At 35.0% G+C, this 72089-nt stretch overlaps 1 protein-coding gene across 3 annotated transcripts; it reads left to right on the forward strand.

Annotated features, from left to right (window-relative positions):
* Positions 1 to 1093: 1093 nt before the first annotated feature.
* LOC147396606 (uncharacterized) lies at positions 1094 to 21875 on the forward strand. 3 transcript variants are annotated; one of them, XM_086451548.1, is made up of 5 exons: positions 1094 to 1175; positions 1294 to 1365; positions 19796 to 20356; positions 20671 to 20848; positions 20954 to 21875. In XM_086451548.1, the coding sequence occupies exons 1-5, from the start codon at positions 1137 to 1139 to the stop codon at positions 21691 to 21693; spliced, it is 1590 nt and encodes a 529-aa protein (XP_086307674.1). In that variant the 5' UTR covers positions 1094 to 1136; the 3' UTR covers positions 21694 to 21875. The 3 variants fall into 3 exon arrangements, with proteins under 3 accessions (XP_086307674.1, XP_086307672.1, XP_086307673.1); XM_086451546.1 differs by having other exon boundaries at positions 20671 to 21875; XM_086451547.1 differs by lacking the exon at positions 1294 to 1365 and having other exon boundaries at positions 1124 to 1175; positions 20671 to 21875.
* The last annotated feature ends 50214 nt before the right edge of the window (positions 21876 to 72089 follow it).

The following is a 72089-nucleotide window of genomic DNA, read 5'->3' on the forward strand; positions in this document are numbered from 1 at the left end:
CACAAATATCTAGGGATTTAGCTTGGTTAGAATACGAATCACTAAAGAAAATCAAGCTTTTTTCATTGTTCACTTGGAGACCTGAAATTTCAAAAAAAAAAAAAAAAAAATTGAGAATGTGGCTAATAGAAGAAATTGAAGACTCCACATTTTTAGAAAACAAAAGAACATCATCCGCAAAATACAAGGTGACAAATACCATGAGTTTCATTAATTTTAAGTACTAAAATCTCACCCAACTCTACTTTTTCTTGTAGAATACAAGAAAAAGCTTCCATAACGATGTTACAAATATGAGGCGACAACAGATCCCCTTGTTGTAATCTTTGTTCACTCTGGAAAAAGTTGTGAGAGGAACCAATCAAGATAATAAAGAATCTTGGGGTAGACACACATTCCATTACAAGTTTCACCCACTCACTAGGAAAACAAGTTGAATTAGAATGGATTCAAGGAACTTTCAACTGACACAATCATAAGCTTTCCTAATATTGATTTTAACACCCAGACTGATTAGACTTGTTTAGATGAAAGTTATGGACAATTTCATGAGCAAGGAGAATATGGTCTTGAATACGCCTTCCTCTTATAATCACGGACTGTTGAGGACTAATTAACGAAGTCGAATTAATTTTGAAGGTCTGACTATTTGGAATGGAATGAAGGGTACATAGCAAGAGGTTGAAGGTAGTAGAGCTATTTCCATCATTTTCTTTTACTCACTCGAAGCATGGTTTCAAAACTCGTCCGAGACCTAGATGTATCACTCGAGTCATCTCGATATCAGGCAAGAATGAGACAAATGGACAAGTCAATTTTTCGAACAAGATTTAAGATCCCACGTTCATTTTTCAAATTTTGGAACGAGCCGTCTCAAGCGTATTGGAAAACTTGTCCAAGACAACTTGGTATCTGACATGACGAGACGAGATGAGATGCGAAACCGAGTTTTAAAACCATGACTCGAAGTTGAAGAAGACAACATTTAAGGAGTATATGGTCATATGTTTGAAAACACAGGGGGCATCTCAAATATTCATTAAAATCTAGAGGGATATCTCTAAATTACCAAACCTTTATTACGTGGGAAACCACCAATTATCTCTTCCTCGCGGCAGAGGAGGCAACTTGCAACGATGGTTCACGCCTCATCGCCATCTCTGCAAATCGCGACGGTTAGTTAGTTTTTTTTAATGCAACAATCAGTCTTCTTGGCTTGCTCTTGCTCTTGTTTCTTCTTCCACGTTTCTGTAATTCCATCACTGAACATTCTATTTCTGCAAATATTTGCAGAGTTTTTGTTTCAGTATCAACCACAATCAGTGTTTTAATCGTTATAAAAAATCGAGGGTTTGTGTCTCCCTGGTGAGTACTTCTATAGTTTATTTATTTTTAATGTGTTACGTGCCTTGTTATTTTTAGCAATTTTATAGATATTAGTTTACTTCGAGGGCAACCAACCTCCTAAATAATTCTGATTTTCTAGAAATTTGACTTCCATTTTCATTCCAATTAAGAGATATAAATACACAACAACTCACTCCTATCCTTAACTAACTACCCAGAACCATAACTCTTACACAATCCATAACTACCCTTACATGTTACATACCCACACAATCACACCTTACATGCATATTACATAAGACTCCTTAACTAATTGAAACTCAAACAATTAAAATAAAATACATCAAGATGCACCAAATCTTGATACAAGAGGATAGTTTTTAGGCACATAACATAATGTTGCAAATTTGTTTGGAGAATATCACTTTCGGAGGTTTTACTGTTCTTATTCTGAGAAATTTAGCTTCTTTTAATGTTTCGTTTGCTCTAATTTTACTTTTGTCACGTGCAAACTGATTGGGCAGGAGTATAGGTTAGATGAGTCAGTTATATTCAGTTCTGTTTTGTGAATCATGGGTTTCAGTTATTGTAAGTCTTTGAGTGGGTTTAGTGGTAGTTAATTAAGGGTTAGGTAGATGTGTAGGTCGTGGAGTAGAGGTTTTTATCATGTAGAGTCAGTTATCTAAGTTGTAGAGAGTCGGTTGTTAAGTTGTAGGAAGCTGTATTTAAGAAGTTGCTGTATTAGTATATAAGGGGCAGAGAAGAATTATCCCATTTTCTATTAATTCTCATTTATGTTCTGTACACTACAATTGTTATCAGAGCCAACATTCCTGCGATGGCTGAAGGTACCCATCTCTCCAAGTTGTTTGACTCTGTGGGTCAACTAAAGGAGACTCAAGAGTCCCAACAACGTGTTGTTGATGAACTAGTACAGCAGCTGAGTGTCCTTGTTTCCAGTTATGACATTTTGAGTCTAACACATCAATGGGAACAAGAAAATTCAGCAGGTAGTTCTGTGAACCTCCACGGCAACAACTCTCAAGTCAATACCCTAGGAGTGATTCAGGCCAAAGCACTTCGTCTGGACTTCCCCGAGTTCGACAGGAATGATCTTACAGGGTGGCTTTACCTAGCCCATCGATTCTTTGCTTGCCATCAGACCCCTCCACAACGAAAGTTGTTAATAGCCTCATTTCATATGGAAGGCAAGGCATTGGCTTGGTATCAGTGGATGGAGAGCTCTAGAGCTCTTACCAGTTGGGAAGCCTTTGTGAAGGCTCTGGAGACTCGGTTTGGTCCAACCGCTTATGACGACCCAATTGAGACACTCTCCAAGCTTCATAAGATGACCTTGGTGGATGAGTACCAAACTCAGTTCGAGATTCTTGCTAACCGCACAGAAGGGCTGACTGACCCTTTCATGATCAATTGCTTCTTAAGTGGTCTCAAGGAGGACATCCAACTTAGTGTTAAGATGTTCAAGCCAACAACTCTGTTCACAACTTTTGGCTTAGCTCGAATCCAATAGGAGAAGGTAACCATTCAACGCCGACAAAATTGCGTGGATGGGAGTCGTTCCACCATTCCTAGTAGCCGGGCGTTACTTGGAACCCCATCTTGCCAATTCATCGACTTACACCAGCTGAGATGAAGGAAGTTCACGACCATGGATTGTGTTATAATTGCGGCAACAAGTGGTTACCAGGCCACAAGTGCAGGGTGCAAAAATTGTACCTCCTTGACAGAATTGAACGTGTTGGGGAAGCGACGGATAGCACCGAGGAAGATCTAACAGTGCACGAGCCTGATCATGCATTAGCTAATGATGAAACTCTAGAAGTATCACTTCATGCGATAGCGGGGCTCCGACACCACAAAACATGCGGCTTCAAGGGTACATCAGGAAGCAACTTGTTGTGGTCTTGGTGGATTCCGGAAGCACTCACAACTTCCTTGATCCCTCCATTGTTCATAAGACTTGCTTACCAGTTTGCTCGAGTGGCAGTTTTGAAGTTATGGTGGCGAATGGTGACAGCCTTGCTAGTGAAGGACATTGTGCAAGCATCACCATTTCCTTACAAGAAATACCTTTCAAACTGATTTCTATGTTTTACCCCTTGATGGTGACGACGTACTCGGAGCCCACTGGTTGCGAACACTAGGACCCATAGTGTGGGATTTCTTTCATTTGTCGATGGTGTTTAATTTCAACAGCAAGCAACTTCAACTCAAAGGAAAGTCATCCACAGATCTTTCTCTAGTAAATGAAATGCAACTCCAAAAGATTTCACGGGCTGATCAGAAAGGTGTTCTTTTGCAACTCTTCAATTTGAGTGTAACTCAAAAACAATCTGAAATGGATCCAATGATCAACCAGCTGCTTGCTGAATTCAAAGATTTGTTCGAAGAGCCTAAGGGGCTGCCTCCTCCTCGTACTCAAGATCATAGAATCCCTCTCAATGAAGGAGTAAAGCCAGTTTGTGTTTGACCCTATCGATACCCTTATTATCAAAAGGGGGAAATTGAACGAATTGTGAAGGAGATGCTTCAATCTGGTATAGTGCTCTCAAGCCAAAATCCATTTTCTTCTCCAGTTTTGTTAGTTAGAAAATCTGACAGTAGCTGGCGTCTGTGTGTGGATTATGGAGCACTTAACCGTGAAATGGTGAAGGATAAATTTTTTATTCCTATGGTAGATGAGCTACTCGATGAATTGAGCGGTGCTACCCTATTTTCTAAGCTGGACCTCAGATCAGGTTATCATCAGATACGAGTTCACCCCGCCGACGTGCTGAAGACAGTGTTCCACACACACGAAGGGCATTCTGAATTCCTTGTATGCCCTTTGACCATACAAATGCCCCGTCCACCTTTCAAAGGATAATGAACAACATCTTTAGGCTGTACCTTCGTAATTTTATCATTGTATTTTATAGTAGAAAATTGTATGATCATTTGGAGCACTTACAATTGGCATTTGAGGTTTTAAGAGCTCATCAGCTCTTTGCCAAGAGTTCTAATTGCTATTTCGGCTGCCATAAAATTGAGTACCTTGGACACATCATATCAAGTGAGGGAGCAATGGTGGACCCATCAAAGATAGAATCTATGGTGAGCTGGCCGGTTCCCTCAACTCAAGTCGCTGAGAGGTTTCCTAGGTCTCACTGGCTACTATCAGAAGCTCATACGAGATTATGGAAAGATTGCAGCACCCTTAACAGCCATGCTAAAAAGGGACTCTTTCCAATGGTCGAATGCTGCCTGAGAAGCCTTCGAGAATCTTGTAAGTGTCATGGCTGAACCACCTGTCTTGGCCCTCCCAGATTTTTCAAAACAATTCATCATAGAATGTGATGCATCAGGTACTGGGGTTGGAGCTGTTTTGGTGCAAGATGGAAGACCGTTGGCTTTTCTAAGTCAAGCTCTTAAAGGCAAGTCCCTTTACCTATCAACTTACGAAAAAGAATTATTAGCTTTGGTGCTTGCGGTGAAGAAATGGAGGCCATATTTGTTGGGTCAGCAATTCAAGGTTAAGACCGACCAACAAAGCCTCTAATTTCTGCTTGAGCAGCGCATTGGCACACCTAGGTAGCAAAAGTTTTAGTTGTGGAGTATAAGAGTGGCCGTGAAAACAAAGTTGTTGACGCTCTTTCATGTTGAGAAGACGAACTAGAGGGTGGACTGCTGGCCATCTTTAGCCCGATCTCTAGTTAGGTTGATGAAATCAAGGTCGGTTATCGTACTGACCCAGAACTACAGGCACTGATGGAGTGGTTCTCTAAGGGTGAATTAGACACTTCAAAGTACACTCTTCATAACAAGCTTCTTCTATACAAGGGTAGAATCTGTTTGTGGCCGCAAATGCCTATCAAATTTCAAGTGTTGCAGCACCCTCACAATGCCCCAACTACTGGTCATTCTGGTCACCACAAAATGCTACAAAGAATCAAAACAGACTTCTATTGGGCTGGTATGCGATCAGATGTTCGAAAGTTTATTAGGGAATGCAACGAGTGCCAACGCAACAAGTAAGAAAATGTGGCACCAGCTGGTTTATTGCAACTGTTGCCAATTCCTAACAAAGTTTGGACTGAAATCAGCATGGATTTCATAGGCGGCATTCCACTCTCACATGGAAAGGATGTGATAATGGTGGTTGTTGATCGACTATCTAAGTATGCTCATTTTCTTACTCTTTTACACCCTTATACTGCTGTTGATGTAGCTTGTCTGTTCATGGATTCTATCTTTAAACTACATGGCATGCCGGTGTCAATAGTGAGCGATCGTGATCCCACCTTTAACGGTGCTTTCTAGAAGGAACTTTTTACACTCCAAGGGACTCAACTCACTTTCAGCTCTGCCTACCATCCCCAAACAGATGGGTAATCTGAAATCATAAACAAGTGTCTTGAAAATTACCTTTGTTGCTTTACTGGAACAAGGCCTAAAGAGTGGACGAAATGGTTGGCTCTAGCTGAGTGGTGGTACAACACCAATACTCATTCCTCTACGTATGAGGCTGTTTATGGTGTTCCCCCTCCATGCCTCATATCGTACATGCCTGGTACCACACAAGTACAAGCTCTAGAAGACGAGTTGAAGATGCAAGACCAAATCATCAAAATTCTCAAGGAGAACCTTTAGAAGGCCCAAGATCGAATGAAGAAATTTGCTGATCTTCATCGAACTGAGCGTGAATTTAATGTTGGAGATTGGGTATACAAGTCTCCAGCCATGCCGACAACATTCAGTTGCTTTAAGAAGAACCTCAAGCTTTCTCCTAGGTTCTTTGGGCCATATCGGGTCATGCAACGAGTGGGATCTATTGCCTATAAGTTGAGTGTCTTGCCTAAAAAAGAAGCTGGGAGCGAGTACAACAATGCGACCCACATTACCTCCGATTACCAAAGAAAATGTTCTTCAGCCAGAGCCTGAAGCTATACTCGAGAGGCGAATGGTAAAGGGAATCAAGCTGTCACTGAAGTGCTAATGAAGTGGTAAGGCACTGAAGTTGAGGATGCTACTTGGGAACACTACCATAAGCTGAAGGAGCAATTTCCTGATCATGAGGACAAGGGTAATTGAAGGGGGAGGAGATGTCATGTGCAAACTGATTGGGCAGGATTATAGGTTAGATGAGTAAGTTATATTCAGTTCTTTTTTGTGAATCATGGGTTTCAGTTATTGTAAGTCTTTGAGCGGGTTTAGTGGTAGTTAATTAAGGGTTGGGAAGATGTGTAGGTCGTGGAGTAGAGGTTTTTATCATGTAGAGTGAGTTATCTAAGTTGTAGAGAGTCAGTTGTTAAGTTGTAGCCAGCTGTATTTAAGAAGTTGCTATATTAGTAAAAGTGGCAGAGAAGAATTATCCCATGTTCTTTAGTTAATGGAGGCTAGGCTCCCTCGAAGAAGCCAATCTGTTTTCTACTAATTCTCATTTCTGTTATGTACTCTACATCTTTTCAAAAGAAATGTAGGTTTTCTATTGTATTTGAATTAGGTGTTAGTGTATGTTACAAACCTAAACCAATACTCCAAAAGACCTAGACCTGTTAGAATGCATCAAATTTAAGCCATTAACCACTTAGGCATGTGACAAACCACCACCCTCCGCAGGGAGGCTCACTCTGTGGGCATTTCTCAGGGTTTTTTCCCGTACTCCCCTAAGTCCTCGGGAACTTCTTAGGACTTTTCTTTTCAAGTAGCCATTTCCATGACTCAAACTCGAGATATGGGGTTGGTTTGATACCAAATGTTACAAATGTAAACAAATGCTCCTGAAGGCCTAGACCCGTTGAAGCACATCAAATTTAAGCCCTTAACCACTTAGGCATGTAATGGAGTATTAGGTAATATTCCTTGTAATAAGGTGTACTGCGATACACCAAATCACATTCTTATCAAGATTAGCATAGATATTTTCTTTAGAAGGATTTGATTGGATTAGATAAATTATCTAGATTTGATTTTTATTTAGGATTCTCTTATATTTCTATAGAAACGGTTTTTAGGGTTTTTGTAATCTCAATCAAAGAAATAAGTAGAATCACATTTCTCTTTATTAGGTTGCATGCCCTACTTAAGTTCCGTTTGAGGAATTTAGAGAGCTTGTCTGGTAAAAACTTCTTGTACTTTTTTACTGTTCTTTTGAATGCTTGAAGTAAATGCAACTTCAATTTTGAATGGAAAGTTGGAATATCAAGAAATTGTATACGAAGAATGAGTGTTTCAGAGATGCTGAGATAAGGGCGTGTCTGGAAGGACAAATCTAAAATGGGGGAATTAGATAAAGGTCTCTCTAGAGTAGGAAGGACAAATATAGAATAGGGGCATTATATGTTGTAGATGGTGCATAAGGAATCAGTCCACATGTGTGCCATGTAGATTAATCAACATAAGGGACAAAGAGGACATAAATTTGGAGGCTTAGAGATTATGACAACCCATGCGATGCCTTTTGTCTGAGAAATACATGACATTACATGTGATTGGTTGTGAGGGGCATTACAATCATTTCATGCCCTCATTTGCCTATAAATAAGTTATTCGGATAATAAATGGGTAGAGCTCACTTTTTAACCCTAATCACATCTCCTTCTCTCTTATTCTTTATCCCCTTCTTTGTGTTCTTTCCCTTTTACTTGTACAACCACCCCCAAATAGTTATATTCTCGTTTTACTACGGGTGTCGAACACACCTCACCCTTATCATCGTTATAATCATCATCTAAGGCCTTATTCACATTTATATATGTGCATGAAGGTTTGACAAGCAATCCTCATTTTCTTGTCTTCACCTCTCTCCTCTAACATTGTGAACCACTCTCTTCTCAACAGACTACCCAGGGGATTTGGGCGAGATATGGTGCTCTAAGAGGCCAGTTGTCTCGCCCTTGTTAGTTGGGCTTACGGGTTTGGAATCCCTGTCATAAATAAAAAAAGACTTTAGATGATGATGATGATGAGGACAAGGTTGAGGTGGATCTGACTCCCACCAGAAGGGATTCTTTAAGATAGAAGGATGAAAGAAACGAAGATATGAGAATAGCGTTAAAAGTAAGAACTACTTCTTTGTTGCCCTGATAATTTATTTATAGGAAAAGAAGAGTGAGATGGTTGCAATGCTCCTCTCTTATACAAGGACTCCCAATGTCATTTGTTTTGTAGATAAAAGGTTCTAAATAGGTGATCACGCGTGTTGTGATAATCTATTAGCTTCCAAAATTACCTCCCTTTTGTCCTCCAATGCTAATTATGTTTTTTCACCCCTCTAATTTCAATCCAAATGACATGTGTGAACTAATTCATTTTGCACCATTTATAGATGCAACCTAGGAGCAATGCTATGTCACTAATTAGTGACAAGAAGATTCTGTTGGAAGTATTGAGCCATATGCAACTAAAAACATTCAGGAGACAAATTTGATGATCTCAAGTATAAGTTGAAGGCTTTAAGAGTTAAGGGGTAAGATTTGGATTGTAAATGTCAAAGATTGAAAAGCTTGCTTTAACCAAAGACTTGGGTGGAGTTTTAATGTGTTTTCCAAAAGGAAAAAAGTATTTTTGGTCCATCGACCTTTGCAATATGCTGGGGACTTTGGAAAAAGAGGAATAGAAGAGTTTTCCAGGGGAACGAGAAGATAACATATGATGCGATTTGGGGCTGCTTTTTTATTGGTGCAAATTAAGCAAGGAATTTGAAGGAGTGTTCTTTGAAGATTCGATCTTTAGATGCGATGTGTTATGTTCTACCGAGTTATGAGCCTGGGGTGTTTTGTAATGCTTGTTTTTTTTTCTCGTTTTCTTTTTTTTTTTGTTTTATATTGTACGACTTTCTATATAAAAGGGTTAATATTGTCCTCCTATTTTGAATTAACATTTATACTTAACAAAAAAAAAAAAAAAAACTAAAGACATGGGCCTATAGAGTGAATGGTGGAAGTTGGGTTTGTTTAGCAACCACTAAATGGTTTTGATGATCGGTTAATTAAATAGATATGCAGTTGAATATGGCATTCGAAAGGGGAAAATATGCACAGATAGTGAAATTTGAGTTAGAGTAGGTGAAATGTAATATCAAAAAGATAAATTGATTGGAACTAAAATGGTGTCTTCTTTGTAAAAGGAAAAATGTAAACTTTCTAATAGTATCTGTGGGGACCATTTTGATCACACCGCATGACGTAGATAGATAAGAAAACAAAGCCGATCAAGTTAGAACCAGTGACGAAAACGACCTAACTCTTAGCCTCAGTCCGAGAAGGATATAACCGAGAATTGCAAGTTCGGTCACTAAACACGACTAATCTTAAGAAAGAATGATGGATCAATGTTGATGCAGCAAGGGAAGTCAATGATGTTATCTGAGTAGAGAGATAGGCCGAGGTGATTGGGGAATTTGGTACAAAACGTAACACCACGCTAAGGGTCAATGTGATCATAGTTCGGACCTAGAAATGGTTCCCTAATAAGATAAAGAATTGAATGCGGTTTGCATTTTTCTTCATAATGACAAGGCCCCTTGGCCAGATGGTTTCTCTTTAGGTTTTTTCAAAGCTTGTTGGGAGACAGTGAGGGAAGATGTGATGGCGTCCATCGAGGACTTCTACAAGGAAGGCTTCTTAGATTTGGGTTCTAACTGTACTTTCCTTGCTTTGATTCCTAAGGTGTCGAGAATAGAAGATATCAAGGACCTTAAACCGATTAGTCTAGTGAGTTCAGTTTACAAAATCATCTCTAAGGTCTTAATTTCTAGGTTCAAGATGGTGTTAAGCAACATCATTGGTCTGGCTCAAAGAAATTTTGTAACAGGGAGACAAATTTTGGATGGGGTTCTTATAGCTAATGAATATATTGACTTGCATAGAAAAACGAGTATTCCGAGGCTAGTTTACAAAGTCGATTTAGAGACAGCTTATGATCATGTGAACAGGAATTGGGTAAAATACATGTTGAGGAGGATGGGCTTCAGTGATAGGTGGGTCATGAAGTGCATTTCAACTTCCACATTTTCAGTCTTGGTAAATGGATCTTCAATTGGGTATTTTAGAAGCTCGAGGGGTCTTCGTCAGGGAGATCCGTTGTCGTCTTTTTTGTTTGTGATAGTCATGGAGGCCTTGGGAAGGATGTTATCCAAGGCGGTGGTTGAGGGGGAGCTCACCGGTTTTTCTACTAGGGTGGGCGGTCATGTGGTTTCTCATCTATAGTTTGCAGACAACACTTTAATATTTTTGGACTATTCACCGAGATAGTTGAGTTTTTTAAGTAGCATTCTTGGGTGTTTTGAGGCAATCTCTGATATCTTGGTAAATCTTCGCAAGAGCAAGCTATTTGTTGTAGGTGAGGTGAAAGGGTTGGAAGTAGCGGTGGCCTCGACTGGGTTCCAGATTGGGGCCCTTCCATCCACATATTTGGGACTTCCTTTGGGGATGGGCTACACTAGTAAAGACATTTGAGAACCGGTGATCGAAAGGATGAGAAAAAGACTTAGTATTTGGAAAGCTAAATTGTTATCTAAAGGAGGGAAGATTACCCTTATTAAAAGTGCTCTGGCTAGCAATCCCATCTACACTTTTTCTTTATTTTCCTTGCCAAGGTATGTGGAAGTGCAACTAGAAAAAATCTGCCGAGATTTTTTGTGGCATGGCAAAAACGGCTTGAGAAAACATCATTGGGTGAGTTGGAGTAAGTTATGTTTACCTAAGAAGAATGGGGGATTGGGCATTCGCAATTTTGGCTTTATGAATTCGGCTTTGTTGGGGAAGTGGCTCTCTAGGTTCGAGGAGGAAGGGAAAAGTCTTTGGAGGAAAGTAATTGTCGACAAATATGGAGTTAAGGGGAATGGGTAGGAGAGTGGTCCGACGAGAAGCGCCCTGGGGTGTGGAGTGTGGAAGGGCATCCTTAGAAAACTTATGATTTTTAAGAGCAGAGTGAAATGTAAGGTTGGGAGTGGGACTAAGATGAGGTTCTGGGAGGACTGGTGGTGTGGGAATGGTCCTCTTAAGGACTCATTTCCGGATCCTTTTGATTTATCTTAGAAACATAATCAAGTCGTTTCCGCTTTCAAGAACTTCGAAAATGGCGCACTAAACTAGGGCTTTGGGTTTAGAAAAACTTTCAACAATTGGGAGGTGGATATGCTAGGGAGGTTAATTCTTATGGTGGAGAATAACTATGTGCAAAACCTTTTAGAAGACAAGAGATTGTGGGTTGATACTCGGGATGGGAAGTTCACGGTTAAATATTTGTATGATAACATTGCTCTAAGTAGTACAATGGTTTTCCCTCACTCATTTGTCTGGGGTGGTAAGATACCTCCTAAGATATCGGTTTTCATTTGGTTTGAGGCTTTAGGAAAACTCATAACTTTAGACCAGTTGATCAGAAGAGGCTTCATTTCACCAAACCAGTGTTGTATGTGTAGATCCCAGGCGGAAACGGTGGATCACTTATCCATTCATTTCCGGGTGGCTCATCACATCTGGTCACACTTCTTGTCTTTATTCGGGATAGTGGGTTGTTTTCCTCGCTCAGTCAAGTCGGCTTTGGAATTATGGTTGGCGTGGGGAGCATCATTCTCGTCTTCTAAACAGATTCTTTGGTTCTTGACTCCATTTGCAATTTGTTGGGGTATCTGGAAAAATCGCAATCATTGCATCTTTGAAGGGAAAGTTTTTACAATAGAAGGATTAGTTCTTTCTATTTTGGAGTTCATGTTCTCTTGGAGTAAATTTCACAAGGAATTTATGGGGGTCTTTTTTGAAGATTTTCTCATGCAATGGGATAGGGTTTGTTTGTTGCCACGAGAGTAACTTGTCATTCGCGTGGTGTTTGTTTTTTACCATCTAATCTTGTGTCATTTTTTCTTTTATCTTGTTGGTTCTCTTTGTTTTGGGTTGGTCACCTTGACTCCATCACTCTCTTTTTTCAATAAATTTATCTTTATCGATAAAAAAAAAAAAAGATATTATTTTGATTCACCTAGCCCCCCCAAAAAACTGTAGATATATATATATATCAACTTTGCATTAATAGGGTTGAGACACTGCAAACCAAATTCGATGAGAGCATTAATAGAGATATTGGCACGATTCAAAGCCAGTCAATCTCCATCCAATTTGGATAGGCAGTGTGATGACACTTGTGCAAGGAGGTTGGTATATAAAATACAAAAAAGAGAAAGGAAGGGGGTGAAAAGAAAAAATCAAAAGGAGGAGAGATAGAAAAGCATCAGAGAAACTCAATGCAATTCCATTGTTCACCTTCTTTATTTCTTCAAATTTTTTGCCTTTTCTTACTATATTTCATTACTAATAAAATCATCGGAGGATCGTTGACAAGCACCAAATCGGGGCATCAATCCTTCACCCAGCTATTTTCAACTACTTGAATCAAGGAGGATTCATCGAAGAATTTCTTGATCAAGATCATTAGCATCATCCACATCAAGGTACATCTCGAGGAGTGGAAAGCCTTAAAAACCTCTCTACAGTATTATTAAATCCTACGATTCAAATCATCCCAAATAATTTTAACTTTGACCTCTAAATCACTTTGAGTTGAAAATTTTATAATTTTAGTTGAACATGACAATTTAAGTATGATTCATGGTTCAAATAAAACACACAAGACACATTTCATGTGAAAACAACTTCTATGTATTTTATTAAGCCTTAAACTGTACAAAAAGAAGAATAGTGGGTGTTTACAAATGGTAGTTTGTGGTGGAAATTAATATATTTAGAATATATCAATTATAATATTCTACATTAGGAAGTATTGATAAATTAGAATCTTTATATTGGGCTAGTTGCTATATCTTGGTTGATGTTATATTGACAAATATCCTATTAGGTTTCCTGTAATTATCATCAAAAAATTATCAATAAAATCTTTTTTCTTAATGGTAATGAAATCTAAGCTTTACTGAGAGCATGATCTTGTTGTATGGTGCCATCGTCAAAGCTAAATCCTTTTCCTTTTTCCTTTTTATTATTATTTTACCCTTTTTAATAAAATGCATCTTCCTCTACATCTCTACAAACTTTCATATTCCACATTCATGCCTCATGTTCTTTATTTTATTTCTATCTAAGGTCTCTTCAATGAGCGTTATTTCATTTAAGTCGCACAATCTAATCCGTATGCTTCTAGGAAAGATCATGACAGATCTGATTTAGTAGGCCTCAGCTCCGACAGACTCAATAATGAACAAGATGTGATAGTGTTGAACTTCACAAACATGGTGTGCCCAACAACAGACACGATTGGTATTTTGGCAATCCATGAATATGTCACCTAATTAAATCAAGAAAAATTATTGAATGAAACCAATTGCATATTCATTTTTTCAAAAGACCATGTAATTGTGGGAGGTGTTAGAGAATAACATGTATTGTATTAAGAAGCATGAGATACACTGTATTGTCGCTGATTTGTATCATCAAAAATTGTAGATTGTGATGGTGAATGATATATATAGTTTATATCAATTATGATATTCTTCATTAGGAAGTATTGATAAATTATATTTTTTATATTAGGCTAGTTTCTATATCTTGGTTGATGTAATTAATACCTATAAGTACGCTATTAGGGTTCATGTAATAATCATGCAAGAATCATCAATAAAGTTTATTTTTCATGGTATCAGAGCCTAAGATTTACTTGGGTATGATCTTGGTGCATCATTCTTCGGTGATGGCGCCCTCATCAGATCTCAATCATTTCTTCTTTTCTATTACATCCGTATTATTTTATTTTTTTCAACAAAACTGCACATTCCTCAACATCCCTAAAAACCGCCCCTACCCCCCACATTCATCTCTCGTTGTCTTTTTGTTATTTTTATCTAAAGTCTCTTTAATGAGAGTTCTTTTATTTAAGTTGTTCAACCTATTTCGTATGCTTCTAGGAAAGATCCTAATGGACCTGATTTAGTGGGTCACCAGCTCCAACAAACTCAAGAATGAACGGGATGCAGCGACCCCACATAAGTTGCCCAACGTGCAATAGGGTAAATTAAGAGGCCACCCAGTTTCGAACAGACTACCAAAGATAAGGCTGTCAACGGGTACTTATCGGTTCGGATTTAGTTGTATCAGAATTCAAATTCGGAAATTTTATCTATATCCAAATTCAAATCCGAATCTGACAGATATCCCTAAAACACTATTCAAATTCAAATCCAATTTTCTTATCAGATATCCGAAAATATCCGATTTGAATTTGAATAACCTGTGGAGAGAAAAAAATCTCTAATTTTCCTAAATCCAACTGATTTTTCATAATCAAAATAAAAAAAATCCTCATCTTCATTTCTATATATGTTATTTCGGATCGGATGGTATTGGATTCGATATGTTAATATCTGAATCTGTATCTGATAAGGATTCAAATAGATAAAAATATTCGAATCCGAATCCGATATCCTAAATTTTTGAATAATATCTGATTTTTCAAATTCGAATTTTCAACTATCCATTGACAACCCCTAACCAGAGGGAGCGAACCCCTATCACTAGTTTTACATTGAGCCAACCCCCTGGGGGTATGATCAATTAGTATGAAGGGAACATATTATTGTGCATGGTGATATGGGGACATTACTAGGCATTTGTGTAATCTTAGATCATCGTATGTGGAACCTTCTGTCAATGTACATCTTTTTTCAATGGCCTACTAAACGATGTGGCAATTTATACCACGCGGTGTAAGATCTGAAAAAATACGTTATCTACACTTTTTTTTCTTGTGGAAATTGGTTTCTTCTTCTTCTAGCTTTTATCTTCCCAAACTAACAAACAAATGAGGAAAGTTAGTTGTGGAGCTGTTTGATAAGATTGGATTCCAGGGAGTGATTGTTTGCCGTTACTTTTGTGACTTTTATCTCTTTAATGTTGTCAATGTTTGTAGGGGATCAGATTGGGGATAGGTAGTCTTCAGTTTTCTTTTTTATTCCAATGCTTTAGTTTTTTAATTTTTATCTTTTATTGTTCAAATTTTGGTGAAATTATGCACAATGGGTATGAAGGTGGTGAGATGGGGAACCCAACTCAATCTGAATTTTATCTTGGGCAGGTTTAACATTTCAGGTCTGAATTTGGGTTGGTTCGATGGTTAGAAGCTTGAATTGAGTTGGGCTCGGTCCAATCCCCAATCTGATCCAACCCACAGAACCTGCACCCCCCATGGAGTCTATATATAATAGTCAGGTCATAGAAAGATCTGTATGAATATTAATATCCAATGATTTGAATCCTACTCCTTACAATTTTAGAGTCTAATTTGATCTGACAAGATACTTTGTGACTCTTAATCAACAAAACATATTTTTAATTCAAAGTTGTCTTTATTCTCAAAAGACTGTCTTTATTCTGCAAGAAGGTGAAATTCAAAGTTGGAAGGGTAAATAGGACCCACTTTTGGGAAGATAGTTGGTGTGGGGAGGTACCTTTCATGGAGCTTTTTCCTGATCGATATGCGGTATCCATTAAGAAGGGGAAGCCTATTGATTCATTTCTGGTTGGAAATGGTATTGACAGGGGGTGGGATTTTGGCTTCAGAAGGAATTCTAATGATTGAGAAATTTGTAGTGTTGACTGACTTTTAGAGTTGATCGAGGGGATTTCTATTGGTGCAGTAATAGAAGACCGTAGATTGTGGGATGGGAGCTTTTCAGTTTGCTTGATTTGTGTTGTTTAGCTGCCGAGGTCCCACTCTTTCTTTATTCCTTCTTTTATTTGGGGTGCTAAAGTCCCTTCCAAGGTCTCGGTGTTTGTGTGGCTAGCTGCATTGGGGAGATTATCAACCTTGGATCAGTTGATTGTTTGAGGGTTACAGACTCCTAATTGTTGTTTGTTGTGCATGGGGAGTGGGGAGATAGCGGATCATCTTCTTATGCATTGTTCCATCGCTCGCCATGTGTAGTTTCACTTCCTTCGTCTTTTTGGAGTGGATGGTAGCTTTCCAGGGACTATCAAGGATTTCTTTGAATCTTGGCTTGGCTGGGGTTTTCCGTTTAAAGCGTCTAAGCGGATTTTGTGGACTATTCTTCCTTTTGCCATTTGTTGGGACTTGTGGAAGGAGAGGAATAGACACATTTTTGAAGGAAAAGAGATGCAGCTACAGGATTTAATTCTCACAATTTTGGGTTTGATGTTTTTTGGGGGGAAGGCTTTTAAGGAATTTAAGGGCGGGCGTGGGGGTCGAGGATTTTGTTGTTAGATGGGAGCACATTTGCAATTTGGAAGCAATCTAGGGAATTTTTTTGTTTCTTTCCCATGCTTCTGATAAGTTTTGTACTTTAGGGGTTACCTCAACCCCACTTTTTATTCCAATAAAATTTTGACTTACTAAAAAAAAAAAAAAAAACACATTTTTAATTGCCATCTACCACTAAAAGAGAGAACAACTCGTCACTTTCTAAACATACTAAAATCTGTTCAAGTAAATCAGTACTTACTCAAAAGAAGACTTCCACTCTTGCCTTGCACGGCTCTTCCCTAGGTCTCGACTATCAAAATTAGATTTAAGAATTACTTTCCATCCTCAAGACTATGAATGTTATCTCCAGTTAACACTATGTAATTCGCATGTACATGCAAAAAGTCGCTCTTCAAGTGGATGTAAGTTATCAGGAAACAAGTGAACCACGGAAGTAGACAAACCTTCCAGTGCATGGCCTAAAATATCAAGCAATGGGAGAAAAGGCATATCAAGCCCAATGTTGGGATTGAAGGCTTATATGTAATACAATCACCTCTTGTTGTCTCAGAATCTGGATTCCTTTCCTTGACTTGACTTGTATTATTTATATGCTGGACACAAAGAACAAAAGCTTTCTGAGTATTTATTAGTATTGATTTGGCCGAACGAACAATTTATATTTAGGTGAGGGAGTACATTCCACCACTGCTCGCATAACCTTTTCTGCAAAAAGAAGCGATGACGCCCAGATTCTTTTGCATTTCCTCTTTGCCAGGAACTCTAATTCAAATCTGTCCTTACCAACGAATGACTTGATTCAGTGCTTTCTTCCATTAAAAAAATATACATTTTAAAAATAAATTAACTTTAGGGAAAAAGAAGAAAGAAATATCTCGTCAACAATTATTTTTTGATGACTTACCTTATTAGATGATAATTTTGAACCAAACACCTAGTACATCAAGTCATCATCGACATCCAATAGTTAACTTTTAGAAAATTTGTCTCATCAAACATAAGATATCAGAAGTAATTGAACATTCCTAGGCTGACTTATTTGTATCACACTTTTCTCGGGTTTAAGTCAGATGATTTGGAATACCTGAAAAAATATGAAAAATAAAAATAAAAATGCTCTAATTGCACTTCACTGTTTAGGGTCTGGATCCTCCATATCTTCCAACTCAACTCAATATTGACCCTAGACACCCAGACCATCTGAACCCCAAGACAAATATTCGTGATTTCTATCACTTGACCTCTTGCTTGTGCCACTGGAACATCAACTTTTTTTCCTACTTTTGGTAAGTGTTGAAGTGGTCCTACTGGCTCCAGCTGTGGTCATCGTCATAACGACATTTATATCGGCTCATCAATGACATCGGTCCTTGCTCCCTCTTGGTATTGTCCACTCGTTCGCATAACGAGTTGTATACCTACTTGAGAAAAGGCAAACTCATTCTTTGTACTGTCAAGAATGACACACACACACTCAGGTTTTTCTCTGTTAAACACAATGAGTTCATATTGAAGTATCTGAATCATACGTTATAAAATGGATTCATCACGAGTGTCATTTTCCCCTTGCTTTCCAATAATTTTAGTGTTACAAGACAGCTAGCTCTGATGTCAAATTGATATAGGACAACCAAGGGTTTGATATGGCTCTAGGGTTTTTAGGCTCGATCTAGGGTTTGTGGTGCTAAAATTTAAGATTTATGCTCATAAAAAATACGATTTACGGTTAAGTTTTTTGATGGGATGGTTTCTAACAAGGTAAGGGCTTTAGGATTGAATTAGTGGACAGAATTATGTAGAGTCTCACTACCTAGTATGCATATTTGTATGGAGTCACATCACAATTTTTATTGGAGTCTCACCTATTGTAGGAGCGAGAAGCTGCCAAAAGAATTAATCTTCATTCTATTCCATTAAAACGTGAAGCAAGAACATCAATCTCTTAGAATTTCGATGCCCCCGTATGCATTTAAGCTTTCAAATTAAAATAAAAAAGTATAGAAACTTACCAAAACATTAAACTTGTAGATTTTAGGGTCCTAGTAACCAAATTACTTCCTTTGACAAGTGGAAGGAATTGATCTGTGTACATATCTGGAGCCTCCTTCTCCATCGTTGTTCATGTTGACGTACGAGAGGCTTGAGACAAGGATATCATCTATCTATTTCCATTTAGTGTTGTAGTTAAGTCCTTGGAAGACATAATGTCCAATTTGTCAGAGGGTGATATAGGAGAAGGTTTAAGTGTGAGTGGCACCGATCTCTCATTACTCATCTTAACCTTGTGGACATTCCCTTTTTCTTTCTTGGGAAATTATGTTCTAAATTTAGATTCTTGAGATGTGTTTTCCATTGCTTCGAGGATGCATTTGGGTTGTGTGTCAATCTTTCCAAAATCAAGTTTTTTTTAGAGTCAGGATGGGGGGTGGGCAATTCTAAGAGCTTTGGCTGTAATAACTTGGTCTGTAACTCTATAATCTGAGATCTGGTTGTTGAGGGATTTGAGAGAAAAAGGGTTCTCCCCTTACAAAGGTGGGAAGCTAACATTGATAGAGTATGTTATCTTCTTTTTTTTCATCATTAAAGTGATGAAAAGTTGGTAGCTTAGTAATTTGGTGAAGTCATGAATGTCACAGACTTGCGTTCAATACACGCCTTCATCACTTGTTAATTGTTATTGATGCAAATGTGTACTTATCTAGCCACACCACTATATGTCTATGCTTTTGATTCCAATATATGTACCATACAGATTGGGAAGTTTGATGAATAAAAACTAACGGTATCATTGTGACTTCATTGGTGTGTCAGACTGAAGTAGCTACGGTTTTCTCCAACTGTTGATTAAGAGACATTCTCTTATACTGTTAATCTGAGCAAAAAAACATGCTTTGAGTCATGTTGGAATCGTCGATGCTTTTAACCCAACAGGCTTCAACATGTGTCCAGTTACGTTATTATCTGAATATCATTTTATATAAATGTTTAAGCATAGAAATATTGCATCTAGTAAAATAACTATATACTATATAATATGGTAACTGAGAACAAAATAAAAGTAAAACTAATGTCTGGATATTATGAGTGTCAGATTGTGACTTAAAATTTACATTTTCAGACTGATTTTTTATATTTCTGTGTTCTTTTCAGACCCAGAACCATGTGGAATAAAAAAGGCTTCAAAGTGTAAAGCTATTTTACTCTTCAAAATGTTTCACAGGAAAGCACCATCAGAGAGCTAGATGGGGTGAATCGGAAGCAAGATAGAACCACTGGGGGCACCCCAAAGATCTCGAAGACTGAAAATCTCGTTTCCGGTTCACAAATACCACTTCAGGACAGGGATCCTCCTTTGGTTGGTGCACTTAAAGCTTCTGCTGAACAAGATGTCGCCTGTTTTCACTTCCCCGGACACAATAGGGGGCGGGCTGCACCCCCTTCATTAACACGACTCATCGGGATAAAACCATTCCTTCACGACCTACCTGAACTACCAGAGCTTGACAATCTTTTCTCGCCTGAGGGCCCCATTTTAGATGCACAGAAGAAAGCAGCAAAACTATTCGGATCATCTGAGACTTGGTTTCTTGTTGGAGGCACTACATGTGGGATCCAGGCAGCAATCATGGCTACTTGTTCCCCTGGAGACTTTCTCATCCTCCCCCGTAATTCTCACATATCAGCTATATCCGGTATGGTATTATCAGGTGCATTACCCAAGTACATCATACCCGAGTACAACTCTGAGTGGGATATCGCTGGTGGCATAACACCATCTCAGGTGCATAGTAACAAAATTCTCCAAATTTTTTTTTAGAAAGTCTTGTTTAAAATGTGCTTTGTACCTCAATGATTAAAACAATAAAATAAAATAAAATAACTGTCTTTCAAAAAAAAAAAAAAAATTACCTTTTTACATTTTTTATGTTTTAAAGGTGACTTTTACATTTTAAACACATTTTTTTTCTTCTAAATGTCTAAATTTATATATATTTCATAATTTATTATTTCATAAATTTATGTCTTGTTCTTGTTTTTTCCGAAGTATTCTCTTGTCATTTTAAACCCATATTCCGACTTGGTGATTATGCTCAGGTGGAGCAAGCTATAACGGAATTAGAGATTCAAGGTTCCCAAGCTGCTGCAGTTCTGATCACTTCTCCCACATATCACGGCATCTGCAGTGATTTGATCGAGATTGCAAGGCTCTGTCATTCCAATGGGATTCCCCTAATAGTTGACGAGGCTCATGGGGCCCACTTTGGATTTCATCGTGAGCTTCCTATCTCTGCTCTTGAACAAGATGCCGACTTGGCTGTGCAGTCTACTCACAAGGTTCTGTGTTCTCTTACACAATCATCCATGTTACATATGTCAGGACATATAGTAGACAGAGATAGAATATGCAGATCCCTTCAAATACTTCAAAGCACGAGCCCCAATTATCTACTTCTGGCATCGTTGGACGCGGCTAGATCTCAATTAAGTGAGAACGCAGAAAGCATTTTCACCGAAGCCATGAAATTGGCCTCTGAAATGGCAAACCTAATCGATGGGATCCCGGGTATTTCATTACTAAAATCTCCTAGTTTTTCCAACTTTACTGCTATTGATCCTTTGCGGGTTACCGTTGGTGTTCGGAAACTTGGCTTATCTGGTTATGAAGCAGACACTATCTTGTGTGATAAATACGGAGTTATTCCCGAGCTTGTTGGGACTCAATCTTTGACGTTTGCCGTCAACTTAGGGACTTGTAGAGAACATGTTCATAGACTTGTGTCAGGATTAGAGCATTTATCTTCCACTTTCTTGGAGAAAAGAAGAGAGGAGGAGAGGTTGGAGAATGGTGAGTGCCCACCCTTTGTTGAGTCCAGCATTAACATGAGTCCTAGAGAGGCCTTTTTTGCTAGTAAGAGAAGAGTGAGTATGAGAGAGAGCCTTGGGGAAGTATGTGGGGAACTTGTATGTCCATACCCACCAGGGGTTCCAGTATTGTTCCCTGGTGAGATTATTACAGAGAAAGCTTTAGATTATCTATTGGAGGTTAGAGACAAAGGTGCTTTAATTACTGGAGCTTCAGATCCTTTACTCTCTTCCATAGTTGTTTGCAGAGTATAAACCTTGAGAATCCCGTCCCGAAACACCCTAATGTCGGGTTCTAAGCTTGTTGATTGTTGTCCCATTGTTCGGTATTTGTTAGTAATATTTCATACTCACAGCCAACAAGTTGGCTTCTTAACTAGATGTTAATGGAGTAATTGTAATATTTTTCTATATTATTGGTAACTGTTTATCCTTTACCTCTTTGGTGGGTCAGTCATGATATAAGTTCTGAAAGCAAATTGAGTTGTGTTTGACTGCCATGGAAACAAGATTTTCAAAGAAAAATATTTTTCGTGCAAGTTCATTTTGCTATGTTTGATTCCCAATGGGTTAATGAAATGATTTTTCCTGGGGCATGGAAATCGATTTTCTCAGTTTCACATGCTTTTATGGGTCCTTACAAATGGTAAAATAGGGTCATTAACGAGTCAGGTTCGATTTAATTCCACATAACCGAGAATTGGAACCTAAATAAAACATCAGTTTTAGGCCTTAGTATGGGTACCTGATATGATAGATAATTTTTAATGCCTAATGTTTAATTTGATACAAAAAAAATAAAAATATTAATTTGAATGCTCAACAGGATCTCATCCATAACATGGTGAAATATTCTTGTTCTTTTATATATATAGCTCATAAGTGGTTGCCATAACATTATTCATCAATGTTATCATTAGCTTGCACCTGCCAGTTTCTCAAACCCTAAACTTAACCAACCCTTTTCCTAAATATAAATCAAGACCAGCAACTTTGACACAGTTTAATTTGTGAAAACATGTAACCAATATTTCGTTTATTTAAAAAATATTCAAGGGTTTATTTTAGAAATACCAACCACACTTGCTTGATTGTAAGTCAACATGATTAAAAGGTGAAATTTGTATTTATTTTTTTAAAAATACTCTTCAAATACTTAAATTATTAAATCAACTTTTGAAAGAAAAACAAAATTCAAAATTTCACCGTTAAATCATCAAGAAAAAATGTTGACTCACGATCAAGAGAGGTAAATCTAACATTACATTTTGCAAGGGGTAAACCTAATATCATCAATTTAACAAGGGGGTGTTTGTAAAATACCCAATATCCTATTAGTTTATAAAAATTAGAAAGCATAATCATCTTTTAGTTTTAGTTTTAGCTTGATTTTCTATAAAACTCATATTTGTGAATGGGAGAATAAAAAAAGAACCCTAACTATAACTTGTAAATAGGTTGAGAATGAGATGATTGGGAATACGGACGCTTGTAGAATTCTTTAGACTTGAGAATAAGTTATTATTTTTGTTGTAGGTCTAATGTAGCTATTATCAATGATTGAGATTGTCTCACATCATAAAAAGACAGTTACATCCAATTATTTAAATTTAGATTTTCAAACACTTGAATAGATTAAAAAAAATTGATTTTTTTTTTCCAGATCTGATCTAAACCATAAGTACAAGAGATCTAAGTTGTTATTTTTCTTCATCGTGATGTTCTATGAACAATAGAGCAAGAGCACCAAGAAAAACAGACTACAAAAGATCCTCACTTGCATTTCATTAACCATTGTTAAATTATTACCTTACTTGCATTTCATTAACCATTGTTAAATTATTAATTTATGGGTCAAGTTCTGGTGCCTCGTGTAAAAAACACATTGTAGCTACGTGATTTTCGTCATTACGACGGTCACATCTATGATGAATTGGAGTCGTCATCATCATGTTGTAAGTGGATGTGAATGGTCACCCGATGTACATTTTCTAAAAAATGACATTTTTGGCATTAGTGACTCGCGATGGATAAGGGGTAATCAACCTTGAGATTCGGGTAAGTGGTTCGGTTAGAGAAAATGGAAGGTGTTAGGCACCCTTTTCTCCCCGCCAAGTAGCGGTAACCTCTACGCAACTTTGTCATTTTAATCTTGAAGAAAATTGGAAAATAAAGTGCCACGTGAATGTATTTATACCCTAGATAGGGGTTTGTTTTCGGTTTGATCATAGGATCATCTCATTGAAGGAGATGATCCTAATGAATCATTTGCCTTAGGGACTACTCATTTAAAATAAAAATAAAAGAGAAGAAGGGGATTTTAGAAGAGGGAGAAGGAGAGGATAGAGAGAGGGGGGGGGGTGTACTTTGAACCCATCTTGTATCTTTGATCTTCTTTTCTTCTTCTTCTTCTTGAGTCCTTAGTAGACTTATGAAAGAATGTGTATGTTTTTTTTAGGTTATAGTGAGAATGGGAGAGGAGAGGAGAGATGAGTTGATATTATTTTTTTCTTTTTTTTCTAGTAAGACTTAGTAACCATTTTTGGAAGGAGAAGAGGGGTATTATAGATGTTTGGATGAGGTTTAAGGGTATAATGAGGTAAAAGTTTAGGAGAATGGGTAATGGCATTCTTTTTTAAAAATGGGGGTATGAAATTTAGAGTGAGATTGAGGGTAGTTTTATAAATAATTAAAATGGGTGAGGTTTTGATCCAAATGATTTGGATCCTACCCAAATCCATTTGGGTAGAGTGTTTGGTAGGATGAGATCAGTGATGGTTGATGGGGGGAGTGGGGGTGTAAGAGGGTTGTTTGGAGAAGGAGTGTTAGGTTAGTTGAAGATGTATGGTGTTTAGATTTTGGAGAATGGGTTGTGTAAGAGGTGGGTAGATTGATTTTTGGGAGTAGCAAGCGGATGATGCCATGTGACAATCATGATGAGAGGGTGAGGTGATGAGATTGGTTGATTGGTTGATGAGGGTTGTTTGATTAGAGAAAAGGGTATGAGTTAGTTGGTTGATGATGATGGAAGTATGGGTTGAGGTGATTTTGTTGGAGTGTTTTAAGGGAAAATGATAGGTTGATGTGTAAGAGATATGGGTGATGATGTTAGAGAATGGTGATGGATTAGGGTATGGGTTGAGGTGTGGGTGGTTGATGATGTTAGAGAATGGGGATAGGTTAGGTTAGGGTAGGGTATGAGTTGAGGTGATTTTGGAGGGAAGTGATGTGGGTTAGATGGATTGTTTGGAGAATGGTGATGGGAGTAGGTGTTTAGATGAGGGAGGTAAAGGGTGGTGATGACATGTGTCATCTTTTGATGTTTGGGGAGGTGATTGGTTGATGTGGATAATGGATAATGGGTTAAGGTTGTGGGTTGGATAATGAATTGGATATAGGTAGGATTTTATGGGCTTTGAGGTGTTGGGTTTGGGTTTTGGAAGTGGTTTTGGGTTTTAAAAATTGTTTGGGGTTATTTTAGAAATGGTTTTGAGAAGGTAGGTTGGTTTTCGATTTTAGATGATGTGGGATTGATTTTTAGGTTAGGGTTAATGTGAGGAATTAATTTATAAAAGGGTTGAGTGTTTGTGGGCTTTGGAGTTTTTAAGGTGTTTGCGGATTTGGAGGTGGAGCGGTGGAAAGTAGATGAAGGATAGGCGTCCCAAGTCTCACATTTTTCCATTTTTTTTTATCTTTTTATGATTTTTAGAAATTATTAGATTGATTAAAACGCCACGTGTTGGCGAATCGGACCTTTTAGGCCCATTGGATAATTTTATCAATTTTTGGATGTAAGCGCGGAGCAGTGAAGGTTGGGGCACCGTAGGATGAGTCCGGTCCCTTTGGTAGGTCCATTAGACCATTGTGAGGTCTTAGGGGCCTTGGCTCGATCAAATTGTCACTTTTTAAATTTTTGGGCCTTTGAGGCCCGTTGGCCTATTTTGTTGGAAAACCGATATTTTGAATGGAGCGAAGCTTGTCAGATCTTTTTAGTGGACCTACTAACCCATTGAGAGGTGTTAGAGGTTTTGATTTTGGCAAAAATGCCATATTTCGATGATTCGGGCCATTGAGGCCCATTGGCCAAATTATTGGAAAAAACACTATTTTTGGACCCTTTCGAGTGAGGGCCCATTCAAATTGGGGTGTTTACACACATGATCCCAACAGTTTAAGCACAAAATTTAACAATTGAGATTTATCCTTGGGATAAGTATTTTTGAGATGTATATTATTGGGATACACATAAATGTCCACCATTGGATTTCATGGTTTGGGATCAGGGTTACCTAATTCGCTAGAAAGGTGCCGAACCATGAACCAGTTCATGCTACGGTTCGCTCTTGGTTCGTGGTTTACAACGAACCTTGATTTTATGTTAGAGTCGTGCTAAGCTGACTAAAAGTAAACTACTTAACTCAACTCAAGTGATGTGTAATGCAATACACGTGAGTTGAATGGATTTGAGTGTCTTTCTTTGACATCATGTTAATTGCTTTACATCCCCTCAATATATTGATAATATTAAAGATATCCTCTAATTTTTCAAATTGATAGCATACCTTTTTGACCTTTGTCTTTATTGATAGACTAATAGGAAATGAACAAAAACTTTCATCTTCAATTTGTAAATAAAAAAAATCTGATTTTTGTTTCTAAAATATATATCATATTCATTTTTACTTTTTTTTTACCTTATTCATCACTTCAACATTCATGTACCCTCATCTCTATCTACCCTACGAACCGCGAATTATGAACCTAAATTTGAACTGAAGGAACTCGCGAATCAAGTAACATAGTTTGGGATCATGTGTTTTCTCATGAGTCACTGGTACCAAAACCTTAATTAAATACTTATAGCAAGCATCATTAGAAGTAAGCAAAGGCTTAGTTCCTTTTATTCAAGAAATGGCACATGATCTTGATCGTGTAAACACGAAATCCAATGATTTGGATTTTATGCGTATCTCAATAATAAATATCTGAATTGTAGACCCAAAACTGACTAATCGGGTAATTAGGTACCCATTGACATCAAGCCCGTGAACAGTCGCCTTTGCTTACTTCAATCTAGTGTTATGAAGTCAATGTAGTGGTAATACCATATTCCTAATTTACTGCCTTTTAAAGTACATGCGAATTATGTGTTTCTAAATAGAGATTTAAAACTCGACTCAATGTCCACCAAGTCCAAGGCAAGTAGAAAATTTGTGAGTCAACTTGGGCCAGTCAAATAAAAATGTATTAAATATTTCAAAAATACTTATAAAATAAATAAAAAATATTAATTTTTTATTCTCATAGGTCAGACTTGGGTCCGATCTATAAAAATCGACATGGCACATTATTTTATGCGGGACTGGAAATATAAGCTTGGGAGCATTGCCAAGCACTTTAGCCATATGGCCAAGCTTGTGTTCATGGGCTTCAGGCTATCCTTGCTCAGCCTATTATCTCTTGACTCCATCCTAATTTGCTTCCCCTATTTACTATTTTGCATGATTAGGAACATATGTTTGGCTGTTTTAAGTAATGTTTCAAAATCTAACAATGTTATGGCATTTTAAATTATGTTTAGTCACATTTGAAATATATGATCGAAAACTCTCCCAAATAAGGGTTTCTAGGGTTTGATGAAAGAAGGTTACATTGAGATTTGCTTGTGAAGATGTTGTATAGTCTCCAAATCAGGTTGGATTTATTTTTCTAGTAGATTTATTTATTAATCATATATGAAATTTATAACACTCAGTAGTTCTAAATAAGAGAATCCATCCCATCGTGATTGGGAAAGTGAAATCCTCACTGTGATGTCATGGTTTCTTCATTCAATGGAACTGAATATCGATAAAATTTTCTTGTTTTCAAGAACAGCCGAAGAAATTTAGGAAGCATTATCTCATATTGACTCTCAGAGAGATGATTTAGCCCCGATTTATCAACTTCATATATACAGATTGTTAAATTACAATAAGGCAGTCTCTATATTGAAGAATATTTCAGTGTAAGGGTGCAAATTGGACCAGGCCAAACTAAGAAACGAATCGAACCCAGGCATTTTAGATTGGTTTGATTTATTTTTTTGGCTCATCGGTTTGGTTCTGATTTACAATTTTGAAAAATCAATTTATTCGGTTCGGTTTCTGGGTTCAGGGAATCCCTAGAACCAAATTAAATTCATTATATACATTTATTTAACAAATAAAATTAAATATAACAAAAAAAAAACCCTCTCAGTGTTTGTTTTCTGTATTCTAACAAATTTAGTCACCAATTTGAGTGGTCCAAATGACATGACCTTAACCATCTAATGAGTTTCAATTTCGAAAAAATCACTTATGTTATTAAGTAGATAATTAAGATTATAGAGATAATAATATTATATTCCAACGTCATTTTCTTTGTTGCACATTTTGATTGAAATCATTGATGGTTGTAGAGGTGATTTTTCTGATCACCTTGAGATATTCACTTCCCAATCAGACAATCTTCTTTTCCTCGACTTCCTCCTGTTCCATAGAACCTCTGATGCCTAAGTTAGTTCCAAAGAAATTTTAGTAGAGTTTTTGTGCTATCGAATTGAGTACCTTTGATATGAGGGTCCTCCTCTATTTATAGAGAGGGAGTTTCCATTTTGCATGTTTTCGAACCTTATCTCATTCTATTTTGGGATAAGAATCATGTGAGATTCCCTCTCAAAGAGTCCCTTCTAATTTAACCTCTCAAATCCTAGAATCCCAAAGGTTAGAACCATTTCTTTTTACGGAACCTTGTTTCCCCGACTTTCTTCCGAGCCCTTCCCTCGGTGGACCACCCGAGCGACTACAACACAAAGGTCGGAAGAATGCCCCCAGTGAACTCTCATGTTCCTTAGTGATACTTGTTATTACCTCATAGGTTGGAGAATTTACCTTTCCACAATGGTCATGGGTTTTTTCCGTAAGATTTGATAATTGGTGTTTTGATATCTATGTTTAGAAGACCTTGGAATAGAACCAAACCAAACCGAACAAAGGTTGGTTTGGGTCTAGGGGATAGTCGGTTCGGTTCCGGTTCTGGATTTGTAGAATTGATCAAATTCGGTTCCAGTTTTGCCCCCAAACCGAACTGTGTGCACCACTATTTCAGTGTACTATTTAAAAAATGGGAAAAATTAGACCACTATAAGTCCCCAACAAATTCTATTACAAATATTAAGAAGCAGATTGAGCAACAACGAGTCTATGAGTTTATTATTTTGTTCAATTCAGATTTAGAACTCTAGAGCGTCAAAATCCAATTTAAGAGAGGGATTAAACTTATTGATGGGTCACTTTCCAATGCTTTAGGACAATGCATTGTTCATCTTTCTCCACTTTAATATCTTCCTTCATTTCTTTATAATTTTCTAATTGTTAGTAGTCCTACTAAACAATTGAAGTGCATTGTGACTTTCTATCCATCATATGGAGGCTTTGTTGAGCTTCCATTCCTCCAAATAAAGATTGTACCTTGATTATGAACTTGATCTTAATCTTGTAATCTTCGTCTTGTTTCGAGGAAGTTTTGACTGTAGTCTTGATCTAAAGTTCTTCCTCCTTTGTTAGTGTTGACTTGATTGATTTTTGCTAATGTTGGGCTTGACCTTGATCTTACGACCTCTTTTCATTGACAAGGGTTAAACCTTTGTTCTTTCGCTACTTCTTGGTTGATAGAAAGTAAGAAGAAGAAGAGGATGAGGCACCGATGTGGTATCTCTCAAGGATGCTTCGATGGTCAAGTTAATACTCAAATAGGAAAAAATGAATAAAAAATAAGATGAATAGTGCTAAGACATTGATATCAGAACTCTGCTCAGCCAACCCACCAACCCTTTAGTTTTTGGGAGTGTATACTCATAGGAAAACTTTGGAGACAAGTGTTGTCACCAGGGCTACAACTTGGGCGGGCAAAACCCGAACCCGTTGGGTTGAACCCGACCTTGGGTCAGGTTAGGGCATACTCAACTTGGGTTTGGCCTCGACTTCGGGCAACAAAAAAATGACCGACTCAAATAGGATTGGGTGCGAGCATAGGTATCGGCTGACCTAATTTGCCCGAACCCAAACTTAATATGAACATAATTTAAAAATATTTCTTATCTTAGTTTCTTTCACCCTCATAAAACATATTTCAATATGTTTGCTTTTGTTTATCTATATATCAAAACTAATGTGTGATTATTTCATTAGATAAACAATTATATTATTATTAATGTTTTGTTGTTAGGGTACGAATGAGGGGTATTGGCTACAATTGTAGGGTGTGTAGCTCCAGAATCTGTCATCCTCCATGAGATGCAAGGAATCTATCATGGGGTTAGTTTGGCCAATTCAAAAGGTTGCTCCATTATTTAGAGCCAATCTGATTCCTTGTTAGCTATCAATATCCTAAAAGACAATTGGAAACCTCCTTGGAGTGTTATTCACTTGGTGCTCTCTATCAAGAGCTTGTTCTCCAATTTTCTTGAAGTTTCTTTCACCTATGTATTTAGAGAGGCCAATCGGGCAACCGACATTTTTGCTTTCTTCTAGTTTGTTTTGGGATATAGTGTAATTGATTGTAGTGTGTCCCCTAGCGTCCTAGTATTTGTCTTGTCTGATGATGCTAAAGGTGTCCCTATTCTAATTAGGGGGGTTCTCCAAAAAACTTTAAAAAATATATTATTTCATTGTATGTAAGAATGGAAACCCTAATTAAACAACTTAATCTTATAAAAAAAAAACCAAGTCAAACTAAAAAGCTTCAAAAAAATCTATAAATATGAGTCTCCATAACCTAATCTCCCAGGTCAAGAGAAACCCTAGGAAGAAGAGTCACTCACATTTGACAAGAAAGTCAAAGTTTATCACTTATAAGTCAAGGATTTAACTATCAGACTTCAAAGAAAATTGAACACCTCTCCCCGACCATAGGAGGAAGTCTAAACCTAATTGAAGAGATTCATTCATCATTAAGGAAATACTGCCTGGAAGAGTCGCCAAACTTCAAGATCATGATGGAATTGAACTACTAGAACCAACCAACCAACCAACATTGACCAGGTCAAGCGGTACAACATTCAAGGAGACCATATTTGGCTGAATCAATTTTCCTGCTACCTAATTTAACAGCTCCCTTCTCAGCCCTTTGCAACATTTTTCAAAAAAAATAAAAAAAAAACCTTTTTCCTTCTCAGCCCGATCACCCAACCCAGGGGAGGGATAATTCGAACTACGTTTTGGTCCGATCCCAAAATTCTGGGGTACGTAGGCAACCTGAGAAGTTACTTCAGGCCCGACTACATCAAAATAAAAAAATATATTCTCCCACAAAGAAACAAATAAAAAATTCAAAAGAAAAAGAAAAATTGTCAAAATGGGAAAAAAAATTCAAAGAAATTTTTTTTTTTTAAAGAAATGCCATACAAGGGGCATTCGGGTTTTGAGCCTCAAATTTCCTTTCTTTTTATGCCCAGTCCTAAGCTTACCCATAAAAGTCCTCTTGAGTACTGTGCGAAAAAGTCAAGGAATGTAGGAAAGCATGATCAGATTGTAACTCCAGAAGTTCAAAAGGAAAGAAAAAGAAAAAGAAAAAATGATGCCTGATAGGGCGACTTAGGCAAAAATTAAGGCAAGCTCGCAAGGTTGAAAATCCGAAAAGATGATCTTGGCAATAATTAGAGCAAAGAAAAATGCCTGCTAGGTTGAAAATCCAAAAGGGCAACTTAAACAAAGATTAAGGCAAGTTTGCAAGGTTGAAAATCCGAAATGACGGCCTTGGCAATAATCAGAGCAAAACTATAAAAATATAAGCTCGCTAGATCGAAAACTTGGAAAGGCGATCTAGGTAAAAGCTAGAGCAAGCTCGCTAGATTGAAAACCTGAAAAGGCAATCTAGGCAAAAATTAGAACAAAAAAAAATATTCATTGAGTAGAAAAGCTAAAAGGTAGATCGAGCCGAAATATCAGAAGTCTGAATGACTAAGTTTCAATACCTAGCTTAAATCAAACAAAGACTCAGAAGCCACAAGTATCCTGTCTACGATTGATCCAAAAAATTTTGCTTCCCTAAGTGAACTAAGAGAGAGAAGGGTAGATTATATGATAAATCTCAAAATGAAATATTTTGTTCTCTTGAGCCTGACTCAACATCATCAATATCAATAAAAAAACAAAATAAATAAAAATAAAAAATAGTCAAAATTAAAAGTTGAATCTTTATTGCGCTTGTGGTAATCAAATATTTCAAACCTCCATAACAAGGGGTATTTTTTTTTCTATAGCGTGTAGTTTTCCCCCTTACACTAGGGGCATTTTTTAAAAAATTGTGTTCAATTATCTTCAATGCAGTGTTTCCTATCAAACTAGGGGCATTTTGTTCTCAAGCTTGATCAATGTTAATCCTAAAGGATAATGGGAACCCCGAATGTAAGGTTACCTTCTTGATAGCAATTTTTTGGAAAACCCTTGAGGTTCTAAATAAGTTAAAATTCAGGTTTTAAATTCATAAATTTTTTGAAAAAAACCCTTGAGGTTTAAACAAAAGCGTTTATGATCTCATATTTGATTTTGCCCAGAGAATAACTCCTTACCCTTTCACCTAGAATAGGAAATATGACATTCTTTTTTTTCCAGATTCATTAATTCCTTCCCAGGTTTATTCATTCTTTCTCAGATTCACTCCGCCGAGGGTTTTCTCGGATTTTGCTCCGATACCGTCGAGGATTTTCTCGGATTTTGCTCAGCCAGATGTTATCGAGAGTTTTCTCGGATTTTGCTCAGATCTCACTCAATTTATGTTCAGATTTTGCTCAGACCCTCTGAGATTTCTCTCAGATTTCAAGTATACATACTTGCATATTTGTTCCATTAGTTAAGGAAAATTTTCTAAAATTCAAGGATCTGACACCGTCGGTGAGAGCTTACGCTCAAGAACTTGATAATTTTTAGTTCGGGGAGAGTTTTACCCTCAAAGATTCGAACGCCTCGACGAATTATTAAAGCTAGTGATATCCGAATGCCAAAGCTAGTGATAAAACAATAAATTAAAATCAAATAAACTATTTTGTCAATTTTCACAAAATTTGACAAAAATACGAAAATGCCCTCATAGGGTCCACGACCACTTCACGCAAAAAATCCATAAATGACACAAACTGATACTCCCATTGAATTCCTTACGAAAAATTGATTTCAAAACATTCCAAAATATCAAAAAATCACTTCGAAACACAAAAATCCTATTTGAGGGTAAAACGGTAATTTTTCAACCCTAAAACTTTAAAATTTCAAAATTAATAATTAAAATATTAATGAACGTAAAGTGAAATCTTAATAAATTAAATTAAAATTTTTAAATGATTAAAACCAATTAATTAAGCCCACGGGCCAAATTTTAAGTGGTGGCCCATCCATTTAAGTAGGAGCCCATCTGACATTTATTAAAAGACCCTTCCATCCGGGGGTCCAAAGAATTAAAGATATAATTAGGGGGGTTCTCCAAAAAATTTAAAAATATATTCTTTCATTGTACGTAAGAATAAAAATCCTAATTCAAAACCCTAATTAAACAGCCTAATCTTATCTAAAAGAAATCAAGTCAAACTAAAAAGCTTCAAAATTTTTTATAAATAGGAGTCTCCACAACCCAATCTTGCAAGTGAAGAGAAATCTTAGGAAAATGAGGTCAGAAACCCCCCCCCCCAACCTTTCCAAAATCCTTAATCCGAAGTCCCAACTCCCTACTTAATATCCAAACCTCAATTTTTCCTCCAAAAACACTTAGAAATCCTCCAAAAACACTAGAAATGCTCTAAAAAATATTCAAAATATCAAACAATACTCAGATTTAGGAAGAGGATACCTCGTCTTGGAGATCAGAAGCGGATCCAGTAACGAATAAAAAGTAGGAAAACTCACACGAGGATGCTCTCTGTTAACTTTGAGGAAACCAATTGTTGTATTCATCCGGGTAAGTTAGGTTTTTATTTTATATTTTTTTAGGTCGTTTTTAGCGATGTAAAATTTTTTGGGAAAAGTAAAGATCGGCATTTGCCGAGCGGGATCAGTGTCTAACACCTTCTGATCCTGTAACGTGATCCCCGGACTCTTTCTTTTCGTAGATTAGTACATTTTTCCGATTTAGAGTCAATATTTGGTTCCTAGACTATAATAACTAGGTGGCAACTCCCAAATCCCAAAACAACGGATCCGCAACTCGCGGATGGAGGGCACTTTCAATTACAGACCCAAAAATAGCTTTATGGGACCTTATCATACCCCCAAACCTCGATTTTGCTAGTCTTGAGGAAAAATTATATTTCAAAACAACACCTCTTTCGTGAGGTCCCCGATTGCATTTAACATATGCAGTAAGCCCTTAAATCCCTAGGTTACCCCTAGTAGACGAGTTTGACTTGTGAGGGTTTGCAGAGAATATACCCACAAAATTGAAATATTTTTAAGATATCAACTTCAAAATCATTGTATGTAATGCCATCATACTAATTTTTAAAATCCAGTCAAAGGTTCATTTGAGCAAAGTTCTTTTATTCTTCACTTTCAGAAATATCTTGAGTATGCATAAATTTTCTGATTGTGTAAATAAATTTTTTGAAACAAGCTTTCCCTTCTTAACTGCTAAGATGGTTGGGTCTACCTAAATTCTAACTCAAAACTGAGCCTTATGTCTGGGATTGTTAGAGGTGTGAATGTTCACTTTAATACCTCTAAGGGATTTTATCTGTGATATTCCATTGTACTCATATTTTTACCATTGACAGCTTTCACCATACTACACTATTTGGTCTCATTATACTCTTTTTATTTTTGCAGTTCTAGCTAACTTTGACATCTTCCTCACATTTTTCTGTTTCTTTTTTTGACTTTTCATAGTTCACAATTTTTTTGTGTTTTTTTCAAAAAGCAAGTAGTCATTTTTAAGGTACTTAGTCTAATCTTATGGTTGCTGTTCAAGTCATACGAACCCCAGCTTTGTTTTTCTTCTAACCAACCAACCAAAGGACAAAGAAGTCATAGTTCACTAGACTAGGTTTCCCCTAATACTTTAGACATAAAAGAGGGTCAACTCTTGTTCCATAAAATCTTATTTTTTCAAGTACTTAATCAGAAGTGAATTTTTCAAACTAATATTTTCATGATTTTCTTAATGAAGAATAATAAAAAAAAATTATGATCAAAAGTTAGGACATGAACTTGATATTTGAAATTGATATGTAAAAAGTACTTACAAAGATTTTGAAAAAAATATTTTGAAAGTGTTGAATATTTTTTATTTTTTTTCAAATTTTTTTATGAAAATATGAAATCAAACTAGAATGAAATGCAATGCAATTGTGAACTAACCTAATACCCCTAAACCTAAATGAAATATTGTCCTCAATATTCAAGCAATAAAGAAAGAGAGAAAAATGTTAGATCACACCTGAAACAGATTGAGCATTAATATGCAAAATCTTGTTACAACTAATCTGAAAAGATTGAAGGTTATAATAATTATAATTTTTGCAACAGTTTTGCATAAATGAAATCCTACCTAAGAATTGGAAAAAAACCTAAAAATATCATAATCTAAGAATTAAACATATCCTAATCTAAATCTGAATTTTCAATGGCTTGTATCTTCTCTTCAATATAGACCAACATCTATTTCTACTACTCAATCAACAATTGTTGACCAGTCTGCAGTCCTAGTAGCACTGATTGACTGGTTTGGTTGAGAGTTGACTTGAAGAAGAAGAGAATGATAAAGGGATTAGGGTTGGAGGTTTTTTTTTTTGAGAAAGTTTTGTTTCCTAACTACACTACTTATTAAAACAAAACACATGAGTTGCCTCCCAAGTAGTGTTAAGTTTAACGTCTTCAACCGAACCTATCAAAAGGTCTGAATCCTAGGTATTTTCCTATCATCTAATTTGACGAACATGACGATCGACTTCCCATCCCAAATGATAGGCAGATAGATTTTGATCATCGTTAAGACATGAAAATGATTTTTTAAAATGATCAACATCCCTCGTTTATCCTCAATTCTTAGCATTATCACATTTTTGAAATAATTCTCAACCATCATATTTTCTAAGAAAATGGAAGTTGTAAGACAGGCAGGGTCTTTACAATCTTGTGAAAGGATAAGTTGGATGGGGTACGAGGTTGGATTGGTAGTGGTCGAAATTGGTGTGACTAACAATTTAGAGTTGATCCTTGATTCCTCTCGAACAACAGTCTCCTCTGATGGTGGATCAATTTCCTTAACTAGATTTGATCAATTAACTAGTTCATTGGGAATTAACATGTTATCAATCATTGATAGACAATCATCGAATTTCTCAAAAAAATAGAATTGGTCGCTAAGGTTATTTTGAAAGAATGATAGATTTTCTATGATTGAGATATCCTCATTTTCGAATTTATCAAAATTTTCTTCTTTTAAAAATAGCGTTAGGTGACTCAATTAAGTTCCTATGTTGACTAAGGCTTGACCTGAGTTCGATCCCCAGTAGTGGCGCCAATTTGTTTAAGTAGTAGTTTACAGATGGAAATGGAAAATTCTTTGTGGAACAATTTTCTAATGTATCAAGGATTGTAATGAAAATATTTTAGTCTCTGGTTTTGTTCGTTTAGCTTCTATTTTAAGCAAACAAGTTTCGGTTTTGTTTTGAATCTCTTTCGGGTTCTTTTCGAAATGAAAATGAATTGAACCGCTGTCCCTAGTAGCGGCGCCAATTTGTTCGGAGTAGTAAATTGATTTCAGATGTAAGATTGAATAAATAATAAAAGAAAATTTTGATAAGTAAGGTTCGCTCCATAGGGACAATAGTGATTTAAATTTTCTTTTGAATTAAAACTATAATGAATTTTAAAAATAAATTTAAAACAGAGTTAGAAAAATTACAACTAAGAAGTAAAATGAAATGAAACAAGAGTAGAGATTAAAGTAAGGTAAAAGCTAGAGAGATCAATTCAACCTTCGCAAGCCATCTTGATAATCTAAACAATCATAATTTGATCTCAATCCACACAATAAACCATTGTTCATAGATCGGAAGATAAATCAGTTAAGTCTTGTAAATGAATCCAAAGTATATGTGATTAGTGAATTAAGATGGTATTATCAGATTTCTATCTCAAATTGTCACTAAGTATGATTAAGCTTGATCTTATCTAAGCATGAATCATCAAAGTGAAGACAATCAATACAAATCAGATAATCCAAACTTAATAAACTTCTCACAAGCGTAATTAAAACAGGTATAAAATTACAACTTGAGATACTGGCGAAGAGGATGAAATAGTTGCGAAGAACAAATTACAACAATAGTAAAAATAAATAAAATATGGTGGAGAAGACGATGAGATAATTCTATGTTGTAATTTGATTCCCAACTTTAAAAGTATTACAAGAGAAAATGAAAGAAGAAGGGTAAAAGAAACAATTCTTGATCTCCCACTTCTACAAGGGTTCTTTCTCTCAAAGAAAAATTAAAAAAATATAGAGAAATTAGGAAGATCAAGAGAGACCCCTTCTTTTGGGACAAACCATCAATTTATAGATTTTCTATTCGAATTTTCAGGTCATCTTTTTGCGATATTTGATTTAAGAAGGGTCCACCGTTACAACGGCCAAAGATTCTATAACCTTTAGTACAAATCTCGAGGAATAATTCCTAGAGATTACGCTGAGCACCACAAGATCACTGTCGCGGGGTGACGTGGTAGATTTTGGCTTCAAGATTTGGTTGGATGCTCCCTCTTGACTTGCATATTGTAATAAAAATTATTGTAAAAATTATTTGTCTCCAAATTTGTCCTTTTTTCCTGTAAATAATAAGAAATTATATTAACTCTTTGAAATTGGCATATTTGTACAATTTATGTTTATTTAAGGAAAAATAACAATTACATGTCGATAAACCTTGTGTAATTACATACCCATAAATGATTTTATGGGACCTTATCAGATCCCACGCTTCACGACTTATTCTTATCTTTTAAAAATATTTTACCCGTCGATTGGTTAGATGATGAGTCAAAATTTTTATTTTAATATTTTAATTTTAATGTTTGTTTTGATGGATTGATTAAATTTTCATTTTCATTTTTAATGATTGATCTTTAGATTTTAATTTGATTGGTTGATTAACTTTTAATTTTCATTTTAAGGTTCGATATTAAGATTTTAATTTGATTCGTTAACTAAGGTTAAAATGTTATTTTATGTATAAAATTTTTAATTTTCCTAAGCGAAGGTTTCTAAATTTTTGATGTGCATAAATTTTTTTGAATTTTATTTTCGATCATGTTTTCCAAAGAATCAAGGTCTCTAGGTAAAAGTCAAATATTAAAGGGCATTTTAGTTAGTTTTGTGATTTTTTGTAAACTCTTCCATTTTTATTGATTTTAGTCTCGTTAGACTCAAAATCATGCTCTGAGGGTAATTAAAGTACTTTGAGACTTTTTAGAGGTACGATACCCCTGAGGGGTATTTTCGTCATTTTGTCAAGTTTTTTGCAAATTTTGGCATACAACTTCTTTCAGTCCCAATGTGATTATTTTTAAGTCTCGAGGTCACATTTTTCTAGTATCACGATATCTTTAAATTATTGAAATGTGTTACAAACTTAAGCGTACATACTTGCTAAATCGAGTGTAAGGTGTAGCGATCCTACGCGTGCATAATTTGATGTGTCAAATCGTAATGAGTGAGAGATGAATGAAATGACTAGAAATGAAATTTTTTTGCGAAAGGGACTCTTAAGCTTTTGAGTTTTTTGTGCTCATCATTAAGAATCCACAACAATCGGATAACGAATCATTGAAATTAGGCAGATGCCTCTCTTTAGCAGAAGATGGAAGCAAACTAGATGACCAATCTACTTTAGTAGATAGTGTGACATTCGAATGTCAAAGCCAATGATAATTCATTTTGCAGCCTGATTGGGTAATTTGTCAAGGTGTTCAGATATCACATGTATGCCATAGTGTAATGATGATTTTAAAAAGGCACGCCTCCATTTTGCGCATTCATGATGGGAGGATAATAAAGTTAATAATGAAAAATTAATTAAGATGATCAAGTAAAATTTAAATAAAATCTAAGAAACATTAAAATTAAATTGAGCAAAACTTAAGAAAAATCTAAGTAAGGTTTGAGCATAATCTGAATAAGATCTGAACATAATCTAAGTAAAATTTGACTAAAATCTGAATAAAGCTTAAGCAAAATCTGAGTAAGGTCTGAGTAAAATCTAAGTAAAACCTGAGCAAAATTTGAGTAATGTCTGAGCAAAATCTGAAAAAATGTCCTACTATACGTATTCTGGGTAAAAGAGTATTGAAACTATTCTCTAAGCAAAATCAATATGGAACTAAGAACGTTTCCAGAATTTTTAAAAAAAAAAGAATTGAATTTTATGAATTTCAGGCCAACATTTTAACTTATTTTGAATCTCAGGGGTTTTCAAAATTCCTATCAATAAGGTAACCTTATCCTTTGGGATTGAAATTGATCAACCTTTTGCTAACGAAATGCCCCTAGTTTGACAGAGAGCACTGTATTGGGGATAATTGAACATAGTTTTAAAAAAAATGCCCCTAGTTTAAGGGGGAAATGATACATTTTAGAAAATAAAAGTGCCCTTGTTATGAAAATTTGATATATTTTATTACGACAAGCGCAATAAAGGTTTAACTTTTAATTTCGACTTTATCATTGAAGATTATGAGTCAGACTCAAAAGTTGAAATCAAATATTTCCTTCTGAGATTTATGTTGGAAATCATATTTCCTCCCCCTTCAGTTCACTCAGGAAAGTGCAATTTTTAGATATTTGATACTTCCGAGGACAAGTCGGGTATTAATTGCGCGATGATAAAGTCGATGGAGCTTGGTCATTTGGATTTTTGACATTTTAGCTCGAACTGCCCTTTCAAATTTTCAAATCAACTAATATTTTCTTTTGGTTGCTCTTACTTTTGCCAAGATTGCCTTTTTCAAGTTTTCAATCTAATGAGCATGCTCTAATTTTTGCCAAGATCATTTTTTCAGGTTTTTTATCTAGCAAGCTTATAATTTTTTTATTTATTATTTTCTTACTCTGATTGTTGTCAAGACCATCCTTTTGAATTTTCAACCTCGTGAGCTTGTCTTAATTTTTTCCTAAGTCACCTTTTCGAATTTTCAACCTAGTAGACTTTTTTTTCTGGATTTTATTTTGAACTTCTGAAACTACTGCCTCATCATGCTTGTTATTTTTTGGACCTTCCCACACAATACGTAGGATAACTTTCATAGGTGGTCTTAGGACTAGGCTCAAAAAGAAAAGATATTTGAGGCTCAAAACTCAAATGCCCCTTGTGTGGCATTTCTTTTAAAATTCTTTCATTTTCTTTGAGTTTTCTTTCCTATTTTAACATTATTTTTTTTATTTCTTTTTATTGTTTGTTTTTGGATTTTTCTTTTGTTTATAGAGAATATTTTTATTTTGATGTGATTGGGCTTAAAGTAACCCATATTTTTGGGATTAGACCAAAACGTAGTTCAAGTACATTCCCTCCCCTAGGTTGGGTGATTGGGCTGAGAAAGGAATAGGGAATTTTTATTTATTACTTTTTTGAAAAAACTGCAAAATGATTAAGAAATGAAACATTAAACTGAGTAATCATAGAAATTGGTTCAGACGAAGACGATCTCCTTAAATGTAGTACTATTTTGATCTGGTCGAGGTTGGTTGGTTCTGACAATTCAACACCATCGTGATCTTGAAGTCTGACTGCTTTCCCATGCAATATCTCCTTGATGATGAAATGACATTCCCAATTGGGCTTGAACTTTCCCCTAGGGTCAAAGACGGGTGTTCGATTCTTTTTAAGTACCAAATTCCTAACTTGCAAATTTTAAACTTTAACCTTCTTTTAAAATACGCGAGCGACTCTTCTTTGGTAAGCTTGCATGTGGTACAGAGCTCTAAGTCATTTTTTTTTTGCTCAAGTTCAATTCATCATACCGGTAACGGACCTAATCTGCTTCTGACAATTGATTTTCCATCAAAATCCTGAGGGACGGGATCTCCATTTCAACTGGTAAGACTACTTCCATTCCATATACAAGAGAATAAGGGGTGGGGTCCGATGGAAGATCGTATTGAGGTGTGATATGCCTAGAGTGCAAATGGTAACTTCTCCGATCAATTATGGTGTGATTGACACATGTTCCTGATGATTGTCTTAAGATTCTTATTGGTTGTTTCGATTGTTCCATTAGTTTGAAGACGATAAGGAGATGATTTATGATGCCGAATCTTGAACTTTGAATACAGAGTGATAACTTCAACTTTGAAGTGTGGCCCATTATCAGAGATCAATTCAAAAGGTACCCCATACTTAAAGTTGTCAACGGATGCTTATCAGTTCGGATATAACAATAGCTGAATCCAAATCCGAAATTTTTATATGATATTCGAATTCGAATTCGAATCCGATTATCCTATCAGATATCGAATAATATTTGATTAGAATTCGAATAATTTGTATATTTAAAAAAAACCTAATTTTTCCATATCCAATTGATTTTTTATTATTTAAAAACCCTATTATATATTATACTATGTATATAATATATATATATATATATATATATATATATATATATATATATATATATATATATATATTATTTCTATATATTATTTCAAATGAGATATTATCAGATTCGAAATATTAATATCTGAATTAGTATCCGGTAAGGATTCGAATAAATAAAACTATCCGAATTCTAATTCGAATTAGATTTGAATTTTCGACTATCCATTGACACCCCTACCCATATCGATTGATAGTATTCGCTTGGATGAACTTGGAAATCCTGAATGCAATGAGGATGGCGTAAGAGGTGGCTTCCACCCATTTAATGAAGTAATCAATGGCCACTAAAATATACTCATGTTCATTCGACGTTTTAGGTGTGACTTTGTCTACTATATCAATTCCCCAGAGATATAATAGACACGACAAAGTCAAACCAATTAGCTGAGACGGGGGCATGTGTATGAGATTAGCATGAATTGATTGGATACCCAAGAACCACAATCTTTCCTAGGAACAACTTCTACGACGATAGTTTGGCATCTATGTCCCCTACTCTCCAAATAGTATGGGAGCCTTTCAGTTCATATTGCTCACACTCCTAGGTCTTCAGAGCTTAGCCATGGTCCAACGGTAGGGAATTAGGCTAGAATTAGGAACAACTAATCTAAGTTATTGTTGTTGATTGCAAGAATTTTTTTTTTTATATTTAGATTGGATTCTACTCAAATTTCAATTTTAAGATTTGAATTTTCTCTATAAAAATCTGTTTAATGTTTTAAACATGTTCAACATGAAAAACATAAACTTTTTAATTAAAATTTTGATAATAAAATTTATTTTAATTTAAATAATCAAATATTTTATGCCAAGAAATTATTTCTTTTTTGAATAAATTCCAAAAACAAGATCATCGTCACTTGATTGATCATCCATTTGACGATCTAGATCATCTCTTGATCACCATGTTCATGATCTAGAGACTTAAAATGATTCTGTGCATCCAAACTAATTTGATATGGATCAATTTTGACCATCTCAACTCATCTTATAGCCAATAAACTTATGGAAAACAATCACAACCGTTATCTAACTCCACTTGTTGATTCCAATTTCAGAATTTGAAGAAAAATTCTCATGAGAATTGGATTCATGTAATCAATGCCCTAATCTTTTACCTATTGGCATTATTTGATCTATGGAATATAAAAAAATGGTTTATAAAGTTGGTTGAATTTCTTAACTGAGATTGATCAAACCGATCAATTGTTCCAATCCAGTATCTTCAACCTTGAATCAAGATTAGAGAACCCCTCTTAATTTCTCTCCTACTCATTCCCTAATGTTAAGGGTGGAGAGAAGATTTTGTAAACATAGGGACTGCTAAAAACTCTTGTGGGGCAACAGATACGGATCTTTCTTTCCACCATTGTTATTAGTCACAGTAGCATAAAATCATTATAAATTTTAAAATATTTTATGAGTGTAAGTGCCCACATTGTATATCCGCACATGCCTAACACGTGCAAGCTCTCAACATTTTTTGGAAGAACTACCAATCCCACCAAGTATATATACCCTAGCCATCACTTTTAGTGTGCTCATATAGAAGACTTAATCAAAGCCTTCTAATTCAACTCAACTCTTGAGTTTATCTAAAACTAATTAAAATTTCAATTAGAGGTAAGGTTATAAAACATAATTAGCTTACAATTCCTGATTAAAAACTTAATAAGGTTGGATGTCCCCTTCATTTCTAACAAGTAGGAATTAAAAAAGTTAACATATTTGGGTCTCACACTTACTTGTAGGATGCCATAGGATTTGGAAGAATTTCCTCCTAAAACGATCAAAGATTTGTTTAAGTAGTGGGTCCCACAATTGGTTGGGACGTCCCACTTTTTAGGTGAAACACTTTTTCTCCTAAAAGTTAGGGTTTAGTTAGTTGGGTTACATACACAATTACACATATTATAATTGAATCCCTGAAGTTCTATACTTAACCTAACAAGTCCATTCCATAAACTGGTAATTTCTTCCATATTAATTTGTATCACATATAGAATCCATTGGCCCTTTTGGTCTACTCACTCATTATGCATATGCTTCAGGATGATTTGAAATTATTTTTTAAGAAATTCTTTCTCTAACTCTTTTAAAAACTATAACATATAAATATTTTATCTAATAAAAATATTAAATATTAATTTAAAACATACTTAATTAAGATTTGACTAATTTGTAATCATATATCCCTATTCTTGGATATTCCTCTAACTCAATGGGTATGGATTTCTTGTTGGATACGTATCACCTCCCAAAATAAATCATTGATTACCAGATGTACATTGCTTCATGAACCAACAATCTCTAAGCCTATTTAGGTGCAATCAAAAGCAACCAATCTTTTTTCTTAGTGATTTATAAGTTTATCAATTTTATGAAATTATTAATTTTAGTTTTGACCTTTTCCAATAGGGGGGCGGTTCAGCAGCCCTAAAGTTTGCCAAACATTGTGCCAAACATTTTTCAAAACATGGGTCAGAAGCTTTGGAATGAGCTGATTTTTTGTGAGAATGATCTCTATGATGAGGAGATCATCCTCACCAAAAATTAGCCTATTCCAAAACTTCTAACTCCATCAGAAGTGATTTACAAAGGTTGAAGAGCGAAAATTGGGAGATTTCAAAAAAGAGAAAGAAAAAGTGGCGAAGAGATCTATAATCCGAATCGGACAAGGTCATAATCAGAGCAAGTTGAACCAAAGAAGTCAAAATCAAAAAATTTATGTGTCGTCGTAGTATTGTAGAAAATGAGGTAAGGAGATTTTCGGACATTTATGGTAATTGTAGTTTTTTGTAGAATCTCTCCCTCGGAAAACTATGTCAAAGAATACATGATTTTCAAAAATACATGATGGATTTTGAGGGTTTCAATAGGTTAGGTTACATATGAGTTTTAAATAAACCATAGATGATTTTGCCAAAGAAAAATCAAATTTGGATACAAAAGATAAATAAAAAATTATGGGATATTTTCTTGTACCTTGCACGGCACCACCCAAAGGAAAACAATGGCACCACCAAAATCTACCTTTTGTCACCGCCATACAGTCCAGTCCTGCAGCAATTGCACCGCCACGTACTGCCATTACTACCACCAGAAGCCCCTTTAGCACACATTTTATTATTTAAAAGTTGAATTTTAACATTGTTACTCGTTAAACTTGTTGTATTATTATTTTCTATTATTTTGAGTAACATGATGAGATTGGGATGTGAATGGTTGAATCGGTTACGTTTATGGTGGAATTGTGCATGCTTGTAGTATGCGCTTAGGTACCCAAAGTGAACCATCTTTGACAAGTCATGGAGCTGTCATGTGTTCTTATGAAACTCAAAGTTCGTGATATGGCAACAAATCTCTTTGAGTGGGGTGAGTCTCTAGGAATTGTTGGGGAGACAAACCCCTTCGGTGAAGGTGATTCCTACGGTTGTCATGTGGGATAACAGACCCCTTAGGTGTGGGTGGGTCTTGGAATTTTGAAAGCTGCCAGTAGAGTAGGGTTCAATCTTGAGCACTGAGAGTGGATTATGTGTTAGAGAGAGGTGTAGCCTATTTGTTTTTTGTTGGTGGCATGTTTTCAAGTTTACTTTATACGTTTTTATTATTTATTCATAACACTCTACTAATCTCATTAAATTTTAATATTAGTCGAGTTTATTTATTTTTATTTTCTACAGCTTATTTATTTAATTAAAATGTTTTATTTATTATATGGTATAATTTGGGGTGGAAGGTTTAGTTAACACCTTGAGATCCAGATAGAGAATCCAAGGGACTTGTGTTAGAATTTGGGGGCGCTACAAGTAAAATATAAGCCAAAAATAAAGATATACTTAAATTCCCAATCAAAACTATTGGACTATTGATTTCATCAACAAATTAAAAATTCCTTTTCAGCAAAATATATAGAAAAATAATAATACAACAAGTTTGTTGTTTTCATTTACACAAAAATCATGATGTCATACCCTTGAAAATTCTTTTGGCTCATGAACCAATGGAACACTTTCAAACTATCTCTTGAATATTATCCAATGGAACACTTAGCTTGATTAGTAATTAGTGATTATATTTGTGTACCAAAAATAAATGATTAAACCAATGGCTAATAATCTTCTACTATATATTAAAACTACTTAAATAGAATTTCTAGAAATCATAAATAAATATGATTCTATTTATAGTGGGAACAAAGGATTGACCTGCAAGATTGGTGGGCCAAAAAATTAAGTATTCCACAAGACATTGCAAGGTATAACATCATGGTTTTATATTCTTTTAACAATTTTAAAGTAAACTTGACATCATGATTTTTGTGTAAATGAAAACAACAAATTTGCCATCCATTGTAAAGTTGGTATTAGTATATAATATTTTAATGTAGGTATCATGCTCTAATACAAACAGAATAGTACATCTAAATATTTAGGATTTTACCTATGATTACTCCATGTTCATGATCCAATCAAAAATAAATCTAGAAACTCATTGAAGCAACTACTCTCTGATTCTTCATTTCTTTCAATAGATTCCTGATTGCTAGGAAGTACCCCCTCTTCTTTTCTTGACCATCCTCTCCAACTTTTTAAATCTTACAATCATGCATTGATCACCATAGTCATCCCCTACATCTTTATCACATGTTGGATTCTAATGGATTCACATAGTTAGGGTGTAAAATGGGTTGAACCTGGGTCAAATTTAAATATATCCATATTGACATCTGAATGTTTTTAATACTGATTTGGATCCGTATCTAGCTCCAACTTGGATCCTGCTAACTAAATAACATATCCAGATTCCACTTGAGTCGAGTTAGACTGGGTAGGATAATTCTCCAAGTTTTCATGTTTTAACTTGTTTTAGTCCTTTTTACTTATTTTATAAGAATTCATGTCATAGAAAAACAATAGAAATGAATATTTTGAAAATTTATATGTGTGTGTGTGCGCGGCGTTCGACAACCATTTTTAGGGAGCCAACGTTCTCTTATATGGCTTAAAAGTTTTGGATTGAGTTGATTTTTTGTTAGGATGATCTCTATGGTGAAGCAATCATCCTCACAAAAAATCAGCCCAATCTGAAATTTCTAAGTTCATCAAAAGTGATTTACAAATTTTTGGTAAAAAAACAACGAATCACAATTTCTAAATCATTTTTTATTGGATTAGAAGTTTCAAATTGGGCTGATTTTTTATGATGGTGATTTTCTCCCCATTGAGATCATCCTCACATAAAATCAGCCCAAGCCAGAACTTTTAAGCCATATAGGACAAACATGTTGGTTATCAAACTTATCTCCATATCCTCACATAAAAATAATCCCAATCTAAAACTTCTAACCCCATCAAAAGTAATTTACAAATTTTCAATAAAAAATTGATGGTCCACAATTTCTAAACCATTTTTATGGGTTTAGAAGTTTTGGATTGGGCTGAATTTTTGTGAGAATGATCTTCTCACCATAGAGATCATCCTCACAAAAAATCAGTCTATTCCTAAACTTTTAAACCATATAGGACAAACGTGTTGGCTCCCTAACATTGGTTGTCAAACCTAACCTTATAAATATATTTAGAGAGTGAGAAAGAGAGGAGAGAGAGAGAGAGAGAGAGAGAGAGAGATGGAGTTATATGAACCAAATGACCATTTATCTCTATGGACCACATGCCGACATGGCACCAAAAACAACCATCAAGTGCCACATGTATGCAGAGAAGAAAATTTTATGAACTTCCAAAATAATAAAATTAAGAAAAGACATTTTGTTTCACCATTGGATTTAAGTTTTAAATCTATGAGTTCAATGGCCATCCATGTTCATACTCAAGATCTAGCCCAAAAAGTATTTTTTTTTTTCAAATCCAATCTAGACCACAAATCAAGAGGGGGAATGTGTCATTTGAACCAACATAGAAATCCATATCGTTCAAATGTGGACCTCAGCTCATGCTCTACATCGTCCCTCGATCCATGCAATCTTTTCCCATATATATATATATGGACCACATGCCGACATGGCACCAAAAACAACCATCAAGTGCCACATGTATGCAGAGAAGAAAATTTTATGAACTTCCAAAATAATAAAATTAAGAAAAGACATTTTGTTTCACCATTGGATTTAAGTTTTAAATCTATGAGTTCAATGGCCATCCATGTTCATACTCAAGATCTAGCCCAAAAAGTATTTTTTTTTTTTCAAATCCAATCTAGACCACAAATCAAGAGGGGGAATGTGTCATTTGAACCAACATAGAAATCCATATCGTTCAAATGTGGACCTCAGCTCATGCTCTACATCGTCCCTCGATCCATGCAATCTTTTCCCATATATATATATATGGACCACATGCCGACATGGCACCAAAAACAACCATCAAGTGCCACATGTATGCAGAGAAGAAAATTTTATGAACTTCCAAAATAATAAAATTAAGAAAAGACATTTTGTTTCACCATTGGATTTAAGTTTTAAATCTATGAGTTCAATGGCCATCCATGTTCATACTCAAGATCTAGCCCAAAAAGTATTTTTTTTTTCAAATCCAATCTAGACCACAAATCAAGAGGGGGAATGTGTCATTTGAACCAACATAGAAATCCATATCGTTCAAATGTGGACCTCAGTTCATGCTCTACATCGTCCCTCGATCCATGCAATCTTTTCCCATATATATATATATATATATATAGGGTCACGTTCAAGGGCCAACTTTTTGGCAAAGCATTTTTCAAAACATGAGTTACAAGTTTTGGAATGGGCTGATTTTTGGTGAGGATGATCTCTACGGTGAGGAGATCATCCTCACCAAAAATCAGTTCATTCCAAAACTTCTAACCCATGTTTACAAGTTGAAAAATCGTGGACCGTCCATTTTTTGTAAACTATTTTTGATGGGGTTAGAAATTTTGGAATGGGCTGATTTTTGGTGAGGATTGGTGAGGATGATCTCTACGGTGAGGAGATCATCCTCACCAAAAATCAGCCCATTCCAAAACTTCTAACCCATGTTTACAAGTTGAAAAATCTTGGATCGTCCATTTTTTGTAAACTATTTTTTGTGGGGTTAGAAGTTTTGGAATGGGCTGATTTTTGGTGATGATGATCTCCCCACCGTAGAGATCATCCTCACCAAAATCAGCCCATTCCAAAACTTCTAAGTCAGGTTTTGAAAAATGTTTTGCCAAAAAGTTGGCCCTTGAACGCCACCCATATATATATATATAAAGTCATGATGAATGCACGTGGTAAATCATACGTGGTTTGTGCACGATTGACGTGGCAAGGGCACAAAACCATAGATTTTTTTCTTGAGAATACACAAGGAAAAAGTTATATTGTTTTGTGTCCTTGCCACATTAGTCGCGTACAGACCACGTATGATTTACTGTGTGCATTCAACATTATTCATATATATACTAGAGTTCACCTGTGCCTACAACACGAGCATCTTCTCTTGGGTTATGGGGGTAAAAGCGAAAAAAGTAAAGTTGAAGGGGTATTATAAATTTTTTTGAGATTAAATGGGTAAAAGATAAAAAACAATAAAATGGATTAAATGGGTAAAAGAGAAATGTAATAAAGTTAGGAAAGGTGAAGAATAAATTAAATAAAGTAGATCCCAAAAAATTATAGCTTAATAGAAGGGGTACTACTAAAAAAATTGAGATTAAAAGGGTGAGAGATGAGAAATAATAAAGTGAATTAAAGAGATAAAATAGAAAATATAATAAAGTTAGAGGGGCATCTTCATTCGGGGTAGAAAAGAAAATATAGTAATATTAGAGGAAGTAAAGACTAAAGGAATAAAAGTAGGTCCCATGATACTATAGCTTGATGGAAGATTTAACCCACAAAACTATAGATGTTGGGAGGTTTGTCCTAATTGCATTTGTCTCTCATAATATTGTAGTTGATTGGATGTTTGTGTCATACATAACTGTTCCAACTCATTTTTGTTTTATTATATAAATTAGAGTTCACCCGTGCCTATGGCATGAGCATCCTCTCTCGGGTTATAGGGGTAAAAGTGAAAAAAAATCAAGTTAAAAGGTTATTACTATAAAAAAAATTGATATTAAATGAGTAAAAGGTGAAAAATAATAAAGTGATTAAAGAGGTAAAAGAGAAAATATTATAAAATTAGGGGAAACGAAGAATAAATAAAATAAAGTGGGTCCTAAGAAACTATAGCTTGATGGAAAGGGTATTATTAAAAAAAATTGAGATTAAAAGGGTAAGATGAAAAATAATAAAATTGATTAAATGGGTAAAAGAGAAAATATAGTAATATTAGAGAAGGGGCATCTTCTTTTGGGTTAAAGGGTAAATGTGAAAAAAATAGAATTTGAAAGGTATTATTAAAAACCATGAGATTAAATGGGTAGAAGAGAAATTATAGTAAAATTAGAGGAAGTGAAGAATAAAGGAAATAAAATGGGTCCCATGAAATTATAGTTTAATGGAAGGTTTAACTCACAAATCTATTAAAAAAATTTAAAAACAATAAAGTGGATTAAAGGTGTAAAAGATGAAATATAGTAAATTTAGGAGAGGTGAATAATAAATGAAATAGAATGTATCCCAAGAAATTATAGTTTGATAGAAGAGATATTATTAAAAAACATTGAGATTAAAGGGATAAGAGTTGAAAAATAATAAAGTGGATTAAAGAGGTAAAAGAGAAAATGTAGTAAAGTTAGAGGAGGGGGCATCCTCTTTCAGGTTAAAGGGGTAAAAAAAAAATAGCTTAAGGGTATTATTTAAAAAAGTGAGATTAAAGGAGTAAAAGATGAAAAAATAATAAGGTGTATTAAAAGGTCTAAAGAGAAAATATAGTAAAATTGGAGAAGGTGAAGAATAAAAGAAATAAAGTGGGTCCCATGACACTATAGCTTGATGGAAAATTTAACCCATAAAACTGTTAAAAAAAATTTGAGATTAAAGGGGTAAAAGATGAAATATAATAAAGTTAAAGGTGGTAAAGAATAAATGAAATAAAACGGACTCCAAGAAACTATAGCTTGATAAAAGGGCTATTATTAAAACAAATTGAGATTAAAAGGATAAGAGTTGAAAAATAATAAACTATATTAAATGGGTAAAAGAGAAAATGTAGTAAAGTTAGAGGGGGGCATCCTCTTTTGGGTAAAAGGGGTAAAGTAAAAAAAATTAGAGTTTGATGGTATTATTACAAAAATTGAGATTAAATAGGTAAAAGATGAAAAATAAAAAAGTATATTTCAGGGTTAGAAGAGAAAATTTAATAAAATTAAAAGAAGTGAAGAATAAAGGAAATAAAGTGGATCCCATGACAATATAACTTGATAGTAGGTTTAACTCACAAAATTGTAGATGATAAGAGGTTTGTAGTTGGATTTATCTCCCACAACTCTATAGTTGATTGGACGTTTGTGTCAGACACAACTATTCCAACTCAGTTGTGTTTTATGTATATATATATATGGCTTAAAAGTTTTGATTAGACCGATTTTTTGCGAGGATGATCTCTTCCCTATGGAAATCATCTTTAAAAAAATATACTGAATCCAAAATTTGTTACTTATATAAGACAAATTTTGTTTCCCAATATTGTCTCCTTAACGTTGTTTGTCGAACGAACCCTATATATATGACCAACGTGTTTTGTGTTAAAGCCGTGATAATATAACGCCTCCCTCTAACACAACCTAATCATAGAATCATAGATCATTTGCATCAGGATACACAAGAAAAATATTCATGGTTATGTGTATCTTGAGGCAAATGCCTACGATTCTGTGATGGGGGTGTGTGTCAGAGGGGAACGTCCGAAAATCATTAGTTTTTATCTTGTATAGATTAGAAGTTAAGCTGAATTGGGTCAAAAGATAGATTTAAAGATGGACCCGGGCATTAATTGGGTCAAAGGATACTAAAAATATTCGATCTATTTTTTATTGGGATCTAAACCTGTTAAATTGGGCTTTTGAATAATTGGAATCTCTAGTCCAATTCAACCCATTTTACTGTCCAACACACAATCGTCCACTCTCCAATCAAGTGGTGAAGGGGACTACCACAAAGGCAGCGATGATGTGATATGATAGGCATGGTGCACCTTACACATTATTCTTAATATTACAACTAAAAGAAATAGACCGTGTGATAGTGCAGCTTTGGTGGGATTTGTCAAACTTTAAAAAGAAAAATAAAAAAAAGATATTAAAATGCTTCAAAGACAGAAACAATGGAATTCGTATGGGCCCGATTGATTCAACTGTCAAAATCTGCTGTTAGCTTCTACTGTCAGAATCTGCTGTTAGAATTTGAAAAGCTGTGAAGCTTGTTTGATAGAGCTTTTTAAAACTGTTGTGTTGTTGACTAGAATCTGGTAATTACTGTTTGATACAGCTTCTAAAATCTGTTGTAGTAGGGTAAAATGACCAGAATGCCCTTAAGGTTGATAATGCAACCAGAATGTATAAAATTTACCAGAATACCCCTATAAACATATAATTACACTAAATATATATAAATATAATAAAATTATATAAAAAATTAAAAAATAATTATTTTAATTTTAAAATGTTTATAATTCTAAAAATAATTATAAAAATTTATAATTCTATAGAAATTTCGACAGCATCTCCTTTTAAAAATGGACATACAAAATTTTCCTGATTAACAAAATACCTGCATAATACGCAATCCAACATAATGCACCTAGAATACATCAAAAATTACCAGAATACCCCTATAAATATATAATTATACTAAATATATATAAATATAATAAAATTATATAAAAAATTAATAAAATAATTATTTTCATTTTAAAATGTTGATAATTCTAAAAAAAATTATAGAAACATTTATAATTCTATAGAAATTTCGACAGCGTCTCCTATTAAAAATGGACATATAAAATTTTCTTGATAAACAAAATACTTGCACAATACGCAATCTAACATTCACATTACATCGTATATACATAACACGTCCATATTACATCGTATATACATAACACATCCACATAATATCTAATTTATATTCTGACGTCATTTAAACATAACAATCATTGTTAATATAATAAGTAAAGCTGAAATAAATAAAAACATGAAAAATATACATCCAACAACTGCATACAAAATATATTTTTCATTCTTTTTATCTAACTTCGTTACTTTATCTTGATGAACATTATCATTGATAATGTCAACTTCATTTGCCTACATAAAAGACCCTACATGTCTCTATAAAGTAAAATAACACATGAATTAATATCAATCTCACCAAATATAAATACGCACCAACATTAATATTTATGTCATATTACTTGTCAAGATAAATACCTATAAAACATCCTCCCATAATTTTCTTTTGTTTTAGCTGTGACTAATGTCATCACTCGACCACATAAACAACATGGTGGATACGTATAGTTTGCCATCAATGCTATTCATCATACACAGAACATAAATAAATAAGCATCGAATCTTTGAAATATACTTCAAAACAGTATAATCTTTATTCCAACATTGAATAATAGTATTTATAATTACAATACAAAGTAAAAAAACATAATATGAAAATGTATCAATGATTGCCAGCAAAAATAGCATCATCTATTGAATCCCTATGTATTTTCATTGTTTGTTGACTCTGACGATCTACTAATGGGACAACTGGATACTTTTGATCAGTGATGCCATCTTCTTCTACTCCCGTTGATTCTTCTTCTTCGAAACGAGTAAATTCTTCATCGACAATTGCATGTTTTCTAATAAAATTGTGCAATGCCATGCATGCAACAATAATGTTTCGTTGTTTGTCCAAACTATATGAACGCATCAACTTCAATATTGGCCATTTTACTTTCAAAACTCCAAAGGTTCGTTCGATCACGTTCTGAAGTGAAGAATGTAAATGATTAAATAGTTCATTTCGACCTTTTGCCCGTGATCTCCTATAGTCTTGTAAATGGTATCGAACACCTCGATAAGGTGCGAGATAACTATCCATGAGTAGATACCCAGCATCTTCCAAATAGTATTTACCTATTATCCAAAAAAAATATTAATATATAGGATTAAATATAAACAGACATAATTGACAAGCTTTTAAATACAAAATTGGTGGAGGATATGGAAAATTTAAACTAGGAGTATTCATTATCTCAAGGCAGACACATGAATCATTAGCCGTCCCTTTCCAACCAACCACCACATGAGTGAATAACATGTCAAATAAACATGTTAACATTATATTTTGTGTGAGTCCCTTATGTCTTCGATATCGCAGTTGTTCTGCTATTGGTACAAATGTACTAACATGTGTCCCGTCTATCGCTCCAATACAATCCTACATATTTTTAAGGTATATTAATATATAAACATTAATAAAATAAAAAATTTCAAGTATATATATATACATAATTACCTTAAAATATGGTAAAAAATGATAATTGTTACGGATGTGCGAAGAGACTTCATTGAGGTCGAGAGGCACAATTAAGGACATTGACAAGTTCACAATTGAAAGCGCCATCGATCCGCGGGGTGCACGGATCTGCTTTTGACCCTTGAGGTTTGGGAGTCGCCACCTAGTTATTACGATCTAAGAACCGAATACTGACTCTAAACGAATAAAAAACTAATCTACTATAGAAAAACTGAATTCGGGGATCACATTACGGGATTGGAAGGTGTTAGGCACCAACCCCGCCCGGCCAATGCCAATTTCTACTTATCCCAAATAATACTACATTGCTAATGACAAAACCTAGATAAAAAAATAATAGAAATTTTACCTTCGATACACAAAGGTTCTATTCCCTCAGATCTGATGAAACTGTCCCTTGTACCGTAATCATTGCTTCGTTCTATCTCCAGATCTGATTTCTGATCTCCGAGACAAGGTATCTCTTTCTTGGATTTGGATTCTTCGAATTTGTTATGGATTTTGGGGTGTTTTTGAATGGCTTCTAGGTGTTTTTCAAGCTAAAATTGAAGTATAGGTGTTAGGTAAGGAGTTGGGACTTCAAAATTAGGGTTTTGGAAAAGTTGTGGAGGCTTCTTGACCTACTTTTTCTAGGATTTTTTCTTTGATACTAAAATAGGGTGTGGAGGCTCCTATTTATAAAGTTTCTTAGAAGAATTAGGGTTTGATTAGGGTTTCTTTTAGGATTTTAATTAGGATTTTGACTTTAGTCTTATGAGATTGACTTAGTCTTTAGGGTTTTAATTTAAGGTTTTAACTTTAGTCTTATGAGATTGACTTGATTAGTTTAGATTAGGGTTTTGATTTAGGGTTTTGACTTTAGTCTTACGAGATTGACTTGATTAGTTAGATTAGGGTTTTGACTTTAGTTTTATGAGATTGACTTTAATACTTTGACTTTAGTCTTTCTTGGTTGACTTTTAATATCTTGACTTTAGTCTTTACTTGATTGACTTTAAGATTGACTTTAGTCTTACTTAATTGACTTTAATTTTGGAGAACTCCCTTTTATTATATTTTAATTCAGATGAAGGGGTCTTAAATAAATATTTCAACAATGAAAGCCTGATTGATCGATTTTTTGGTTCAAAATTTTTTATTAATGTTTCATTTTACATTATTTAATGGTTTATTTTTAATTTCAAAAATTATTAAAATTGTAAAATTATCATTTTACCCTCGGAGAAGATTTTTTACGTTTTAAGTCATTTTTCAATGTTTCCAGGATGTTTTAGAATCAATTTTTCATAAGGAATTCAATGGGAATGTTGGTTTTTATCATTTATGTAGTTTTTTCTATGAAATGGTCGTGAACTTTATGAGGGGCATTTTCGTAATTTTGTCAAATTTTGTGAAAATTGGCGAAATGATTTATTTGGTTTCGATTTGTTAATTTTATGTGTTTGAATGAGTTTTTCTGCGTAACGTAGGTTCTAGGGTTGTTTTGATGTTAGGGGTATTTTGATAATTTGGTCATTTTTAGTGATTTTTATCGTGAAGCTTCTTTTTGTCTGCAAGATGATGATTTTTATGTCTCTGGGATCTTATTTTCTTAGCGTAACGTGGTTTCTAAGGTTTTGTCAGTTCGAGAAATCTCATCCGGATTTTTGAAATATATCTGGTAACAAAATAAAGCATTGAAATAAACATCCATCATTGGGAACCGTTGCGATCGGATTGACGAGTTGATTAATCAGGCGAGTGCAAAAATGGGATGTCTACAGATGCCCCTCTTTGGCAAAGGGTTGAAGCAAACTAGATAGCAAATCTATTTTGGTAGATAGTGTGATATCTGAATGCCAAAGCTAGTGACAGTTCATTTTGCTGCCTGATTTAACAATTCGTCGGGGTGTTCGGATCCTTGAGCATAAAACTCTCTTCGAACTAAAAGGTTGTCAGGTTATTGAGCGAGAACTCTTATTGACAGTGTTAGATCCTTGAATTTTAAAGAATTCTCCTTGACTAAAAAGTGCAAGTGTGAGTGTGTGTACTGTGTGAAACTGAGTAAAAATGTGTCAGGTCCTAGAGATCTTCTCTCACTGACAATAATGATTCAAAATTGAAATATGCTTATGCAACGAAAGCAATCATGGCAAGGTTGAACAATGTGGTAATTGGAGTAGGAACTTCGTTAAATCCTATTTGAAATTCTTTTTTAGAGTTCGAAAAAGTTTGAGTCTCGTTTATCGGACTCGATCTATTATAGCCACGCTTCTCGGACTAAGTAACTTAAACAATCCTGTTAATTCATTCTATGATTCAAAAAAGTTGGAGTCTCGTTTCTCGGACTCTGGTTAAGGTTTACAGGAACTTAAACAATCCTATTAAAATTAGAGTCTCGTTTCTCGGACTCGAACTAAGGTTTATAGGCATTGCAGAAAAAGTTAGAGTCTCGCTTCTCGGACTCGAACCTAGGTTTGTAGGCACTTCAAAAAACCTACTCATTCTATGATTCAAAAAGTTGAAGTCTCGTTTCTCAGACTTGCACTTAGGTTTGTAGGCACTTCAAAAAGCCTATTCATTCTATGATTCAAAAAGTTGGAGTCTCGTTTCTCAAACTCGCACTTAGGTTTGTAGGCACTTCAAAAAGCTTATTCATTCTATGATTCAAAAAGTTTGAGTCTCGTTTCTCGGACTCGAACTTAGGTTTAAAGGCACTTCAAAAAACCTATTCATTTTATGATTCAAAAAGTTGGAGTCTCGTTTCTCGGACTCGTACTTAGGTTTGTAGGCACTTCAAAAAGCCCACTTATTCTATGATTCAAAAAGTTGGAGTCTCGTTTCTCAGACTCAAACTTAGGTTTGTAGGCACTTCAAAAAGCCTATTCATTCTATGATTCAAAAAGTTGGAATCTCGTTTCTTGGACTCGAACTTAGGTTTATAGGCACTTCAAAAAGCCTATTCATTCTATGATTCAAAAAGTTGGAGTCTCGTTTCTCAGATTCGAACTTACTAAGCCACGTTTCTCGGGCTTAGATTTATAGGAACTTAAACAATCCTATTAATCGAGCTCAAAGTTTGAAAGATCGGGCCTTTATTGGCTTATCATGCATCTAGATTCATAATTGTCATTGGACTTCATCGGACTTTTAAGTAAGATTTTTCTTTTTATCATGTGATTAAGAACAAAACTTTAGAATTAAATGACTTTCAAAAATGCCCCTAGTTTCAAGGTTGGCTTTAACTGGAACTTGACTACGAGACTGATGGAATGAATTACGCTTAAAAAATATGGAATCTGATGTATGATAGATAGAAGAACTGACATTCCTTTAAATTTAAGACTCTTAAGGTTATCATATGTGTAATAAGGGATTGATCATTTTCTTTCAAATTTCTTTTGAAAAATACTTGAGCTGGACTTAAAAAAATCTTGATAAATATTAGAATAGAAGATCTTTCTCTTCAAAGTGGTTGATGGTTCTACATCTTCCATTAGCGAACACTTGAACAAGTAAACATACTCTTGAAGATCCTACAATGTTCAAGATGACTTTTGATTTTTTCAACTTCAACATTGTCTTCATCGGATGTGAGCTCTTAGCTGAAAAACGAATATTGTGGCTTGAATGGTTCTACATTTTCTAATTTTTGCACAAGCTTCCTTTTGAATTTTTCTTCTTGATGGGACCTTTCTTCCCATTTGATGATGCCCTAATTTTGCCTAGATCACCTCTTCAGGTTTTCAATTAGCGAGTTTTATTATTTTTTTTTCTGATGATGCATTGATTTTTGCCTAGGTCGCATTTTCAGGTTTTCAACCTAGCAAGCTTTCTTTTTTTATGGTTATGCCCTAAAGTTTGCCTAAGTCACCTTTTCGGGTTTTCGACTTAGCGGGCTTATCTTTTTTTCTTGATGATCTTGAATAACCAACTCGACAACTTCTTGGTTCCCTGCACCTTAACCGAGTCAATTAGCATTCAGGAGGACTTAATAGGTGGGCTTAGGATATGGTTTAGAAAGAAAAGATATAAGGCTCAACTTCCCAAAATGTCTCTAGTTTGATATTCTCTCTTTTTTGTCAATTATTTTGATTTTTTTTAAATGCCCCTAGTTTGGCATTATTTTCCTTTTATCAATTCTTTTAATTCTTTTTTCTAATGCCCTTAGTTTGGCATTCTTTTCTTTTGAACCTTTCAATATGGGATTTTCCTTTTAGATGACACTTTTCTTAAAAGAATACACTTATTCTTTGCGTGACCGGGCCTGAAGTAACTTCTCATGTTGCCTACATACCCCAAATATTTCTTTTTCTTTTGGGATCAGGTCAAAACGTAGTTCATACTAAGATTCCCTCCCAAGGTTGGTCGGTATGATTTAGAAAGAAGAGGCTATTTATTTTTATTTTTTTAAAAGGCTGCGAGGGGCTAAAGAAAGTTTTTTTTTTTTGGTAAGACAGGGGAAAATGGTTCGACCAAAGGAGGCCTCCTTTGATGAATGTTGCTCGAATGGGTCAAAGTTTCAGGAATTTGATATCTGGATTGCTCTGTCGAGTAAGGTCTTCTTTTGAGAATGAATATTCTTCAATCTTCTTTTGTAAAATCGAGTATGATTGAGTTTTCTGATTATTCAATTCTTCTAAAACTTCGAGAAAATCTTTTATTCTCTTATGAATGAAACTCTCCTTTTTTTAGTGAGAAACATGGTAGATCCACTTGTAAGTCTTAGCGTCTTTGTCGATGCTTTCAGTTATATCATTTTTGACCAATAATCTTTGACTTTGAAATTACTCTTGACTTTATGTCTTGATCTATATTTTTATACGATCCATCCATATATTCTTATGAGATCATGCAAAAAACATTGTTGAATTTCTCAAGTAAGTTTACTATTCTCTTATGTTCTCCTAAGGATAATGTATCACCAATTTGCATTTGTTGAGTGTACTATTTAATTTCATTATTTATCAAATTTGATTAGTGAGCTTTGAGTCATTACTCATGTTAGATTTTATGTTCACATCATTATTGCACGTATGATAATCAAAAGCTTCTTTACTTTATTGGAATAAAAAGATATAGACCTACTAACTTGACTAAAAGTTAACAATTAATAAACCCTAACATAATGAAACTGATCAACCGAATTTAAAGACTGACGCAACTGATACTTAAGAAAAAAAAACTCAAAATAGGGATATGATTCTGAGTGGAAGGACACAGCGCTAGGGTCTATGCCACTTTGGATATTTTCACGAGAGATGATTCAGGCTCGTCCGCTTTTGCTATACCTTCATGTTCTGATTCAAGCTTGTTTGATGCTGGATAACCCATTGCTTCAATACTATCCTTGCTTTTCTATTATGTCATTGTCTCAAGGCAGATAAGCCCATTCTGGCATGATAAGAATGCACTATCAATACTGTCCTTACTTTTCTGTTCTGTCATTGTCTCAGGGCAAATGAGCCCATTCTGGTATGATAAGGATGCGCTATCAATACCAATCAAGCGGATAAAAGAAGCTGGGTCAACTGATTCAGGTTTGGACATGGATATTAGATTCTGAGTAGTAGGGGGTTGATTTTGAAAGGTAAGCAAAGAGTTAGTTTTGACATTAGGCGCGGTAGGAGCAGGTATGGTAACTTTTCCTTGTTCGATAAGGTCTTGAATAGCATGACGGAGGGTAATGCACCTATCTAGAACATGGTCAGGCATTTGATGGAATTCACAGAATTGCCCATTGTCCAAGATTTGAGGGAGAGGGTTAGGCAACGGCTTGGGTTGTAAAGGTATCAACAGTCCCCTTTTCATTAGTTTTTGATAAGCAACACTAAGGGACATCCCGAGATTAGAGAATTGTCTCCTAAGCTTGGCTTGTGAGGATTGAGTGGCTTGAGGAGCTAGGGCAAAAGAGGTGTGGGCCACTTGCAAGGAATTTGTACTGAATTTGAAATGTTTGGGTTTTGACTCAGACGAGTTGCCAAAGAGTCTTGAAGAGTAGGCATCCTCGACTTGGTTTCCAACTTCAAGAAGGAATTGAAAGGTAGGCAAGTATTGAGGCAACAAGTACTTGGCGTAATTGGGAGTAAGATTCCTGAGGATAATCTTAACTTGCTCTTTTTCTTGAGGTCGCCCCCATAACTAAGCGGCTTGGCTCTCCATCGAGCAATGAATTCTGTAAAGGTTTCCCTAGGCTTCTGCTTAGTTGTTTCTAGATCTCTTCTTGTGAGTTCAATGTCCGTGTTAAAGGAATATCGACCAATGAACTCTTTCATCAATTCGTGTCATTTTCTTACCGAGACGAGTCCAGTGACATTAACCAGCGTAAGGCAGGACCTGTAAGGGTTCTCTGAAAAAGTTGGGCCATCTATTCTTCACTCAGACCCTTGAGACTGCATGATGCCGACATATATTTTTAAGTGAGTCCTAGGGCATCCAGTCCCATCAAATTTATCCATATCTGGCATTGTGAACTTTTCTGGCAAACGGACTGTAGGAAATAATGTCATTGCCTCTAATCCAAGGGTGAGATCATCAGGGTCTTTGATATTCTTCAATGCAGTTTCTACCTGAGTTATTCGATGAGCTAATACAGGGTCAACGGGCACTTAATCATCTTCAAAATCTTCAAACAGGTCAAACACGGCCTGAAGTTCTATAACTTTATCTTTTTTTCTTTTCAATTTTCAATGATTCGATTTGTGTTTGGACAAAAGCAATAATCTGTACTTGAAAAGATTCTAAAATCTGACGGAGCGCAGCTTCATCCATGGTACTCGTTTCTTCTCGTGGCAAAGACTGACTACTTGACAATGGTACTCTAGAAAGACAGTTTTTTTCACGGATCCAAAGTGGTACATATGGAGGTTTAGAACGTTTTGGACCAATTATCACCTGATTGGAAGTAAACTAAGGTTAACCATTAACTCTAAAGGTTTGACTCTTAACCACATGATTAAAGTTTCGATATAGAGTAGCCCAAGTCCAGTGGAAAATATCGAATCCAAATGCACTATAAGTCTATAGTGACCAAGAAAGTAAGAAATGTTAGACGCGGGTCTACCCCTGATTGGGATTGAACATTTGATCAGACAAATTAATTTGATCCTAAGATCGAATCTTTCTATACAAAGTGGTCTGGATTTTTAAAAGTGAAATCAATTAGTCCAACTAATTTGGTATTGATCAGTTTGATCCATTTGTCAATTGGGCCAACTGGTTTAAGTGGTTCAAATTAATCGGTACATTTCACTGATTGGGTCGAACTAATATTGCGGGTTTTGTTTGATTATTCTGGATCGATCTGCCCACTTATCTGTTGGTTTGATTGAATAAAGCAACCCGGGAACACCCATAATCAGTTCGGGTCGTGACCTACAGGGAAGATTTCTAGACTGTAAGCTTACTACGTGCAATGCATTTTATCTGGTCACCCTTGCCCAAATACACCTATATACCTCTCGATACGTGGTGACTTGGTTTGATATACCGTATAGGTGATAATCTAAAACCTCAACTCACTTCTCTGAAATCAAAAACAGCCAGTTTGATCTCCAATTGAGAGGTGGCGCACGATGCTGAGCAAGGACCCACTTAAATACCTCTAGTCTAGAATAGACATAGTCTATCCCCCTCGTACAGTAGGGTACAACGGGGCAAGATCTCGCTTAGGCACCAATTTTGACTAAGAAGTGCAATTGATATATACTTAGATTTATCTTTTACATACCTATGGGTACGGGTCAAGAGTTGTAGCTTTTCATAAATGGTTTGGCATCCCACGAGGGGACCGACCACGTACTAGTACTACGTTGGTAATCGGGACATGTGACTGTGTGGCTCACAATAGGTCAAAGGCTCAGGTCGCTCTAGCCTTGGTGCATCAATATACCACTCAGAATCACCTGATCAGACAGTACTGATGCCCAGTTCGATATACCCTAAGGTATGTGACTGGAGTTGTGGTTTTCATGAATGACGTCACATCTCCGAAGAGACCGGGCCACGCACTAGTGCCACGTTGGCTATATGGGACGTGTAAGCGTGTAAAGCAGTAAACATGCTAGTGGTGTGTGCAAAATAGGGTGGGGTGTGCCCGGGGCCTTTTTTAAGATAAATGGGCTTATGGACCATATCAAACCATTAATGGGCCATACTCATAGTGAATACAATCATCAAAAGATTATCAAGATCAAAGTCATGGCATGCAAATCAGGAGGAATTAAAATCAACCAATCAATCAATATGTTAGAGTTAAGGTTCCATCAATCAAGATATCAAAAGGGTATCATCATATCAATCGGGTATCAAAAGGGAAATCATGCACCCTAATCTAGCACACAACCTATTCAAACATGGACTCATTGAGTTAACTCATCTCATAGCATTCAATCCTCATATAACATGGAAACAATATCATCATAACTTATCAAGGGAATGTATAAGAACAAGCAACAAATTGCATGAAACCGATAAATTCAAATGAGTTGATTCGACTCATTATGTTCAAAATTGGGTATCATGGCAACACATTATGGTAAAACCACATAAAGAGAATTAAAATAAATAGCACACAAACTAGTTCCTCACATGATGTAAGATGAGTTCAACTAAGTTGACTCACCTAAAAAAATCACTCCTATGGTTGATTTTCAAAATCCAATCCTTTTTTTTATTTTATTTTATGGTCCAATCAAAGATCACTTCGTGTGACCCCAATTATTCGAAATTTTAAAGAATATTAAATTGAAAATAGAATGATAATTGTTGAGATGAGGAATAATGACCCTTTTTTTTTCTTAAAAAAAACAAATTGATTTTTTCAAGGAAAAGAAATTTTCCCTTTTTTATTATTGTCAGTCCAATTTCTATGTTTGCAATCAAATAACAAATACCGATGGTGTTGTTATAGATAAAAATTGATGTAACAATCAAAAAAAAAATTATCCCTTTGTTTTAAACAAATCGATTTTAAAAAACAAAAAAAACCCATTTTTTTTTTATTAAATTAAAAAAAAAAAAATCAGTCCAACAAGAATTGGTGTGTTAACAACAACTCTCAAAGAACCCCAAAAATCATTCTCTTTTTAATGAGAGCATGTATGTTGCTGCCAGCACAATACCCATAAAAAAAATTATTTTTATGTACTGCTACCAACATAACTTTTCTTTGTTTTATTGCTGCCAACACACAACAATCACACATCCATACCTCTTTCTCTCACAATCTCGTCAAAGAGAATAACCCTTGCAGTATGTAGATCAACCTCAATATTTGGAAAAAACATGGAGATGCATTCAAAATGGAACCATCAGAGAAGAACTTTTCATCAGCATCTTAGAACTCGCTCCTATTGGCCGCCACTGCTGGTGTGTATTTCTCATCAGTGGTGTCGCTGCAACTTGCAGAGCTCATTAAATTACGAGGAGGATCACAGGAAATTTCATCATCCCTCCTCATCATACATTCTTCCTCTAAATCTAACAACCCACATTTTTAACTTCTTCTTCTGCTACTAATTCACCAAATACGACAAGAGGACACAACTCACCCATGTTGTTCCCATCTAGCACAGAATCACTATGTTTTCAAGTTTTTCTTTCCTTTTTTTCTAATCCTTGAAGGTGATTAACAGCCTTTGCTGGTATGAGAACATTGCGTTGTTTGTGCGATTAACCACATGAAGAGAGGGTGAAACGAAAGAAGCAGCAGAAAAAGAATGAGGGAATGAGGGATTGTAGTTGGGTAAGGAGGAAGATGGTGAGGGAAAAGAGGATATAGTTGTAGACACCTCATTTTTGCACTCGCCTGATTAATCAACTCGTCAACCCGATCGCAACGGTTCCCAATGATGGATGTTATTTCCATTGTTTTATTTTGTTACTAGAAATATTTCAAAAATCCGGATAAGGTATCTCGAACTGACAAAACTGTAGAAACCACGTTACGCTAGGAAAATATAACCCCAGAAGCTTAGAAATCATCATTTTTTAGACAAAAAGAAACTTTACGATAAAAATCACTAAAAATGACTAAATTACCAAAATACCCCTAACATCAAAACTACCCTAGAGCCTACGTTACGCTTAGGAAAATCCTTTCGAACACATAAAACAACAAATCGAAATCAAATAAATCATTTCGCCAATTTTAACGGAATTCGACAAAATTACGAAAATGCCCCTCATAAAGTTCATGACCATTTCACACAAAAAATTTCATAAATAACACAAAATAATATTTCCATTGAATTCCTTACGAAAAATTAATTCTAAAACATCCTAGAACATTAAAAACCGACTTAAAACATGAAAAGTCCTCTCCGAGGGCAAAACGATAATTTCACAATTTTCATAATTAAAATTTTGAAATTAATAAATAAAATATTAAATAATTAAAGTGAAACATTAATGAAATTAATTTAAAATTTTGAACTAAAAAAATCGATCAATCAGACTCTCATGAAAAATTGTTGAGGGTTTGTGAGATATTTCTTTAAGGACCCCTCCATTTGGGGGTCCAAAGAATTAAAGAAATAATGGAGGAGGCTTCTCCAAAAATTTAAAGTCTATCAAGCAAGACTAAGGTCAAGGTATTAAAGTCAAAATTAAAGTCAATTAAGCAAGACTGAAGTCAAGATATTAAAAGTCAATCAATTAAGACTAAAGTAGAAATATTAAAAGTCAATCAAATAAGACCAAAAGTCAAAATCATAATAGAATTCTAATTAAATAATAACTCTATCTAATAGAGTTCTAACTAAAAAATAATTCTACCTAAAACAATTCTAATTAAAACACAATTCTACCTAAAACAATTCTAACTAAAACACAACTCTAACTAAAAGAATTCTAATTAAATACTAACTCTATCCAAATCATCCCTAAAAAAAAATCTATAAATAGAGGTGCTCACACCCTATTTTCATATCAAGTCATAAACCCTAAGAGAAGTAGGTCTAAAAACCCCCTAGCTTCCCATAAACCCTAGTTTTGGAGCCCCAACTCCTTACCTAACATCCCTCCTTTGATTTTAGCCTAAAGAACACCTAAAAGCCCTCCAAAAACACTTTAAAATTCATTAACAAACTCGAAGAATTCAGATCCAAGAAAGAAGAGATACCTTGCCTCGGAAATCGGAAATCAAATCCGGAAAACAGAATGAAGCAAGAAATACGATACAAGGAGCAATTTTTGTCGGATCTGAGGGAACAAAGTCTTTGCTATCGGAAAGGTAGAACTTCTTATTTTTTTTTATTTTAGGTTGTTTTAGCAATGTAACCTATTTGGGAAGTTAGTAGAGACCGACTTTTGCCGGCCGGGGTTGGTGCCTAACACCTTCCAACCCCGTAACATGATCCCCGAATTCAGTTTTTTCTGTTCTAGATTAGTCCTTTATCTGTTTAGAGTCATTGATCGGTTCCTAGAACGTAAGAACTAGGTGGCGACTCCCAAACCTCAAGGGTCAAAAGTGGATCCGCGCACCCCGCAGATCGAGGGCGCTTTCAATAATATTGGTTTCAATGTTCTTGGTTTGGTTCATTGGGTTTTGTTCTTGAGAGTTCCAAATTTTCCAGCACCAATTTCATGAAGAACAACGGTCATTAATAAACAAATAATGGTGATCTCCATGAAAACAAGCTCTCTAATCTGTTGAAGATTGATGGATTTGGGGATAATTGTCGCCATGATCGAGTTTTTTAGAGAGAGCGAGAAAGAGAGAGAGAGAGGACGTCCTCTCTGTAGCTGATTTCCGTCATCTTCTTTGTGGAGAAGGAGATAAAAAAATAGTAAAAATTGTTTTATGCTAATGGCACACCACACGTTAAAAAAAACAATTTTATGATTTTTTTTTATGATTTTTTTTCTTGGAATTCTCTCCTCATCACAAACAACATTAAAAAAAGGCACTTTTGTTGTTTCTTAATGCATCACTCACAAATAATTTATCTTCATAATTTATCACCTATGCATATTAACTAAAATAAAATTATTCCAAAATCTTTTTTTTTTTTTTAAAGGTAAGATCCATAACTCTCATCCCAATCACCATGATTTTATCCTCAATTTATATATCAATTTGAATATTTCATTATTTAGGGTCATCCCAAATGACCCTAGATTGAATCATAAAAAAAATGTGCCACAATAAAGTATCTAAAATCCAAAGAAATGATCCATAATTAAGCCAAAAATAATGATAAAAAAAAAATAAATAACATAAACAAATAAATAAATAACTAGAAAAAGGTCCTACTGGCAATGCATCCCACACTTGGGGCTTTTCAAGTCTGATCCTCAATGGTCCCCAGTGGAGTCGCTACTGAAAGTGCCTCGATCCACGGGGTGCGTGGATCAGCTTTTGACCCTTGAGGTTTGGGAGTCTCCACCTAGTTATTACGGTCTAGGAATCGAATACTGACTCTAAACGGATAAAAAATTAATCTACTACAGAAAAACCAAATCCGGAGATCACATTACGGGGTTGAAAGGTGTTAGGCACCAACCCCACCCGGTCAATGTCAGTCTCTACTTATCCCAAATAAGACTACATTGCTAATGACAAAACCTAAATAAAAAAATAGAAATTTTACCTTCGATACGCAAAGGTTTTATTTCCTCAGATCTGATGAAACTGCTCCTTGTACCGTAATCTTGCTTCGTTCTGTCTCCGGATCTGATTTCTGATCTCCGAGGTAAGGTATCTCCTTCTTGGATCTGGATTCGGATTCTTCAAATTTGATATGGATTTTGGGGTATTTTTGAAGGGTTTCTAGGTGTTTTTCAAGCTAAAATTGAAGTATGGGTGTTAGGTAAGGAGTTGGGATTTCAAAATTAGGATTTTGGGAAGGTTGTGGAGGCTTCTTGACTTACTTTTTTTAGGATTTTTTCTTTGATACGAAAATAGGGTGTAGAGACTCCTATTTATAAAGTTTTTTAGAAGAATTAGGGTTAGATTAGGGTTTCTTTTAGGGTTTTAATTAGGGTTTTGACTTTAGTCTTATGAGATTGACTTAGTCTTTAGGGTTTTAATTTAAGATTTTGACTTTAGTCTTATGAGATTGACTTGATTAGTTTAGATTAGGATTTTGATTTAGGATTTTGACTTTAGTCTTATGAGATTGACTTGATTAATTTAGATTAGGGTTTTGATTTTAGTCTTATGAGATTGACTTTAATACTTTGATTTTAGTCTTTCTTGGTTGACTTTTAATATCTTGACTTTAGTCTTACTTGATTGACTTTAGTCTTACTTGATTGACTTTAATTTTTGGAGAACCCCATTTTATTATATCTTTAATTCTTTGGGCCCCAGATAGAGGGGTCCTTGAATAAATATCCTAGTAACCATCAACAATTTTGCCTGAAAGCCTGATTGATCGATTTTTTGGTTCAAAATTTTAAATTAATTTTATTAATGTTTCATTTTACATTATTTAATGATTTATTTATTAATTTCAAAATTTTTAATTATTAAAATTGTAAAATTATCATTTTGCCCTCGAAGATGATTTTTTACGTTTTAAGTCATTTTTCAATGTTCCAAGATGTTTTGGAATCAGTTTTTCATAATGAATTCAATGTGAATGTTGGTTTTTGTTATTTATGAAGTTTTTTTTTGAAATGGTCGTGAACTTTATGAGGGGCATTTTCGTAATTTTGTCGAATTCTATGAAAATTGGCGAAATGATTTATTTGATTTCGATTTGTTATTTTATGTGTTTGAATGAGTTTTCCTAAGTATAACGTAGGCTCTAGGGTTGTTTTGATGTTAGGGGTATTTTGGTAATTTGATCATTTTTAGTGATTTTTATTGTGAAACTTCTTTTTGTCTACAAGATGATAATTTCTATGTTTCTAGGGTCATATTTTCCTAGTATAGCGTGGTTTCTAAGGTTTTGTCAGTTCGAGATACCTCATCCGGATTTCTGAAACATATCTGGTAACTAAATAAAGCATTGGATTAAACATCCATCATTGGGAACTGTTACGATCGGGTTGACGAGTTGATTAATCAGGCGAGTGCAAAAATGGGGTGTCTACAACAACAGCCAAAAGAACTTCGTTGAAATACTTGCTAACCGTTTGAAATAAGTGATCGAAACTATTTGCAATTAATCTTTGTCCTTGATTATATCCTATTATCAATAAGAACATCGCTAGTTGTTCTTGAATAGTAACGTAACGTCCCATCTTCAATAGACCTCGATCTTCCAAAATACTACACAGATTCAGAAATACGTGTCGTTCCATTCGAAATAATGAATGACACGTCGCACGATTATCATCTAGTGTTTCCCGCACAAAGTCAATCCCCTTTAATTAACTATTACTATGTAGCTCCCTATATAAGAAATTATCGCAATAAAATAAGGAACCTAAGACAGCTCCTGTAGTAACCATACTTAAAACACTTGACTTGACAGTATTGGTGGTATCACATTTGAATCGATGGTATCAGTCGTATCATCTGAATTGATTGTAATCGTGGTATCAACATCTGAATCCATATGACCCACTTATGAATCCATATTATCGTATATATCCATCTAACATAATATATTAATTACAATATCCATTCAACAGCAAATAAAATATCTAACAGAAAATATAATATACATCCAAAAGAAAATCACATATCCATCAAATAGAAAACAAAATATCCAAACTTCAGAGTATATTAAACCATAATAGTGCAAAAAGTAACCAATGTATATTGCACCATATAGGTGCATCATAAAACCCACATAAATATTAAACTAACATCTTTCCCAACCATAGAATCAGACATCTCGTCTTCCAACCACCAAGACGAACCTCTGCTGATCGCAACGCATAAAAAATCTCTCTAAATTATTTGTTTTGTATAAATATCTTCAACGTAAAACGATAAAGAGCACACTTGGGGGTTAAATCTGGTAGTTGGTCTAAGAGTTCGATCGACTCTTGAATACTGTCTTTCTTAATTTGAGTGGGATTGGTAGAAGCGGATATCTAACTATGAACTACATCTGTGAGCTTCTCCAATGACTAGCCAATTCGCATAGTAGTAGTCATCTTCTGCCTACGACCTTGAGGTTGTAGAGTATTGCCACTTCTACGTCGACTGGAGTCTGTGGGTAGGGGTACAGTATGGATACCATCATCCTCAAACTCATCAGCATCATCAGGCGAAAAGTGTAAAGGTGTCTGAGACTCTAGATGTTGGGTCCTCATGACATCATCTATATCATCTGCATCCAGATTCTCATCCTGGGGTATTAATGCAGATGGCATTGTACCAGATGCAGGCGACCACATCCGGCTACCAGTAGCATATGTACCTTCGAAGATGAAATCCAATTGTTTCGCAAAGTTCAGAGGTTGCTTTCGAATATTATATCTTTTGGATGATACTATAAAAAATAAAAACCCTAATTTACATAAATGGACAAAAATCTTAAAATAATTAAAAGATAAATTAACAAAAAAAATGTACTTCTAACCAACCATCCCACCACTCATCACTTGCATCTAATATGCCGGTGTCAACATTATAAGAGATGCCAGTATTCGTGCAAATCTTATTCCAACGTTCCCAAATACCTTTTTGTCTATCCCACTTGTTCTTCATTTACCCTCTATCGTAATAAATACCAGTTCTTTTATGAAACTCCTTGACCAAGAATTCATAACCGATTTTGTCAAGCACTTTATGCGGTCTCCTCCTCTTCTTAACTAAGTCATAACAGATCTCGACCCAAACTTTATGTTGTTTGGATGTCCAATCTGCTTTCGCACCCTTTGAATTGTTATCTTCTATTTGCCAATGATAATAACAAAAGTAGTGCATAGAACGGAACTATAATTATAGAAACTACTATAATGTGGTATCAACAATGATCTAAAAATATTATAATTATAGAAAAAAAATAGAACTGTAAACTGTTTGATTACTTACACCATCTCAACCTATAATTTTTGCACAGTGTATAATCAAAGAGAGAAACCAGGAGACAATGTCAGGTTACCATATAGATAGCCAGAAGAATGCACACTTCTCAATCCCACGGTGAGGGAGTCTTGTGTTCTCAATCTTTGACTATACAAAGTATAGTAATTGATATGTGTGTGCGTGTGTAAGTTAAAGAAAAACATATATACATTTTGACATTTTCATTTCAATTACTATTGAACTAGAGTTGAATGATAAATACATATTGATGTTACAAACCTAAATATTTGATATAAGGCAATAAGGCATAGATGATGATGATGATAAACAGGGGATGCAAACTAATCATGTGAGAGAAGGGATAACATTCCTCACACTCAAATATAACTAAATCTTACCATCTTCTCTTATCCCCATGAATACAACGTTATCAAATTTACACTAAAAAAATATCACTCCAATTGTTATTGTTTTTCATTCTTTGTTTTCCAAATATCACTCCGATTTACCTCAAGGTGTCTAAAACCTAACATCAGATCCAGAACAAATCATTGAATACCATTGGTGGAATGTCGTCTTCATGTAGCTATATCTAGTGATATCCAGACATCAAATTTAATTTATAAAAATATTTGGCCCCACTTAATTTTTTATACTTGTTAGTCATCCTTATTTGATTCATTTTCGGTGATTCAATTTAATACTCCACAATCAATGAATTTGCACAATCAATGAATGTAACAACTAGGAGAATCAATTTCGTGTTCTTATTTGGGTGATTTAGAGATACTTCTCCGAGTTTGGTGAAATATTAATTGAGATACCTTTGAGCTTTCAAACTGATGACATACTAGACTTTGGTCTTCTTTAAGAGACTTATAGAGAATGATCAAATTACCATTGTTGTCAATTTCTATCCTTGTTTTTGAACAAAATAAGCAGCAATTTATGTTAATCCAACCTTCAATAAAAATAAGCAACAGACATGATTATTGGTGAATATTTCTGACCTAATCAATGATGAATAAAAATAAGCAACAATTTCTAACCCGATCAATATTTTTTCTATTATAATAAAAATCTATTATTGGTGAATATTTTTTTTCTATTATAATTTTTTAATAAAAATCTAACTAGAAATTGGAAATTAGAAAAACCCTAACAGAACAATTTCTGTTAATCGAACCTTCAAGATACAATTTTGTCAAAAATTGAAATCCATGAGAGAGAGAGAGAGCTCACAAATCTTGTTAGAAGCTGCTGTGAGAAGGAATCGAAAGGCGTCGATCGGAAAAGGGGCAAACGGAGAGATTGAGTTCGCTTGGACTTCGAATCGTCGTCGTTAATGGCGTCGATCGGACTCGGAGTCGTCAATGACATCGATTGACGTCGCTGTTTTCACCGGATTTAGGTTCAACGATAAATGGATTTCGAATGCTGCGATTAACCGTCGTCGTCGATGGATTTCAGTTTAACCAAGACAACGTCGTCATTGTCGATGTGTTACGATCGGAAAATTGATCGTCGTCGTCGAGGTGGGTCGTCGATGCTATCGAAATCGATGAGAAAGAGAGAGAGAGTGATTGAATAGGATGAACGACAGAAGTTTTCTTGCGGACTCTTGTTGGAAATTAGACAAATGACGAAGGGTATTTTCATCTTTTAACTTTGACAATTTTTAACGTAGTTGTGCGAAGCTGCTGTTATTCGCTTTTTAAAACCGTGGTCAAATTTCAATATTTGAGTTTTTTTATTTCGAAACGCACTTTTTTGAAATGCTATCAAGCACGCCAACGTGAAGGAAAAGTTGGCCTTTTGACGCAGATGCACCAAATGCTGCATTTAGAAGCACTATCAATCGAGCGCTTAGTATTCGATAGCAGATTCTTCATCCACTACATACAACAAAAAAGCTAAAGTACTCCTCGGCTAGACTCAAAGGAACGTTCTTGCTTCAAAATTTTGAAGGAATCTTTTCCTTTACATGATATGTCCTTTATTTGATGTATCCCTCAATGTTTCGACCAATATTGGAGATACGTTCCCATTCTTTCAAACTGATTACGAGCCTTCTTTATGATGGGTGGTGGATCCTTTGTAGCACTTATTTCCTCTCACACAATGGGATACTTTTCACACCATTAAGACAGCGTCAAGTTAAAAAAAAAAAAACAGTAACCATCCATTGTCAAAGTCTTTTTTATCATTTTTTTTTCATTTGTTAGATCATGAATCTTAGAGACTAGAGGTGTTATTTTTTTTTTGAAAAAATTACTTAATAGTCCTTGGTGCTAATTTTTTTTTTTCAATTTAATCTTTAACTTTTGTGGGTTATCAAAATAGTCCCTAAAGAGACTCAAGACATTTCTCACATTTGAAATGTTGAAATTGCCCTAATCATTCAAATTCACCATTTACATCCAAGAAAATTGGATTTATGGCATCCCGATCGAGTTTTGGAGACTCCATTCCAATGAAAAGGATTTGAGAAGGAAGAATAAATAATTTTCAAGCATTTTGAAGATGTATGTAAAAAAAATAAAAAATTAGGGATTTTTCACTTGTTTTACTTCCTTCTTAGATGAAAATCGATCAAGGATATGTGTTTTGGTTTGAAATCATTT

Source organism: Akebia trifoliata, chromosome 8, assembly GCF_017979445.1.
Source record: "Akebia trifoliata isolate Shusen 1 chromosome 8, ASM1797944v1, whole genome shotgun sequence".
In the NCBI taxonomy this organism is placed as follows: domain Eukaryota; kingdom Viridiplantae; phylum Streptophyta; class Magnoliopsida; order Ranunculales; family Lardizabalaceae; genus Akebia; species Akebia trifoliata.

What these genes read in the sequence shown, in the direction of transcription:
- LOC147396606 (XM_086451546.1), top strand. Translation starts at nt 1,137, where the DNA reads ATGGTTCACGCCTCATCGCCATCTCTGCAAATCGCGACG. An exon ending in CATCTCTGCAAATCGCGACG is followed by an intron (nt 1,176 to 1,293) that starts GTTAGTTAGTTT and finishes AAATATTTGCAG; the next exon opens with AGTTTTTGTTTCAGTATCAA. An exon ending in GTGGCATAACACCATCTCAG is followed by an intron (nt 20,357 to 20,670) that starts GTGCATAGTAAC and finishes GATTATGCTCAG; the next exon opens with GTGGAGCAAGCTATAACGGA.